General features: G+C 37.9%; 2 pseudogenes; both read left to right on the top strand.

Annotated features, from left to right (window-relative positions):
- The first annotated feature begins 18691 nt into the window (after positions 1-18691).
- LOC115506839 lies at positions 18692-25059 on the top strand (annotated as a pseudogene).
- A 5302-nt stretch (positions 25060-30361) lies between these two features.
- Positions 30362-42943, top strand: LOC116737889 (annotated as a pseudogene).
- The last annotated feature ends 29146 nt before the right edge of the window (positions 42944-72089 follow it).

The raw sequence follows: 72089 nt of genomic DNA, 5'->3' as shown, positions 1-72089 counted from the left end.
TCATTCCAATAGCAGATACAGGCTGTGTAGCAGCCCTTGGGGCCCATAATAGGGATGCCTGTCTGCCTTTTTGAAAAACAATACATTTTCCAGTTGTAAAAGGAAAGTGGACTTTAATTTGCATTTGCAATAAATAAGCCTAAATTGTTTTCACCATATATGTAATCATTGGCAAATATGTTATGTCTCCTAGATGGGTGTGGGAATGTGCAGACCATCCTAGCAATTTCACATTGGAAAGTAGATTCTTCCCTGGTGCCCACGGTTGTTCCCATTATATGAAGAAATTCTTTAAGAAGTCAAAAATTTTCCACCTTTTGGTTTAGGATTAAGTGACTAGAATTTAATATTTAAAAAAAATATTTATCATGCTAGCGTCCATAATATAAGCAGTTAGTCTCTAATATCATTATGATTATTTCCTAATATGCAATATTTTTATTTCTGTACCTCAGAAGAAAATAGGCATCAACTTTTTCTGAATATTTGGGTAAATTTCATTGCAAGTGATTGTATTTTGGTTATTTGATAAGACATAGTGTGGTTCTGTTAACACTATAAGAGCATAATCATGGAAATTTTTCACCTGATAAAATCGCATCAGAGAATTATGACCCTGACAGTGTTGAGGAGTGCAGACATGGACTGTTATTTTTCTCCTGATTAGACTGTGACTGTGGATTTTGAGAAAGAAAACCACAGAGCTGAAGGGCCCTTCTCGTCAGGTCATATCTGGGAGGGCATGATACCTATGTGACATCATTGGGTCACAGGAAATGTTGATCTTCATTTTAAGGTTAAGGTGATCTTTGCCTAGTTTCTGCAGTGTATAGTTTCTACTTTCACCAACTCTATTCTTTGGAAGTGAATCACTAAGTGTGCACAATGTGAATGTCAGTGATGATGGGGTGACTGATTATTGATATTAAACATTTGCACTTGGCTCAATGATAAACATTTACTAAAATGAATGTGAATTTTATTTGTAGTAAAAATTGTATCCCCTAATAACTCTACTACTTATGAAATATTTGAGTTAAAAAACATGGGGAGCTATCAAATTAATCCAGGTTAAGAAAAATCTTTAAACTTCCTCCTTTCTCCCCTCTAGACAATCACTATCCTGAATGAGATGATTATCATTCCTACAGATTCCTTTATTCTTTTACTTCAAATGTGAGCTTCTGTAAACAAAATATAGGATTGTTTTTTTTTATGTTTTCACTACACATAGACACACACATACACATAAACGGTGGTGTGCTCATCCTCCAAATTTCTAATTTAACATTGTATAAGCATGCATATATATAGTATATGTGTATGTACAATGTGTATGTACAGTGTGCATATATATAATGTGTATATGTACAGTATATACATGCACACACATATACAGGAAAACTTAATCCTTACCCTCAAGAGGGCATTGTGAGGATTTGAAGGGGAAACTTCCCTCTAGATCCCAGCATGAGGAGTTCAAGGGGACACTTTCTCCTACGTCCCTGTACAGTACTTGTTCCATCACCAGCAATGGCAAGGTTTGCTGTCTTTCCAAATGCTCTGAGCTTTAACAGGGATGAGTTTATTTAATTCATTCATTTCTGCTTTTGTTTTAACTATTCTTTCCACCTTGTCACTATAGTTTTAGATTATGATTCCTTATCTTGCTTTTTAATGGAATGTTTAATTCATTTTTTTATTTCTGTTTATATAGGTTTTTAAATTTGTTTTTCTCTAGTTTTATTCAGATATAATTGAGATATAACATTGTGTAAGTTTACAAACTGTAACATAAGATTTTGATATATATGTATATATATATAGGAAAATTATTACTACCATAACTTTTTTAATGTTTATTTATTTTTGAAAGAGAGAGCATGAGTGGGGGAGGGGCAGAGGAAGAGGGGGACAGAGGATCCGAAGTGGGCTCTGTGCTGACAACAGCGAGCCCAGTGCGGTTCTTGAACTCACAAACCATGAAATCACGACCTGAGCCAAGTTGGATGCTCAACCGACTAAGCCACTGAGGCACCCCTCTACCATAACTTTAGTTAATACTGCTGGCTAACATAGTTGTTGTTATTTATGGGTTGTTATTATTATTATTATTATTATTTTATTTTATTTTATTTTGAGAGAGAAAAAAACAACAGAAGAGGGGCATTGAGAGAGGGAGAGAGAATCCCAAGTAGGCTCCACGCTGTCAGCATAAAGCCCGCCGTGGGGCTCAATCTCATGAACCGTGAAGTCATGACCTGAGCTGAAATCGAGTCGGATGCTCAACCGACTGAGCCACCTAGGTGCCCCACATAGTTGTTAGTTTTGTTTCTTGAGATAAGAACTTTTAAGATCTACTGTTAGCAACTTTCAAGTATACAATACACTATGGTTAACTGTAATCACCATGCTATCCATTACATCCACAGAACTGATTTATCTTTTAACTGGTGGTTTGTACACTTTGACCACCTCTGCCCATTTTCTTTTTTCTGAATTGAGGTCTAATTGACATATAACCTTACATTAGTTTCCATTGTATACCATAATGATTCTATATTTGTATAGTTTGCAAAATGATGACCACAATAAGTCTAGTTAACATGTCACATACATAGGTACAAAATCTATTTTGCAATGAGAATTTTGAGATGCACTCTCTTAGTAACTTTCAAATATGTTAACACAGTGTTATTAATTGTAGCCACCATACTAAACATTACAACCCTTTTGATCCCTGTCAACCATTTTTACACTCCTCATCCCTCATATACATATTTAGTCTTTCAAAATATACCCTGGAAGTTGTCTTAGTTAGTTACTGATACGTTGTGTTTTCATTATCATTATCCTCACCAAATTCAGGAATTTTAATCTCTTTTTTCATTTAGACCCAAGATTTGTTTACCAGGCTTTGATAGATTAAATTTTCATGAATGTCTCTTGCTCTTCTGAAAAGTAAGTGTCCAGTCTAATAGGGATCACAGTTCACTATAGTCTCTGTCTATAAGATCTGCCCTTGGGATTATGTTGTTTATGTCTTCTCTACAATGACTAAGCGTTTCTCAACTTAACCACTTTTGGACTAAGGGAAGTGTGTTAGAATCATCTATTATTAGTGTGTTTCTTCTTTTTCCCCTTGTACCTACAATAGTTTTTGTCCTATGAATAATTTTTCTGTGTAATTGGATATATACGTATTAATATCTCACATATTCCTTGTGAATTTTAGCCTTTACCATTGGAAACTATGTTTTCTTCCCCTTTCAGATCCATTTCGATCTTAATTCTCCTATCTCTAATAACAAGACTAAGACCCCTTATTTCCTGTTATTGGCAATTGCTTGATACATATTTCCTTATTTTAAAAAATGTTTAAGCAATCTGAATTCCTTTGTTTTAGGGTTATCTCTGGAAAAAAAGTATAGTTTTAGATTTTCCTACAACAGGCAATTTGAAAATGCTTTTACTAGGTGAGTTAAGCACATTTACATTTACTGATATGATCAAAGACTTTAATCATTTGTGTTTAGTTATGCCAGATTTCTTATAAACTCATGAAATGATAAACTCCTTTTTAAATGATAAAACAATTATAATAGATAGTGTGCTTCATTCCCTCTTTTTTGTTAAGTTTATTTATTTTTGCGAAAGATCATGAGTGGGGGAGGGGCAGAGAGAGGGAGAGAGAATCCCAAGCAGGCTCCATGCAGTCAGCACAAAGCCTAACGTGGGGCTTGATCTTGATCTGTGAGATCATGATGTGAGCTAAAATTAGGAGTCTGATGCTTAACCAACTGAGCCACCCAGGCACCCCATTACATTTTTAATTTTTTTTAAAGTAATCTCTACACCCAGTATGGGGTTCAAACTCATGACCCCAAGATCAAGAGTTGCACCCTTTATCAACTGAGCCAGTTAGGTATCCCCTCCCCTGTCTCTTTTTATTGAGTATTAAGAATGGTTGTTGTTTTGTTCTAGTGGTACTTTTATACTAAACCCTTAACTACAGTACTTAATATCCTTGACATGGAAGGAAGTCTTACTAAGGAATAGACAAATGGTCGTGGTATGAACACATAATTCACATAGCAAGCAATGTACATACTCATTAAACTTTTAAAAATATGCCATGTTATAACACATAAAGAAAGCAAATTAATATCCTGGGATATCATGCTGAGTGACAAAGACATGTTGCTTAATAATATGTAAATTTGATGGTTGGGGAAAAGAATATGTGTAAATGAACATATTTTGTAGACCCGCATTCCTGCCTCTAAAATTTGTCTGACACTGGAGTAGTGAGTTAGCCTTTGTGAGCTTGAACTTAGCCATATGTAAAATGGGCACATTGATATTTACCTCAGAGAACTGTTATGAGAAATAAGCAAACCCTTAGAAATCATCTGATAGATAATATTTCAGCAAAAAATGCCTGGTGTCTGCTGTGTTCATCCACCCCCAAAAGACATCTTAAAAACCAACATCTAACAATCCTTCAGACTGAGCAGGACAAAATGAAATGAATATATATTTAAATGACAGATAAGCTTTGGTGGTATTTATTAATTGGATGAATTACCTGAAAATGGTGGAAATGAAGAATCACATCATCATTTCCTTAATTAATTAATTAATTAATTTTTACATTTTCTGTTCTTTTCACCTTCCATTTTGACAATGGAATAGCAAGTTTCCTTTGAGGGGAAAAGAGAGTACAGAATAACAGACTATAACGATGGGTCTGCCTTACAGCAGACTGAAATCAAGAGAGCTAGGTCCCAAATACCAGATCAGTCCTTGCCTATAGTACTATGGGTAGTCACTTCCCCTGTGCTGACCTCAGCCCTAACACAGAACAAAGATTGTAAACCCAATGGTTAGGGATGGGCCTTTGGACTCAAACTTGCTTGTCAACTTGGGAAAATTAAATAACCTCTTTACTTATCTTTAGTAAATGTTGAGTCATATGTGAAACCCACATGTAATGAGCATACATTACAGATGCATGCATAGAGAGTGTGATGGGATGAAATGCACAAACATGATATATTTTTTTTAAACTAATGAATGGTAAGAATTGCTGATTAATTATATATTTCATTCTGGATGTACCATGTTTTCCACAATTTTGGAATTAATATGGATCATTTAAAAACAAAATTAAAGCTTATAGGAACAATGCTTGTTATTAAATAACAGAGATTATAAAAATAGTAGAACACACTTCTATATCATTCTATTAAATAATAAAATATTACAGACAGTTGTAAATCATTTGAAGTACTTTTCTGATCACATTAGCTTCCCGCTTATCCAGGGTGCAAACTCACAAATTTTTGGATCTTTAAATTTCTAATATATTTCTTTATACTTTTATTACATACGTATATATCCCTACATGAAACATGCTATTATTCCCTTGCATGATTTGTCTGTAGTTGCCTGGCTATAGTCTGCATGTGGGTTTATGTGAAGGTATAAATGTTGAGCATTTCCATAAGTGTTTTATGAAGAGATTTTAGGAGAAATTTTAATGATGTATCTTTTCATCCTACTCCTGGAATTTAGAAATGTATTCCAATCCCTTTCCGCAAGATAAGCCTCCACTGCGCTCATGGTTTTAAGGGAATGAGAATATATTCCTTCAAACTGTTCCCTCATACACATGGATAGGCATTTCCTCAGCTTTGTGAGTATGCAATCAGAATAAATAATATTTTTCGTTTTCAGACATTTTCTCAAAAAAGGTGTCCTAAGTTACATTCTTTTGCTATAGGAATAGCTTTGCAAGGAAGTCACTTTCCTTGACACATAGACAGGACTCCTTCATTAGACAGCCGATACATATACATTGGTAGTCTTTAACTTTTGTGACTGAATGTCCAGCACTGCCAGGTGGAAATGTTTGTCCAAGTCTGGAATTCATTTGCCCCTTCCTTGAGGCAAATCTAAGCCACATTCTCCAACATCAATTTTATAAGAAAGTTGATGCATTTTCCTTCTTTTTCTTTTGTCTTGTTTGGTAGTTGGTTCAGATCCCAGATGTGGAGATGGGGTGTATTTTGGGAGCTCGTAAGGTCAAAAGCTTTTTGGAGTAAGACCATAGTAATAGTTTGGGAACCCGACAGACAGCAAAGTGAAGAGCTGTGGATGTATTTTTAGACCCACACCTTAGGGCAGAGGAAAATATGTGCTTCAAAGGGGCAGCTTGTTACAAGAGTTTTGCAGGAAGAAGAATGGGCTGTGCAATCCATTTGTCCTTCCAAACTCACTAATCAGGTAAGTGATTACATAGAGAAATGAGTGTATCGAGAGGTTAGATGTGTTTAGTCGTGGACGTGCCTACACTGGGAAGAAAATATTGGGAGTGGAGGATAAGAATTCCCCTGGAGGAACCAATATGTAGTTTAATTGACTGGGTTTCTGACTATTAACTGACTAATCATTTAGGCCTGCCTCACTGAAATAGTTCTGGAACTTCTTAAGTGACATGTTCTAAGTATGCATCTAGATGATTCAGTCACAGGATTATAGACAACCTCTTAGTTTTCTGCCACAGATGGCTAACTGTCATGAGCATGGCCTTGATTTTTAAAATTGTTATTTTCATTTCAGTTAGTTAACATGCAGTGTTATATTAGTTTCAGGTGTATAATATAGTGATTCAACATTTCCATACATCACCCTGTGCTCATCATGATAAGTGCACTCCTTAATCCCCATCACCTCTTTCACCCATCCCGCCTCCCTCTACCCCTCTGGTAACCATCAGTTTGTTCTCCATAATTAAGAGTCTGTTTCTTGTATCCTTCTCCCTCTCTTATTGTTCCCTTTGCTTGTTTCTTTTGTTTCTTAAATTCCACATATGAATAAGATCATATAGCACTTGTTTCTGACTGACTTATTTCACTTAGCATTATACTTTCTAGCTCCATCCATACCCTTGCAAATGGCAAGATTTCATTCTCTTTGGTGGTTGAATAATATTCCATTTACATATATATCACAATTGATTTATCTATTCACCAATCAATGGGCACTTGGGCAGATTGGCCTTCATTTTATATGTTCACCCTCTGAGGGTTACTTCACTTTCAAGAACCCTAGGATATCACCATGGGTCGCTATGTATTGATAATAACTGGCCTACTGTCTCCTTTAGGCAAGCAAAATTCCTGGCAGGGACATTCTTTGTTCCATGAACGTGAGCAGAGTTCCTCCAATTGCCCAGGTCCCAGGCTCGTGCTTCTAACTAGTATGCTTTCTAACGTGTTGACCTGATGAGCTAAGGTGTTTGCTTTCAGGTAAATGAGTGGGACTGCATGAATGTGCAGAGACATCTCCAGTGTAGAGATCCAGCTGATGCATCCCATTTACCATAGAAACCTGAGGTCAACATGGTGATTGTGATGACTTTTTACAGAGGCACACCTCCCGTGGTGGGAATCGCAAGGTCCCACCTTTAGGTGTTTGGGATTCAGCTGAGTGTGTGGGTCCTCATGGTGGGAGCTGAACCTCCCTGGGGTGTTGGGAGACAAAGGGTCCAGAAGCAAGTCACCTGTTTCCCACTTTGGAGCTTGGTGCCTGCTGTCTTGTAGTTATAGCCATCGGGGTCCTTATTTACCCCAATGACGGTGGGTCCTGCTCCAGAGGATTTCTGGAGCTGAATTTCTCTAAAGGCAGGGCCACGGACTTAAGAGATGGGACAACTCTGACCCCCATCTTCCCTCTATGTCAAATGGGGATGAGAATACTTCACCCACAGGATCACTGAGAACACTCAGTGATACACATGAACAAGCCCCATGGCCCTATGGTTACTGTGGGATCATGAATGCCTATATGGATTCAGGCCTCTTACGCCTTTCCAACTTTTTTATTAAAAAGGAGTAACAGGCTCTGTGAGGAGTCCATTATAACATGTGGTTGTTATCACAAATTAATTATTTCACTATTATACCATGTCAGGCATGGTGGTGGCACATAGTTACACTAATAAATCATAGTGATTGCTGGATCTGTTTCTCCCCGTACATGCTGGTGGCCAAGCTCATATCAAGTTCCTGAAGAAGGCAGGGTCTGAGGGTCTGAGTCCTGATGGCTGCTGAAGCTTCTACTCCAGGTTCAAGGGCAGCAGTCTTCAGGAGACCCCAATACCTCACAGTTTATATAGTTTCATTTTCTCTTCTTTCTTAGGATATCAGTTGTACTTTTTTGCTTTCATTTTTAGTTGCTGCCCTCGGGTTTACAATATACATTTACTAATCCAAGTCCACTTTTATTTTTTGTTTTTAAATTTTTTTTCAACGTTTTATTTATTTTTGGGACAGAGAGAGACAGAGCATGAGTGGGGGAGGGGCAGAGAGAGAGGGAGACACAGAATCAGAAACAGGCTCCAGGCTCTGAGCCATCAGCCCAGAGCCTGACGCGGGGCTCGAACTCACGGACCGCGAGATGGTGACCTGGCTGAAGTCGGACGCTTAACCGACTGCGCCACCCAGGCGCCCCCAAGTCCACTTTTAAATAATACTATACTACTTCACAGGGAGAGCAAGTACCTTATGATAATAAAATAAGCCTAATTCTTTCCTCCATCCTTTATGTCATTGCTGTTATTCATTTCATTTTGCCTATACATAAGAATATATCAGCATATATATTTATATATAAGCATATGGGATTGAATATGTTTTTGCTGTCTTAATTTTGAACAAACTGTTATCTGTTAGATCTATTAAAAATAAGAAAAATATTTTTTTTTCATTTTACCTTCATTTATAACTTCTTTAAGGCTTTTTCCTTGCTTTTTTTTTTTTTTGAGTTTATTTATTTTGAGAGAGAGAAAGCAGGGAAGAGGGAGAGAGAAAGGATCCCAAGCATGTTTTCCACTGTCAGCACAGAGCCTGACATGGGGCTTGAACTCAAACTGTGAGATCATGACCTGAGCTGAAACCAAGAGTTGGACGCTTAACTGACTAAGCCACCCAGGTGTCCCAAAGGCTTCTCCTTTCTTTATGTGGATTTGAATTTATGACCTATACTATTGTTGTTCTCTCTAAAGAACTTACCTTGGGGCGCCTGGGTGGCGCAGTCGGTTAAGCGTCCGACTTCAGCCAGGTCACGATCTCACACTCCGTGAGTTCGAGCCCCGCGTCAGGCTCTGGGCTGATGGCTCAGGGCCTGGAGCCTGTTTCCGATTCTGTGTCTCCCTCTCTCTCTGCCCCTCCCCCGTTCATGCTCTGTCTCTCTCTGTCCCAAAAATAAATAAACGTTGAAAAAAAAAATTAAAAAAAAAAAAGTAAACATTAAAAAAAATAATAAAATAAAGAACTTACCTTAATACCATTTGCAACACATTTTCTCAAAACAATTTTTTTGAGGAAGTCTTTATTTCTCTGTTGTGAAGGACAATTTAGCAGGTACAGATGTCTAGGTTGGTGGGGCCTTTCTCAACATTTTAAGTATTTCATTCTATTCTCTTGTTGCTTGCATGGCTTTTGAGAAGTCATATATAATTCTTACTTTTCTTTGTGTATAATGCATGGCTTCTGATAAGTCAGATATAATTCTTACTTTTGCTTCTCTATATATGATGCGTTTTTCCCCTCTCACTGGCTTTGTTCAGGATATTGTCTTTATCTTTGATTTTCTGTACTTTGAAAATGATGTACCGATGTATAATTTTTTTGGCATATATCCAGCTTGGATTTCTCTGCTTTTCTTGCAACTGTGGTTCATTTTCTGGTTTAATTTGGGGAACTTCTTAGTCATGTAAAATATGCCTCTGTTCCTTTTTTCCTTCTCTTTCTTGTATTCCCATGACAAGTATGTTACAGCTTTTTTTTTTTTAAAAAGTTAGTTAACATATATAGTGTAATAATGATTTCAGGAATAGAATTTAGTGATTCATCACTTACATATAACACCCAGTGATCATCCTAACAAGTGTCCTCCTTAATGCCCCTTGCTCATTTAGCCCATCCCCCAACCCAACACCCTGCCAGCAACCCTCAGGTTGTTCTCTGTATTTAAGAGTCTCTTATGGTTTGTCTACCTCTCTGTTTTTATATTATTTCTTCTTCCCTTCCCTTATGTTCATCTGTTTTGTTTCTTAAATTCCATATATGAATGAAATCATATATTTGTCTTTCTCTGACTGACATATTTTGCTTACCATAATACACTCTAATTCCATCCATGTTGTTGCAAATGGCAAGATTTCATTCTTTTTGATCACCCAGTAATATTCCATTGTATATATACACCACATCTTCTTTATTCATTCATCAGGTGATGGACATTTGAGCTCTTTCCATACTTTGGCTATTGTTGTTGATAGTGCTGCTATAAACATTGGGGTGCATGTGCTCCTTTGAATCAGCATATTTGTATCCTTTGGATAAATACCTAGTAGTGCAATTGCTGGGTTGGAGGGTAGTTCTGTTTTTAATTTTCTGAGGAACTTCCATATTGTTTTCCAGAGTGGCTACACCAGTTTTCATTTCCTCCAGCAGTGCAAGAGTGTTCCCTTTTCTCCGCATCCTCGCCAACATCTGTTGTTTCTTGAGTTGTTAATTTTACCCACTCTGACAGGTAAGAGGTGATACCTCATTGTGGTTTTGATTAGCATTTCCCTGATGATAAGTGATGCTGAGCATCTTTTCATGTGTCTTTTAGCCCACTTTGATGTCTTTGGAAAAGTGTCTTTTTATGACTCCTTCCCATGTCTTCACTGGATTATTTGTTTTTTTTTGGGTGTTGAGTTTGATGAATTCTTTGTAGATTTTGGACACTAGCCCTTTATCTGATATGTCATTTGCAAATATCTTCTCCCATTCCATCAGTTGCCTTTTAGTTTTGCTGATTGTTTCCTTCACTCTTTTGTCTTGATGAAGTCCCATAGTTCATTTTAGCTTCTGTTTTCCTTGCTTCTGGACACATATCTAAGTAGGTAGTTGCTGCAACCGAGGTCAGAGAGGTTGCTGCCTGTGTTCTGTAGGATTTTGATGATTTTCATGTCTTACATGTAGGTCTTTCAGCCACTTTGAGTTTATTTTGGTGTATGCTGGAAGAAAGTGGTCAAGTTTCATTCTTTTGCATGTCACTGTCCACTTTTCCCTGCAACATTTGCTGAAGAGACTGTCTTTTTTCCATGGGATATTTTTTCCTGCTTTGTTGAATTTAATTGACCTTACGTTCGTGGGTCCATTTCTGTGTTCTCTCTTCTGTCATATTGATCTGTATGTATGTTTTTGTGCTAGTATTATACTGTTTTTTATGATTACTGCTTTGTAATACAGCTTGAAGTCTGGAATTGTGATGCCTCCAGGTATGGTTTTCTCTTTCAACATGACTTTGGCTATCCAGGGTCTTTTCTGGTTCCATATAAGTTTTGGAATTGTTTGTTTTAGCTCTGTGAAAATGTTGGTGTTATTTTGATAGGGATTGCATTGAATATATTGATTGGTGGAGTCTTTAGGGTTTTCAATGCATAATATTTTGTCACCCCCAAGTAGTGATACTTTAATTTCCTCATTATCCATTAGGATGCTTTTTGTTTCTTTTCCTTCTCTGACTCCTTCTTTTCCTTCTCTGAGTGTTTCTTTTCCTTCTCTGTAGACTGAAAGTCTACAACTTTCAGTACTATGTTGGATAAAAGAGAGGACATCCTTGTCTTGTTGCTAATCTTAGAAGGAAATCTCTGTTTTTCACCACTGAGTATGTTACCTGTAGGTTTTTTCATATATGGCCCTTATTATTTTGAGGTATGCTCCCTCTAAATCCACTGCGTATTGATATTGTTAACCCCTTCACTTGGCTCAGTGTTAACCATTTGATTATATTTATGTTGAAAACTGCATCCCCTAAAGACTCTGCTACTTATGAAATATTTCAGTTAAAAAGCATTGTGAGTTATGAAATTCATCCAGGTTTAGCAACATCTTTACATTTGCTTCTTTCTCCTCTTAGGATAATCAGTATCCAGGATATTGGATTCCCATGCTATTCCCATGCATTCCTTTCTTATTTTACTCAAAATGACAGCGTCCCTAAACAAAATATAGTGCTCTTTTGCATGTTTTCTTTACAAACAGATGCACACACACAGACACACAGACACACACATTTACACATAAACACGGTAGGCACCATCATCTTCCAACTTGCTAATTTAATAAAATTTGTGCAGGGGTACCTGGGTGGTTCAGTCAGCTAAGTGTCCAATTCTTCTTTTTTTAATGTTTGTTTATGTTTGAGGGGTGGGGGAGGGGCAGAGAGCAAGGGAGACACAGAATCCAAAGCAGGCTCCAGGCTCCGAGCTGTCAGCACAGAGCCCAATGCAGGGCTTGAACTCACAAGCCGTGAGCTCATGACCTGAGCCGAAGTCAGATGTTTAATTGACTGAGCCACCCAGGCGCCCCAGGCATCCAATTCTTGATCTCAGCTCAGATCTTGATCTCAGGGTCATGAGTTCAAGCCCCATGTAGGGCCCCACACTCAATGTGGAGCTTACATTAAAAAAAAAAAAAAAAGACTAAGGAAGTGTATTTAGAGAGATAGAAGAAATTATGTGACCCAGAAGCTTTTAAAAAAAAAATTAATCTGCTCTTTTTCCTTGCTTGCATTGTACTCTCTCTCTCTCTCTCTCAAATAAAAAATAATAATTAAAAAATTACAAAAGATAATATTTGTGCATGCATACATTCATATATATGTATTATAAATAATATTGTGTATATATAATTTATATAGAGAGTATGCCTATATATAATATGTATGTGTATAGAGTGTTTATAAACACATACACACACAAACAGAAAACCTTATTCTCAAGGGAGTGTTATGAGAAGTTCAAGGGGAGCCTCCCTCAAGATTCCAGCACACTATTGGGGGCATCACCCATAATACCAAACTTCGTGACCTTTGTATTCCAACAGCTCTGAACGTTAACTGGGATGTTGTTTCTTAACTCATTTATTTCTTCTTTACCTCTTACTATCCTTTCCAATTCATTCTTGTTTAGGTTGTGATTCTTCATTTTACTTTTTGTAATTAATGCTTATTTATTTTCATTTTTGTAGATATAGTTATTTATTTTTTCCTCTAGTTTTATTGAGATATATTTGAAATAAAACATTGTATAAGTTTAAGAAGTACAACATAATGATTTGATACATGTATGTATTGCAAAATGATTACCACAATCAGTTTACTTAATGTTCATCACTTCATCCAGTTACAATTTTCATTTCTTGTGATAAAAACATTAAGATCTATTCCCTTAGTAAACTTCACATAGACGGTACAGCATTCTTAACTATAATAACCATGCTGTATATTACATTTTGAGAACTGATTTATCTTATAACTAGAAGTTTTTGCCTTTTGACCATATCCACTTTTTTATGAAGTAAAATTGATGTATAACATTAATATAGATTTCAGCTGCACACCATAATGATTCAATATTTGTATTTTGCAGAATGATAACCACAATAAATCTAGTTGACATCCATCACTTCCATCTTTACATAAGTAAAGATAAATATCCAGAAGTTGAATTGCTGGATCATATTGTAATTTTATTTTTAGTTTTTTGAGGATCCTTCATAATGTTTTCCATGGTGATTGCACCAATTTACACCTCACTAACAGCACACAAAGGTTCTCTTTTCTCCATATTCTCCAGCACTTGTTATCTCTTGTCTTTACGATAATAGGCATTCTAACATGTGAGAAGTGGAAGCAATATCTCGTTGTGGTTTTGTTTTTAATTTCAACATTATAAAAGCCATATATGGAAAACCCACAGCTAACACCATGCTACTTGTTAAAAACTAAAAACTTTTTCTTTGAGATGAGAAACAACACAAGGATGTCCACACTCGCCACTTTTATTCAACATAGTACTGGAAGTCCTAACCACAGCAATCAGACAACAAAAAGAAATGAAATTCATCCACATTGGTAAGAAAAAAGTAAGACTTTTCACTATTTGTACATAACATGATATTATATATAGAAACCCTAAAGACTCCACCAAAAATATGCTGGAACTCATAAACACATTCAGTCAGTTCCCAAGATACAAAATCAATATATAGAAATCAATGCATTTCTATACACTACTAATGAAGTAACAGAAAAAGAAATTAAGAAAACCATTCCATTTACAATTGCACAGAAAGAATACAATACCTAGGAATCAACTTAAGCAAGGAGGTGAAAAACCTGTACTATGAAAACTAGAAAACATTGATGAAAGAAATTGAAGACAACACAAAGAAGTGGAAAGACATTCCATGCTCTTGGACTAGAATAACAAATATTGTTAAAATGTTCATGCTATCCAAAGAAACCTACAGATTTAATTCAATCTCTATAAAAATACCAATGGTATTTTTTATAGAACTAGAACACCCTGTTTTCTGTTAGAAGAAAATTTGAGATGACTCTGTGTGTGTGTGTGTGTGTGTGTTTCCATATTCCCTCTAGCTCTACCACCTCCAGTACACACTCAACAGTTGCAGTTTAAACTCAGTTCCAGAGCTGTACCTCCAATCTCAGCTTTAGATATCCCAGAAAATATGTTTTGTTTATATCCTAGAAAAGTGATGTATACAAAAGTATTCTTCCAGGTAAGTGAAAATCCAGAAAGCTGGTTGATCCCATGGTGTCAAGCTCCCAGCCTCCATCTTCTCTTCCCCTTTATGAGGCCCATTAGTCCGAGACTCTTAGAGCTGATATTCTGGATCTGACCACTGGGCAACATTTCCATTTTTCTTATTTTTTTCTTAATGAAAAAAAATTGCAACAAGTAAAAAAAAAAATGAAACAATTTACTATTTCACCAATTCTGCTTGGAACATTCATAGGTATATTAAAGCAGATCCATTTTTTGTTCACCCCAAACTACATCCTATTCCCTGACTTATCCCTGACAGTTCCCTCATAACTGTCAGCTGATGTGCAGTGTGGACTGTACAATGCTTCCCTACCAGACAACAGGATGTTCACCTCCATTATCCCACACTTGTACAGGCTGCCATGACCTACTCCCAGTTCGTCTGCCATCCCCTGTCCATGACATGGGACACAGCTGCTCAGACCCTGCTCTGATGCCCCATTCTCTGAGTTAGCTACCCCCTGTTCTGTTCTACATTGCCCCTCAGCATATCTGCCACTGACTGCCAAGGCATGCCCCTGTCACCTGGTGTTTTTCATCTGCAGGCCCCGGAGTATGTGGTTTCACAATCGTAATTTACACCTAACAGGTTTTTTTTTCCCAGACAAAATTAGAATTATTCTGCATAAGTTCAAATCCTGGATTTGGGGAGATTACTGATTTGTCTTTACTCTTTGCTGACACTTTTTGGAAACAGTTTGATGATGCTGGCGCTTTGGTGCCACCACCTTGTGACCAAAGCCTGAATTGCAGCTTGAATATCACAAGACAGAAAAGTGGGAGGGAGCAGCTGTGACCCAAATCCCCCAGACAGAGATTTCTGGAATTCAGAATGGAGCAGGGGGATTCTTTGTGTACAGCATGTTGATGGGCTGTCTCTGGACACTTTATTTAAGTGGAATCATACAATATGTGGCTTTTGGCATATTCGGCTTCTTTCACTTGGCTTAATGTTTTCAGGGTTCATCCATGTTACAGCATGTATCAGTACTTCATTCCTTTTAATTGCCATATAATATGTCATTATTTTTTTGATTCATTAATGGTGAATATTTGGGTTCTTTCTTATTTTGCTAATATAAATAATGGTGTGTACATCATACCCAATTTGATGATGGTGGTGTATTGTTGTCACCTTCCGACGAAAGTATGAACCACAGCTTGGACATGGTGGGGCAAGAAATTGAGAGTAAGAGGCTATGACTTAAACCCACAAGACAGACCTTTCTGGAAGTCAGGATGGAAAAGGGGGAATTCCTTGGACACAGCTATATTGATGGTCTTTCTCTGCATATTTTGTATAAATGGAATCATACAGTGTTTTTTGCATATTTGGCCTTTTTCACTTGGTAATGTTTCCAAGGGTCATTGATGTTGTAGCATATATCAGTACTTCGTTCCTTTGTTTGCCCAATAATATACATCATTTCTTCACTCATGCATTAATTGGTTGACATGTGGATTGCTTCCACTTTTGCTATTACAAGTGATGATGCTACATATATTCATGTTCAAGTTTTTATGTAGACATATGTTGTCATCTCTCCTGCATGTGAACCAAGGACTGGAATTGCAGGGTCCTATGGTAACTCTCTGTTGAAGCACTTGCAGAGCTGCCAGACTATTATTATGACCCTGAGAGTGTTGAAGAGTGCAGGGATAGTCTGTTATTTTTTTCTCCTGATTACATTGTGGTTATGGGTTTTGAGAAAGAAAACCACAGAGTTCGAGTGCCCTTCTCATCACCTCACATTTACGAAGACATGACACCCACTTGACATCACTAGGTCATTGGAGATGTTGGCCCTCATCTCAGAGTGAAGGCTGTTTTTGTCTATTTTCCCCAGTGTACAGTAACTATTTTCCATTCACCGACTCAAGAAATGAGTCACTAAGTCTACCTTGTCCTCAGGAGTGAGAGGCAGAATTAAGATTCAGCACATGGAGAAAAGGTATCTACATATATTATTTGGAATTATTTGATAAAGACAGTTTGTTTTCTGTGATCCATGTTTTTATTAATTGATACATTTACTTATATCAGTATAGATTCAGGTATACTTATTTTGTTTTTTTTTTAATAGAAAGATTGCAAAAGAAAATCTGGCATGATTTGTATGCTACAGAAATCAGTACAATTTAACACTAACTGCAAGAGTTCCCTAACTCTACCATTATATACCATCACCAGTGTGTGATCTAAACATGACATATTAGACAATGCTTTTAGAAAATATATTTATCAACAACAGAGTTTGGAACAACATTATAATTTCACATAATTTTATTCCATACCTAGCTTTCTTTAGAAAGAAATGAAATCAGTTCTGAAAGCGGTTATTGAAGTGAACAGGAAATATTATTGCTAACATGCACAAAACACATTTGCAAAATCCTTTTTAATGAAGGAAAAGTCGAGCTATGTTGGAGAAAATGTGTGCTTCATTTGAGAGGCCAGTGTCTAAAGCATAGCCTTTCAGTTATCTGACTCTGACTCTATTGAAACTAACTAAACTCTAGCCTGTACATAACTGATCTCACTGCAATGAAGTCCTTGTGTATACCCAGGCAATTTATTCTGTCCTGGGAGACAGAAATTTTTCCTCTGGGTGAAACACATGTTTGTCTTAATTTGAACTACCATTTAAATCTTCCTGATCTATACATGTTCAAAGACTGAGTTGTAGAATTGGCCAAGTGTAATTTCTGTGGAAGCATGGGGGAATAGCACCCATTAGATGTGGGATGGAGACTAAATTAGATGGTATGTGCAGGCAATGTGAATTAAGTATGGAAAATTCTTCAAAGAATATTGTTGTATGTATATGTAAAAAAAAATGTGAGTAACTAGAGATGTGGAGAGGGGCCCAGGGCATTAAACCATATTTATAAGTTATGAATTATAGGAGACTTGAATGAACAGGCTGAAATCTTAATAGGAATGACCATCTCTTATTAGATTTAACATCTGAATTTACCACACTACCCTTTTCACACATTACTTCTTTGTTTCCATTCTGGAAAAGCCTAAAACTTAACCAGAGGGATGATGTAGAGTTTGATCTTAATGCCTGTTAAACAGATGAGAGGATGGATAGATGGATACACAAGGTGTCAAACATGTGCTTTAAAGTCATACATTATCACTATCCCAGGGGAAGAGAGAGGTCTTGACCCAACTGTCTGAAACCTTGGTTTTGGGTAGCTGAAAGGATGCAGTTTCCCAGGACTCTACAACTGATGGTGAAAGAACAGAGGCAGTTCCATTGTGAAGGAGGGTCTTGAGAGTGTCTTTTGCCAGAGAAAGGTGACTTCATTGTGAAGACCCTGAGGACATTTTAATAGAGACAAAGCTGCCTGGAGAGGAGAGCAGGCCTCACTTTCAGGTCTTTGGGATTCAGTTGGTAGAGTGAGTCCCCAGGATTCAGGGGCTGCACCACCCTGGAGTGTGAGGATGCAAAGGGATCTCAAAGTTGCCTCTTTCTTGTTTGGAGATGCAGTGCTCCAGCTTTCCCCTAGGTAAAGCCATTGAGGGTCCTGTCCTGCCCCAGTAAGTGTGGGTCCTGCTCCAGGAGTGTCCTGGAGCTGCTTTCCTCTAAAGGCAGGGGCGCAGAAAGCAAGATAGGTAACGACTCTTTCTGAGCCCCAGATTTTCCCTCTATAAAATGGGGATGAGAATGCTTCACCCACAGGACCTTTGAGAAAGTTCAGTGATACACATGAGCAAGCCCATGGACCCATGGTTGCTGTGGGGTCATGAATGCCTTATGAATCCAGTCCACTTCTTATTCCTTTTCAACTTTGTTCTTAGGGGATACATGAAGAAAATATAAAAAGGCCCTATTGTGAAGCCCATTGAAACATACTGTTTTTTTTTTCCAACAATTATATGAATGTCATTATCTGTAACCTAGTACTTTGCATGGTGCCAAGCACATCATTACTCCATACATGATACTGATATCTAGGTCTCCCTCCCTGTACAGGTCCTCATGGATGTGGCCAACCTCCTATCAGGTGTTGGAAGGAGATTCTGAGGACCTGTGTCTTGAGGTCTGCTGTAGCTGCTACTCCAGATTCAAAGGCAGCAGTCCTCAGGAGTTCCTGACAGTTCACGTCCCTGTGAGATATGATGCCTGGCTCAAGTGAGGTCAGAGATCTAACAATAGCATGTTGTGAAATAGGTCCTTGAGGTTCACAAACTAGCCTAAAAGTAGAGAAGTTGTTTTGGTTTAATCATGCAAGAAGAGGTTTTAGGACGTGAAATTTTATTTCTTCAGAAGCTACATGCTCTATGTAGCCCATGAGGCCCATATTAAAGAAGTCCTTCTTTGTCTGAAAGCAACAGTTGTTCGGCCTGACAACAACTTGATCTTTAACATGCACTTGCAATTAATATGCATATATTTTTCCGACCATAAATAACGAGTCCTATGTTCTCTCAGAAGGATGTGAAATATGCAGTTAGTTAAAAGGATTGCTAGCAATTTGAGATCATGAAATGGATTCTTTACTGGTAAACATGGTTTTATCCATTCTATAAAGAAAAATATTAGGAAAGCCTGACATCATCTAAGTGTTAGTTAAAAATGTCAATTTCAAGAATTTAGAATTTTATAAAATAATAACTTACTGTGCATTTGCCCTGTTATCATGATACCCAGCAGCGTCCATGATAATTACCAGGTATTCTTAAAGATTATTATGATTATATTCTTATGACATCACATTTTCAGTTCTGTACTACCCACCACCCACTCCCTCTTCATGTCCTGTCCCCAGCAAACCGGTGATCTTTGTGTAAATAGGTTAGTTTTGATTCCCTATAATTTTATGTAGAAGTAATCATACAGTCGCATTTTATTTTCTTCTGGCTTCATTTATTCATTCAGTTATTTATGTATGTATTTATTTATGTATTTGTTTATTTATATTAAGGTATCTAAAGTATCTTTTATTTGACATGAATATATGAAACATTATTTATGAACACTTGGGAAACACTTTCCTTTTTTAATGTTTATTTTACTTTTGAGAGAGGGAGAGACAGAGCGTGAGCAGGGGAGGGGCAGAGAGAGGGAGACACAAAATCTGAGGCAGGCTCCAGGCTCTGAGCTGTCAGCACAGAGCCTGATGCAGGGCTCGATCCCACAAACCGTGAGATCATAACCTGAGGTGAAGTTGGACGCTTAACCAACTGAGCCACCCAGGCGCCCCTGGGGAAACACTTTCTTGAATATTTAATATCTACTATCTTGCAGAAGAAAATTCGTGTTTGAAAATCATTCAGACTACCAGTTCTTTGTAAATAACCAAATTATAAATTTTACATATAATGATATAGAAAAACATACGGAATTATCTTCAGATTTAGCATTTTTGTAAATATTTCAAAATTGAACATAACATATTGGAGCTAATGATTCCCCCAAAAAAGGACAATAAAAAACTTCCTGTTTTCTCCTGCTGTAAGGCAAAATTTTGTGCTTAGATGATGATAAATATCAAAACCTAGAAATGAGTTGTTTTTGTTTCCTACATACATATTTAACTGCAAGAATAGGAAGGCTAGTAGGACAATAATAATCATGAATATTTTTAATATCACATTTTTATATGTTTTTATTTAACACATAACTTTAGAGATAATATCTTGCATATATATGGGTTGATAAATATGTAAGTATTTGTCCTACATAATGAAGAATTTGATATCTTGTTTTATATGTGTTAAAGTATTACAGTATTGTGTATAAGATACTATTGATTTATTTGTTCATTTCTCCCCAAGTGGCTCTGCGAGATATTTCACAGATTTTTACAGATGACCCAATACACAGACAGACATATCTATATAGGGGCATCATTTTCATTTTCTACAGGATATTTTTTCCCGTGAAAAGACAGAATTTTAAGATACACAAAAAGCTTTTCTGCAAGCTAGATTATGAAACAATAACTGTAGTGTGATCCCAGCACTCTTTTTGAAATTTCATATGTGTATAAAAGAATGATAGCACATATTACATAGTTTCACATCCTTTTTATACCTACCTATATCTACATCACATGTTTATTAAATGTGAATTAGATACCTACTATGAGCCAAGCACAGTCCAAATTCACATCTATATCCACATCTTTCCTGTCTTGATATCTAGACTGGATATCTGGAAATGTCCACAGGCAGTAAAACCGATGTTAGTGCCCACCCCATAGGGTGGTGAAATATGACCTCAAATGGACTCCCTTCCAAGAAAGTTTAGCCCAAGCTTCATCCCGAGTCTTGCAAACCTGGCAAATAATGGAAACCAGGAAATAATGTGGTCGATCAGGAAGAGGTTCTACCTTGGGAAACTGAGGCAACTTGTTACCCACACCTCCATCCTCTTGAGGAGCTCAACGAGGCTATGACCTTCTCTGGAGGAGACCTCACTCCCAGATAATGAAGAATGAGTAACACTTATGCGTTTTCAGTCTTGGTTCTTGTACATTTTGTGTAGACTAGATGTTTTACTTTTCTCTTTAGTCTGCAGCCAGGTTGTGTGGTCGATTTTGGTATAGATTTTTTGTTTATCTTATCCCCTGGAAGGTGGTCCCTCTTATTTAACTCTATGAGGGGTCCATCTAAGGTGACATGAGTGTCTGCTTCATTTAAATCCTCGTGTCCCAGTTGTTGGAGCCCAGACCCACATAGAGTTCTCAAAGACAAGTGCAAGACCAGGATCCTGATCTCAACATTTAATTCTCCTGACTTAGTCACATGGTTTTCACAGATTTCTCACAAGATGGTCACCTCTCCAACTGTTTCTCTTATGCCTGACACCCCAATATGTTCCATCCCTTTTTTGTCTCTCTCCTGTCCACAGAAGTACATCCAGTGAAATTCTTCTTATAACCTGGTAATGCAGGATAATTTTTCAGCCATGGGTAAAACTCTAGAAGCAATTAGGGAAAGAGTGATGCATTTAATTTCATTTAAAAATTACGTGGCAATGGGGTGCCTGGTTGGTTCAGTCAGTTAAGTGTCTGACGTCACTTCAGGTCATGATCTCATGGTTGGTGAGTTCGAGGCCTGTTTTGGGCTCTCTGCTGTCAGCACAGAGCCCACTTCAGATCTTCCACATCCCTCTCTCTCTGCCCCTCCCTCTCTCTCTCTCTCAAAAATAAATAAACATTCAAAAAAAATTACATGGCAAAAGCAAAAAAATAATAAACAAAATATACGCAAAGTAAATTAAAAAGTAGAAAATATAATATTTTAGCCCTGCCTCCCTAAAACAGCTCTGAGACTTCTTAAATGACATTTTTGTTTATCTAAATCATTCAATCACACACTTATAAGCAGTTTTTAGTGTTCTGCCACAAATGGCTGACAGCCAAGCATGGCCTTGATTTTACATGTTCACCCTCCAAGGCCTAGCGCCTCTCTAAGAACCCTATGCTATCTCCCTGGGGTTCCATGTACTGATAATGTGCCCCTAATGTCTCTACAATGCAAATGAAATCCCCGAAGACAGAGACATTCTTTGTTCCATCAACCTTGGCAGAGTTCCATCCATTTCCCTGGTCCTCCTCTACAGAGTTTAATTACAGTTCTTTCTCATGTGGTGTCTTGAAGTGCAAATGTGTTTTGCTTTTGGCAAAAGGCCAGGGTTTGGATCACTGGGAGGAGGCAGTTCTGGTGTGGGGACCTGGCTGGGTATGGCACTTCCCATAGAAACTTGAGGTCAGGGTTCTTCAGAGGAACAGAATCAATAGGATGTTGTTATATTGGTGGCGATTTATTTTACAAAAGTGACTCTAACATTGCAGACCTGGCAGAATCTGAAGGGGAATGGGCAGGCAGGCTGAAGACTCAGCAAAGAGTTACAGTTGGAGTCTGAAGGCAGTCAGCTGGAGAATCATTGTTCTCCAACTGTTGATATTGTAGTTGAAGTTAAAGCCAGTATCCTGGCAGAAGTCTGAAAAGAGCAACCTACATTATATGGCATCTAGAAAGCCCTCAAAATGTTAGCTGCCTGTTTCAGCTTTGCTTTCTCCATTCTGTCAGTGTGCTGCCTCTGACGTGAACATCATAGCATGACTACCAGACAGAATACTGGGATACGGGACAGCAAGCAGTGATGAGCTCACACTTCCACAAATCCAGCGATTTAGTGTCACTGCTGTGAGCAGGAGGGATCTTTGGGATGGAGCTGGAGAGGAGGCATAGTGTCATTGCACAGCTTCCCATGACCTGAGTGGGGACAGGCAAGCACATGGTCACTCCTTTACCCTGAATTTCATGTGCTCTCCTTTTGTCTAACTTTACTCTCTATTGCACATCATGCCTGTTCCTCTGACTCTCCCTTCTAGTTACACAGGAGAGAAGAGTGTGGACTCTGGGCCCAAGAAACAGGAGTTGAAAGAGAAGAATAAGATGTGATGTTCAGTCTGGGGATATTTATTTTCTCTCACAATTGTTTCTCACTTCTAAACCCAAGTACTTTTGTTAGAAATAAAAAATGGAAAAGACAGGGAAGGAAAAAATCATTAGAGACCTTTCAAAGTCTAGTACTCATAGATAAGCACTGTTTCCATTTCAATATATATTTTTTTCGGCATTTTACTTTTCAGATGTAACTAATTGAGAACAAATGTAATATCCTAGTTATAGCTTTGTAAATTGCATTTTAGGTTAAGGATAAATATCATTGCCAAGGTCAGTCAATGCCATGCAATATAAATATAATAATAAAAATGGCAGTAGAAATGTTCATGGTTCATTGTGATGTGATATTAATGAGAGCAATTATCAATATTTATTGCTACTGTTCCCTTGCCCAATACTGATATGAAGGCTCAAGCTATACTTAGTTATTAATTTTCACCACAACTTATGAGAAAGAGCTTTTGTTGTCTGAATTTCAACATGGAGGAACTGAGGCACAGTGATAGCAAGGCTAGTAAGTTTCAGGGCTTGGATTTTAGAACAAGCTGTGTGTCTTCTAGGCAAACACATGTGATCAGTACATACCAATGGCGCTCATATCATAAGATGCAGTCTTACTGTTAATCACAGCAAAGCAACACATCAACAAAGAAAGAAACAGAACTAAGGTACTCTATTCGTTTATGGGGACTGCTGTAATAAAGTACCACAAATTAGTGGCTCAAAGCAACAGAAACTGATTCTCTCACAGTTCTGGGTGCTGAAATTCTAATTTTTATTAATGTTTATATATATATTTTTACATTTACTTACTCTTGGGAGAGAGAGACAGAGCACAAGTGGGGGAGGGACAGAGAGAGGGAGACACAGAATCTGAAGCAGGCTCCAGGCTCCGCGCTGTCAGCACAGAGCCTGACACGGGGCTCAAACTCACAAACTGTGAGATCATGACCTGAGCTGAAGTCGGATGCTTAACTGACTGAGCCACCCAGGAGCCCCTGGATGCTGAAATTCTAAAATCAAGGTGCCAGTAGTGTCTTGCACACTGAGACACTAGGGAGAATCCTCCTGGCCTCTTTCTAGACACTGGTGGTGACCATCAATCCTTGATGTGCCTTGCTTGTGGTGATGTCACTCCAGTCTCTGCCTCTGTCATCACATGCTCTCTCTGTGTGTCCCAATCTTTATGTCATTTTCACTTTCTTCTAATGTCATAATTCATATTGGATTAGTCTTCCCTAATGACCTCATCTTAACCTGATTACATATGCAAAGACCTTATTTCCGAATAAGGTTCCTTTCATAGGTACCTAGGGTTAGAAACTCAACATTCTTTTGAGAATGTAATAGGTATAATAATTTTTTTATTTAGCTAGCCAGAAAATATTCCTTCAACATCCCAAAGGATGGATATTTTAGAAAAAACTAAAAGGAAAGTGGTGTCTATTTCTGCTATGACTCATTCCACTATGCTCACAGATTTAATGAAAGGCAATTTAACTAATGTCTTTCCTATGATTCTTATTGATAAATGGGTCAACATTTTCAAGCTTTGTCACAAGCCAGGTTTTGTTTCCAGTGTTCCTCCCTTTTAAGCACATGCTACAGCAAGAAATTGAACTGCTCACATTAATGCATCTCAGGTGAGTTCTGCATCCTGGTATTTCCTCAGTGTCTTTGGACCTCAGAGCATTAACTCTGATTCTGGGCCATGAGAATGCTGTTGACCAATCATGAATGATGCAGGAGCAAGTGTCTGGAATCACCATGGCTGTGCCAGAAGATACCAACAAAACGTTTAAGACTGAGATGAAAGCTTTGGAGCTGACAGATCACCAGTGGGTATGAGATGATGTGAAAGAGGAGCCCATGGCCAAAGACCTCCACTTCAAAGCATGCTCACAAGGAATTACAGACCTCCATTGTATGAAGGCAAGGACATTAGGTATGTCAGAAACTCAGAGTAGTCCTTAGCTTTGTAACTTTCATGTGAGCTGGAGCCTCCCGGAATATAAAGGAAGATCCTTGAGCTGGCAGGTGCACAGAAAATATTGTTCTTGTCTGAGCTTGGATCCCATTTATGTTTGAAACCAGAGGGAGCACAAGAAGAGTGTGCTGGGTGAATTTCTCAGAAACAGTTAGTTTTGGAATGTTTTAACTTTTTTTCTGGTGTATCTAATAATGACAATTTGATAAAGGGGAAAAACCGAAGCTAGTGATAATATATAAAACTTAGAAAAACCTGAGACTGTGGAAAAACCAGAAGAGACTTAGCCAACCTCCTTTATTTCTTAATACTCTCCAATAAAAAGCAGTGACCCTGGCACATTCCTGTGTTCTCAAGTGCCTTTGAGGTCATGATAGGCAGTTTACATAATGCAAAATATTGACTTGGAGTTCAAAACATATCAAATCCATTGACAAATCAGTGGGGCTCTACTGCATATAGCTATTCTGTTGAAGAAATGACTTCATTTTCCAGTTATTCTGGATAAAGAGAGTTTACATACCTGAGTAAGAAGGGAGAGAGGACAATTTCTGGAGGATATAGTTAAGAGACTCAGGAATAATTCCAACAGGATATCTGTGTAAGAAGGGAAAGAGGACAATTGATGGAGGACATCATTAGGAGTCTCCCAGGAATAATTCCAACAGGATCAAGTGTCTCATGGAAGTGGCAGGATGGCTTTTACCTAAAATGAGGTGAATGTTATTTGTGTGTTGAATGCTATAATCAAGAACAACTCAACTCTGCAAATTGAGCCATCAAGCTTTTTCTTAAAAATGTGAATTGGCTCTGTGTGTGTGTTTCTATGTCATCTCCAGCTCTACCACATGTGATACACACTCACAGTGGATATTTTACTCTCACATAACACTAGAGCTGGAACTCTTATCTCAGATTTAGATATCATAAAACATGAGTTTTTAACATATCTTTGAAAAGTGGTGCACACAGAAGGATTGCTCCAGTTAAGTAAAAATCCAGAAAACTGGCCGATTCCATGAAGTGAAGCTCCCAACCTCTATCCTCTGTCAACTTTGTAAAGTCTCCTTGTCTGAGACTCTCATAGCTGCCATCCTGGATCTGACCATCAGATGACATCACGTTCATCTACATTTTTCTTGTTCTTTTTTAATTAAAAGGAATACACATTAAAAAGTAAAAAAAACAAATCATTAAATTGTTGGCTTACCATTTGATACCAATTATATAAATTATGTATGAAATTTCTTATGTAAAAGCAGTTACATTTATGGTTGACTCCCAATACATTGTGTTCATTCATGCATGTATCTCCTCCTTCATCACTGTCAGCTGATGTCAGTGTGGACTATAAAGTGTCCCTACTAGAGACTGGACTTTCACCGTCTAGTATCCCATCCTTGTATAGGCTGCCAAGGCCTTTTCCCACTCTCTGCAATCCCCTGTCCATGACACAGGACACAGCCACCCAGACCTTGCTCTGATAACCCATCTTGTCACCTACCCCTTGTTCTGCCCTGTAAGCCCTTTGCAAATAAGCCATTGACTGCTAAGGTGAGCCACTGCCACCTGGTGTTTCACTGTTAGCAGGCCCTGGAAATATGTTTCACAGTCTTTTTACAGCAGTTTTTCTCAGACAATATTACAAACATAAGTTCAAATCCAGGGCCTTAGGGAAGCTATTACTTTTTTACTCTTTTCACGTGCTTCTTGAGAGAGTTTGTGATGGTGGTACTTCAGTGTCATCTTGTGACAAGGCCTAAATTGCAGTGTAAACACTTCTGAACAGGAAAGTAGGAAGGAGGGGCTGTGACCCAAACGCACCATACAGAGCTTGCTGGAAGTCAGCGTGTATCAGTACTTCATTCCTTTTATCGCCAAATAATATACCCCATTTACAAAATCCACTTATTAGCTGGTGGAAATTTTTGTTTCCACTTTTGACTGTTATGAATGTGATGCTATATATACATTCATACACTGGTTTTTTATGTAGACATATGTTGCCATTTATTCTGGCTGTGTACCTTTGAAGTGGAATTTCTGAGGGCTATGGTAACTCTCTGTTGAACCTTTTGAAGAACTGCCAGACTGATTTCATGCCCTTGATAGTGTTGAGGAATGCAGGTGTTTTTTCTGTTATTTTTCTCCTCATTATACTGTGGTTTTGGATTTTGAGAAAGAATACCACAGTGTCCTTCTGGTCACCTCATATGTAGGAGGACATGATACCCAGGTGACATCACTGGGTCACTGCAGATGCTGACCCTCATCACAGAGTTAAGCTGGTGTGTGTCTAGTTTCTCCAGTGTAAAGTAAGGACCTTTCATTCACCTAATCTATTCTTTAGAAGTCACTAACTCAGCCTTATTATCGGGGGTGGGGGTAAAAATTACGGTTTACTTCACTGAGTCAGGGTATATATATATATATACATTATTTGAAACTGTTTGATAAAGACAGTTTATCTCTTGTCACCCAAGCTTTATTAAGTTGAACACATATTTGTATCAGTTTTGATTCATGTATACATATTTTGTAGATTATTTTTAATGGATCTTTCCCAAAAGAAAGTCTAGCATTATGATTTCCATGGTAAAGAGAAACTCTTCACTGCACACTCAGGAAAGTGCAAAAGAGTTCCTCCATGAGTCCACCATTAGATATCACCAGCATTGCATTTTATAAATGTGGTATATTAGACAATGTTTTTACACAATGTATTTAAACATGGCATAGGTTGAAACACTATAACTTCACACCATTTTATTTCATACTTTGTTTCCTTTAAAAAGAGGTAAAAATGAGAATGTATCAGATACTGAAGTCGTGATGGAAAATTACTGCTAATATGCACAAACTATTTTTGCAAAACCCTTTTCAGTGAAGCAAAAGTATGAGATATGTTGGAGAAAGTGTGCCCTTCATTTGAAAGCACATTTTCTAAAGCAGCCTTCTCATGATCTGACTCTGACTCTACGGAAGGTATTTTACAACTCCACCTTTTGTGTAACTGATTTCAGTGCTAAACAGTGAAATCCATACCCAAGCAATTGAATTCTGTTATGTCACAAGAAAATGTTTTCTTCTTGGGGAAATATTTGTCTCCATTTGAACGATTGCTTCAACATTCCTGATCTGCGCACGTGGCAAAGAGATGGTTGTAAAATTGGCCCTTGTACAACATCTATTCATGATAACAACAATCCTCAACAAAATAGGTTTAGAGGGAACATACCTCAACATAATAAAGTCCTTAAATGCAAACCCCACAGCTAACACTCCCTGGTCAAAATCTGAGTTTTACCCCTAAAGTCAGCAACATGACAAGGATGTCACTTGTATTCAGCATAGTACTAGAAGTCCTAGCCACAGAAATCAGACAAGAAAAAGGAAGAAAATGCATCCAAATTGGTAAAGAAGAGGTAACCTTTTCCTTATTTGCAGATGACATGATTCTATATTTAGAAAGTCCTAAAGACTCCACCAAAAACCTACTAGACCTGATAAATGAATTCAGTAAAGTCATAGGATAAAAAATCAATATACAAAAATCCATTGCTTTTTAATTTTTTATTTCTTAAATCCATTGCATTTTTAGACACTAATAATGAAGCAGCAGAAAAAGAAATTAAGAAAACAGCCCATTTATAATTGCACCAAAAGTTAAAAAAAATATAACCTAGGAATGAACTTAACAAAAGAGGTGAAAGTCTTGTACTTGAAAACTGTAATATATTGATGAAAGAAACTGAAGACAACACAAATGGAAATATATCCCATGCTCATGGATTGGAAGAACAAATATTGTTTAAAAATATGTATACTATCCAAAGCAATCTTCAGATTCAATGCAATGTATGTTAAAACACCAACAGATTTTTCACAGAACTAGAACAAAAAATTTTAAAATTTGTATGGATCCATGAAAGATCTTAAATAGCCAAAACAACCTTTAAAATGGCAAACAAGTGGGAAGTATCACAATTCTCAACTTCAAGTTCTACTACAAAGCTGTAGTAATCAAAACAGTATTGTACTTGCATAAAAATAGACACATAAATCAATGGATAGAATAGAGAGCCCAGAAATATGTACAGTCAATTAATCTTTGACAAAAGAAGCAAGAATGTGAAATGAAAAAAAGGTAGTCTTTTCAACAAATGGGGTTGGGAAAACTGGACACCAATATGGGAACGAATGAAACTGGATCACTTTCTTGATCTTTATTTGTGGAATGAATCCAATTTCTTACAGCACACCCAAAAATGAACTCAAAATGGATTAAGGACCTAAATGTGAGATTGTGTGTCCATTAAAACCTTAGAGCACAGATAGTAATTTCTACAACAATTGGCCATAACAAAATCTTTTTAGATATGTCTCCTGAGGCAATGGAAACAAAAGCAAACATAAACTATGGGACTATAGCAAAATAAAAAGCTTCTGCCCAGTGAAGGAAATAACAAACAAACTTAAATCTAAAGGATACCCTACTAAATGGGAGAAGATATTTGCAAATGACATATCTGATAAAGGGTTAGTATTTAAAACATATAAAGAACTGATACAACTCAATACCCAGAAAAACAAATAATCCAATTAAAAATGGGAAGAAGACATGAACAGACATTTCTCCAAAGTAGAGATACAGATGGAGAACAGACACATGAAAAGATGTTCATCATCACTTATCCTGAGATAGATGCAAATCAAAACCACAGGGAGATATCACCTTGTATCTGTCACAATGGCTAAAATCAAAAACACGAAAAACAAGTGTTGGCGAGGATCTGGAGGAAAGGGAAGAGTGGTGCACTGTTGGTGGGAATGGAAACTGGTGCCGCCACTGGGGAGACAGTATGGAGGTTCCTCAAAAAATTAAAATTAGAACTACATTACGATCCAGTAATCACACTACTGGGTATTTACCCAAAGAATACAAAAATACTAATTCGAAGGCATACATGACACCCCTATGTTTATAGCAGCATGATTTACAAGAGCCAAATTATGGAATCAGCCCCAGTGTCCATTAATAGATGAATGGATAAAGAAGATATATATACAGTGATATATTATTCTGACATAAAAAGGAATGAATCTTGTCATTTGCAACAACATGGATAGATCCAGAGTGAATAATCCCCCCAAACTCAATACAATACATTTTCAAACAGTTAAAGAGAGATCAACACCCAAGAACCTCATTGTTATTAAATTAACATTGTGCAATTGCGGGAAGATGGCGGCGTAGGAGGACGCTGGGCTCACTACGCATCCTGCTGATCACTTAGATTCCACCTACACCTGCCTAACTAACCCAGAAAACCGCCAGAAGACTAGCAGAATGGAGTCTCCGGAGCCAAGCACAGATGAGAGGCCCACGGAAGAGGGTAGGATGGGCAGAGAGGCGGTGCATGCTGCACGGACTGGCGGCATGGAGCCGGGGCGGAGGGGCAGCCTGCCAGCCAAGCAGAGCCCCCGAGTCTGGCTTGCAAAAGTGGAGGGGCCGGACGGACGGAGTGTGTTCTGACAGCAAACGCGACTTAGCATCTGGAAGGTCATAAGTTAACAGCTCTGCTCGGAAAGCAGGAAGGCTGGAGGACAAAGGGAGGGAGAGCTGCTGAGCCCCGGGATGACACAGCTCAGTTTGGCGGGGAAGAAAGGTGCTTGCCAGCGCCATCTCCCTCGCCCATCCCCCAGCCAAAATCCCAAAGGGAACCAGTTCCTGTGTAAGGGTTAAATTGTACTGTAGGGCTAAAGCTTAGCTTGAAAGATAACAACGTTGTTCTGACACTGAAGGTCAAAAGATAACAACCTTGCTTTTACTCTTGTAAATCATGCTTCATACTCTTGTGAATCAGGCTTTACCAATGAAGGAAACAAAAGCTCAAAAAAGAGCATCAGAGACAAGGTCAAGGAGATCCACTGGTTGCAACTTAGCGGCAGAAAGTCTAAAATAATCACCTCATTCAATAACTGTTTCTGACTCATCTGGCAACTGTTTCTAACTCATCTGGGAACTGTTTATCTGTTCTGTTCCCAGATAATGATAAAACGATGTGATCAGCTTTAAAATCTGTACCCCGGCTGTTCGGGGCCACACTCTTATCAAGAGTGTTGGTCCCGATCAGTCGACCTTGCGTCTCATTGTAATAAACTTTGTTGCAACTGTCACTGGTGCCCATAGCATTCTGTTTCAGGAGTTGCATGGATGCAACACCTGCCAGGGAACTTGCTCGCTCCCCGCAAACACCCAACGCTGTGCTTCTGCGGAGCCACCCCTCCGGCAGTGGGTCTGACTCCCTCCTGCTGCCACAGGGCCCCTCCTGAAGTGGATCACCTAAGGAGAAGTGAGCTAAGCCTGCCCCTCCTGCCCCTGTGCACCTTGCCTACCCACCCCAGCTAATACGCCAGATCCCCAGCACCATAAGCCTGGCAGTGTGCAAGTAACCCAGACCGGCCACGCCACCCCACAGTGAATCCCGCCCCTAGGAGAGGGGAAGAGAAGGCACACACCAGTCTGACTGTGGCCCCAGCGGTGGGCTGGGGGCAGACATCAGGACTGACTGCGGCCCCGCCCACCAACTCCAGTTATACACCACAGCACAGGGGAAGTGCCCTGCAGGTCCTCACCACACCAGGGACTATCCAAAATGACCAAGCGGAAGAATTCCCCTCAGAAGAATCTCCAGGAAATAACAACAGCTAATGAGCTGATCAAAAAGGATTTAAATAATGTAACAGAAAGTGAATTTAGAATAATAGTCATAAAATTAATCGCTGGGCTGGAAAACAGTATAGAGGACAGCAGAGAATCTCTTGCTACAGAGATCAAGGGACTAAGGAACAGTCACGAGGAGCTGAAAAACGCTTTAAACGAAATGCAAAACAAAATGGAAACGACGACGGCTCGGATTGAAGAGGCAGAGGAGAGAATAGGTGAACTAGAAGATAAAGTTATGGAAAAAGAGGAAGCTGAGAAAAAGAGAGATAAAAAAATCCAGGAGTATGAGGGGAAAATTAGAGAACTAAGTGATACACTAAAAAGAAATAATATATGCATAATTGTTATCCCAGAGGAGGAAGAGAGAGGGAAAGGTGCCGAAGGGGTACTTGAAGAAATAATAGCTGAGAACTTGCCCGAACTGGGGAAGGAAAAAGGCATTGAAATCCAAGAGGCACAGAGAACTCCCTTCAGACGTAACTTGAATCGATCTTCTGCAAGACATATCATACTGAACCTGGCAAAATACAAGGATAAAGAGAAAATTCTGAAAGCAGCAAGGGATAAACGTGCCTTCACATATAAAGGGAGACCTATAAGACTCGTGACTGATCTCTTTTTCGAAACTTGGCAGGCCAGAAAGGATTGGCACGAGATCTTTAATGTGCTGAACAGAAAAAATATGCAGCCGAGAATCCTTTATCCAGCAAGTGTGTCATTTAGAATAGAAGGAGAGATAAAGGTCTTCCCAAACAAACAAAAACTGAAGGAATTTGTCACCACTAAACCAGCCCTACAAGAGATCCTAAGGGGGATCCTGTGAGACAAAATACCAGAGACATCACTACAAGCATAAATCTTACAGACATCACAATGACTCTAAACCCGTATCTTTCTATAATAACACTGAATGTAAACGGATTAAATGCGCCAACCAAAAGACATAGGGTATCAAAATGGATAAAAAAACAAGACCTATCTATTTGCTGTCTACAAGAGACTCATTTTAGATCTGAGGACACCTTTAGATTGAGAGTGAGGGGATGGAGAAATATTTATCATGCTACTGGAAGCCAAAAGAAAGCTGGAGTAGCCATACTTATATCAGACAAACCAGACTTTAAATTAAAGGCTGTAACAAGAGAGGAAGAAGGGCATTATATAATTACAGGGCCTATCCACCAGGAAGAGCTAACAATTATAAATGTCTATGCGCCGAATACCGGAGCCCCCAAATATATAAAACAATTACTCATAAACATAAGCAACCTTATTGAGAAGAATGTGGTAATTGCAGGGGACTTTACACTCCACTTACAGAAATGGATAGATCATCTAGACACATGGGCAATAAAGAAACAAGGGCCCTGAATGGCACATTGGATCAGATGGGCTTGAGAGATATATTTAGACCTCTGCATCCCAAAGCAACAGAATATACTTTCTTCTCTAGTGCACATGGAACATTCTCCAAGATAGATCATATACTGGGTCACAAAACAGCCCTTCATAAGTTTACAAGAATTGAAATTATACCATGCATACTTTCAGACCACAATGCTATGAAGCTTGAAATCAACCACAGGAAAAAGTCTGGAAAACTTCCAAAAGCATGAAGGTTAAAGAACACCCTACTAAAGAATGAATGGGTCAGCCAGGCAATTAGAGAAGAAATTAAAAAATATATGGAAACAAACGAAAATGAAAATACAACAATCCAAACAGTTTGGGATGCAGCGAATGCAGTCCTGTGTGGAAAATACATCGCAATCCAGGCCTATCTCAAGAAACAAGAAAAATCCCAAATACAAAATCTAACAGCACACCTAAAGGAAATAGAAGCAGAACAGCAAAAGCAGCCTAAACCCAGCAGAAGAAGAGAAATAATAAAGATCAGAGCAGAAATAAACAATATAGAATCTAAAAAAAACTGTAGAGCAGATCAACGAAACCAAGAGTTGTTTTTTTGAAAAAATAAACAAAATTGACAAACCTCTAGCCAGGCTTCTCAAAAAGAAAAGGGAGATGACCCAAATAGATAAAATCATGAATGAAAATGGAAGTATCACAACCAATCCCTCAGAGACCAAACAATTATCAGGGAATACTATGAAAAATTATATGCCAACAAATTGGACAACCTAGAAGAAATGGACAAATTCCTAAACACCCACACTCTTCCAAAACTCAATCAGGAGGAAATAGAAAGCTTGAACAGACCCATAACCAGCGAAGAAATTGAATCAGTCATCAAAAATCCCCCAACAAATAAGAGTCCAGGACCAGATGGCTTCCCAGGGGACTTCTACCAGACGTTTAAAGCAGAGATAATACCTATCCTTCTCAAGCTATTCCAAGAAATAGAAAGAGAAGGAAAACTTCCAGACTCATTCTAGGAAGCCAGTATTACTTTGATTCCTAAACCAGACAGAGACCCAGTAAAAAAAAAGAACTACAGGCCAATATCCCTGATGAATATGGATGCAAAAATTCTCAATAAGATACTAGCAAATCGAATTCAACAGCATATAAAAAGAATTATTCACCATGATCAAGTGAGATTCATTCCTGGCATGCAGGGCTAGTTCAACATTCGCCAATCAATCAACGTGATACATCACATTAATAAAAGAAAAGAGAAGAACCATATGATCCTGTCAATCAATGCAGAAAAGGCCTTTGACAAAATCCAGCACCCTTTCTTAATAAAAACCCTTGAGAAAGTCGGGATAGAAGGAACATACTTAAACTTCATCAAAGCCATTTATGAAAAGCCCACAGCTAACATCATCCTCAATGGGGAAAAACTGAGAGCTTTTTCCCTGAGGTCAGGAACACGACAGGGATGCCCACTCTCACCGCTGCTGTTTAACATAGTGCTGGAAGTTCTAGCATCAGCAATCAGACAACAAAAGGAAACCAAAGGCATCAAAATTGGCAAAGATGAAGTCAAGCTTTCGCTTTTTGCAGATGACATGATATTATACATGGAAAATCCGATAGACTCCACCAAAAGTCTGCTAGAACTGATACATGAATTCAGCAAAGTTGCAGGATACAAAATCAATGTACAGAAATCAGTTGCATTCTTATACACTAACAATGAAGCAACAGAAAGACAAATAAAGAAACTGATCCCATTCACAATTGCACCAAGAAGCATAAAATACCTAGGAATAAATCTAACCAAAGATGTAAAGGATCTGTATGCTGAAAACTATAGAAAGCTTATGAAGGTAATTGAAGAAGATTTAAAGAAATGGAAAGACATTCCCTGCTCATGGATTGGAAAAATAAATATTGTCAAAATGTCAATACTACCCAAAGCTATCTACACATTCAATGCAATCCCAATCAAAATTGCACCAGCATTCTTCTCGAAACTAGAACAAGCAATCCTAAAATTCATATGGAACCACAAAAGGCCCCGAATAGCCAAAGGAATTTTGAAGAAGAAGACCAAAGCAGGAGGCATCACAATCCCAGACTTTAGCCTCGACTACAAAGCTGTCATCATCAAGACAGCATGGTATTGGCACAAAAACAGACACACAGACCAATGGAATAGAATAGACACCCCAGAACTAGACCCACAAACATATGGCCAACTCATCTTTGGCAAAGCAGGAAAGAACATCCAATGGAAAAAAGACAGTCTCTTTAACAAATGGTGCTGGGAGAACTGGACAGCAACATGCAGAAGGTTGAACCTAGACCACTTTCTCACACCATTCACAAAAATAAACTCAAAATGGATAAAGGACCTGAATGTGAGACAAGAAACCATCAAAACCCTAGAGGAGAAAGCAGGAAAAGACCTCTCTGACCTCAGCCGTAGCAATCTCTTACTCGACACATCCCCAATGGCAAGGGAGTTAAAAGCAAAAGTGAATTACTGGGACCTTATGAAGATAAAAAGCTTCTGCACAGCAAAGGAAACAACCAACAAAACTAAAAGGCAACCAACGGAATGGGAAAAGATATTTGCAAATGACATATCGGACAAAGGGCTAGTATCCAAAATCTATAAAGAGCTCACCAAACTCCACACCCGTAAAACAAATAACCCAGTGAAGAAATGGGCAGAAAACATGAATAGACACTTCTCTAAAGAAGACATCCAGATGGGCAACAGGCACATGAAAAGATGCTCAACGTCGCTCCTTATCAAGGAAATACAAATCAAAACCACACTCAGATATCACCTCACGCCAGTCAGAGTGGCCAAAATGAACAAATCAGGCGACTATAGATGCTGGCGAGGATGTGGAGAAACAGGAACCCTCTTGCGCTGTTGGTGGGAATGAAAATTGGTGCAGCCGCTCTGGAAAACAGTGTGGAGGTTCCTCAAAAAATTAAAAATAGACCTACCCTATGACCCAGCAATAGCACTGTTAGGAATTTACCCAAGGGATACAGGAGTACTGATGCATAGGGGCACTTGTACCCCAATGTTTATAGCAGCACTCTCAACAATAGCCCAATTATGGAAAGAGCCTAAATGTCCATCAACTGATGAATGGATAAAGAAGATGTGGTTTATATACACGATGGAGTACTACGTGGCAATGAGAAAGAATGAAATATGGCCCTTTGTAGCAACGTGGATGGAACTGGAGAGTGTGATGCTAAGTGAAATAAGCCATACAGAGAAAGACAGATACCATATGGTTTCACTCTTCTGTGGATCCTGAGAAACTTAACAGAAACCCATGTGGGAGGGGAAGGAAAAAATAGGTTAGAGTGGGAGAGAGCCAAAGCATAAGAGACTCTTAAAAACTGAGAACAAACTGAGGGTTGATGGGGGTGGGAGGGAGGGGAGGGTGACTGATGGGTATTGAGGAGGGCACCTTTTGAGATGAGCACTGGGTGTTGTATGGAAACCAATTTGGCAATAAACTTCATATATTGAAAAAAAAATAAAATAAAAGAGATGTCATAGCAGATCAAATACCAAGACCCCACTATATGTTGCCTACAGGAAACCCACTTTAAATATAAAGATACATATAGAGTAAAAGAAAAGGCATTGAGAAAGATAAATTAAAGTAACACTAATCAAAAGAAAGTTGGAGTAGTTATATTAATCTCAAACAGAGAAGACTTTCAAGTAAGGAAATTTATCAAGGTTAAAAGGGGTATTGCATAATGATAAAGGGTCATTTCCCCAAGAATATATAACAATCTCTGTATGTATTTGCCTGACAAAACAACATCGAATAACTTGAGACAGCAAATGATAGAACTGTAAGGAGAAATAGATGAAACACCACGCTATAGATTGAATGTTTGTGTGCCTCCAAAATTCATATGTTGAAACTAATCCCCAATGTGATGGTATTTGGCGATGAAGTCTTTGGGACGTGATTAGGTCATGGAGGATTAAGTGTCCTTATCAAAGATGTCTCTACACCACCAGTCCCACATTGTAAGTGGAGGAAGACAAGGTCCATCAATTAGCAACTACTGAACTCTGACCTCTGTCTTGGCCATTAACCCACTGAAAATACAATCCATTAGTGGGTTGTAAAATCAATTTTGTAGACATTACCATTACTTTTATTAGCCAGCCAAAGGATGGTTTAAAGATAAATGGAACAAAATATATGCAGGGTAGGAGGTATTATTTATTGGTTTCATCTATAAACATATATGTTAGCACTAAGATGTAAAATGCATTTTTGTGAATTCTGGTCTAAAAAAAAAACCTAACAGAAAAACTAATCTACAGTAGCTAATAATAGTTTCTGCTATAGACCATTAAAATTACACACTGAAAAAACAATCTATTGGGGCGACTGGGTGGCTCAGTCGGTTGAGCGCCCAAATTGGGCTCGGGTCATGATCTCGCGGTTGACCAGTTCGAGCCCCACGTCAGGCTGTGTGCTGACAGCTCAGAGCCTGGAGCCTGCTTTGGATTCTCTCTCTCTCTCTCTCTCTCTCTCTCTGCCCCTCCCCCGCTCGTGCTCTGTCTCTCTCTGTTTCAAAAATAAACATTTAAAAAATTTAAAAAAAACAATCTATAAAATTATTCTTTAAGTAGGAGATTTACATACATATCAGCCATTATATAAACAAGAAAATTACATCTAAAGTCATATGTTACTTGAAATACCTATAACATACCTTCCTGCAGTGAAAAATATTCATGTGATTATTTTCCTACTAGACTTCCTACTCTTGCAGTTAAATATATATGTAGGGAACAAAAACAACCCGTGTCCTTTGGCTATTATGAACATCAAAGCACAAAATTTCATTTTACAAAAGGAAAATAATACTAATGGTTTTATCGTTCCTTTTGAGGATGGTGTATTGACCCCAAGTTGTTATATACATCTAATAAATACTGTAATTCTAAATCTGAAGCTAAATCTGTATATTTCTCTACTTCAGTGTATATGAAATGGATAATATGGTGATTCACAAAAGCATTAGTAATGTACATGATTCCCAAACACAAGTCTTCTTCTAGCAGATATAAGGTTTAGATATACAAGAAAGTGTTTCTCAAGTATTCATAAATAATGTTTCATATATTCATTTCAAATAAAACGCAATTTAGATCTATAAGTAAATAAGTGAATGTTACAAGCCAGATGAAAATATAATTCAACCTGTATAATTCCACTTATGTAAAACTATAGGAAATCAAAGCTAATGAATTGGCAAGTGATCAGTGGTTGTTTGGAACAGGACATTAAGAGGGAGTGAATCATGGGCGACTAGAGACCTAAAATGTGATATCCAGAAAATATAATGCTAATGATATATAACTATCAAGTAACAGATGATTTCAGCTAACACTTGCAAAAATTTAGGCTCTTGAAATTTTTCATCATAAAATAAATTTACTATGGTTATAAGGAAAGAATCCATGTTACATAAGAACTCTTCTAAGTCATAGTTCCCCATCTTTCTGAGAGAAAACGTAGGATTCTTTAATTGCTATTTATGCAGTCACAAAAATATATGTGTATTTATTTCAAATACATGTGAAAGATCAAGTTCTTATCAAGTGGAGACATTCATTGCTTTCAGACAAAAGAGAACTTCTTGGGGCGCCCGGGTGGCTCAGTCAGTTAAGTGTCCAACTCTTGATTTCAGCTCAGGTCATGATCTCAAGGTTCACGAGATTGAGCCCCACATGCTGACAGCATGGAGACTGGTTGGGGTTCTTTCTCTCCCCCTCTCTCTCTGCCCCTCCTCCACTCGTGCTCTCTCTCCAAACAAACAAACAACCTTAAAAAAAAAACTTGTTTAAAAAAAAGAGAACTTCTCTAGGATCGGACTCAGGGCTACTACACAACATGTAGCTGCTGATAAAATGAAAGTCCACCTGCTAAACCTTTTTCCCACAATGAGATCAAAAGAACTTCCCTACTTATAGGCTAGTATGTGAAACTCACAGGAACTATTCCAAAACATGCTTATGTACAGCTCTATGAACTTCCTTGTGCAAGGGATCATATCCCACTAGGAATATGAAGTGTTGGGGAATCCTGAGGACTGCTGCCCTTAAATCTGGAGTAGAAGCTTCAGGAGCCATCAAGACACAGATCCCAAGAATCTGCCTGCTTTAGGCACCTGACAGGAGATCTCCCATATGAAGAATGAAACAAGGAGAAATAGATCCACCAATCATTATGTTTTACTGAAGTAACTATGTGCCCCCACCAAGTCAGGCCCATGACTACTGATAATAATACTGATACAATTAAGACCTGGTCATAACAACCACATGTTATAATGGGCTACTCACCAGGGCCTTTTTCTTTATTTTTCCTTTTTGATTTCCCAATAACAAACTTGAAAATGAACAAGAAGTAGCCTCAATTCACACATTCATAATCCTGCAATAACCACAGGGCCAGAGGCTTGCTTCTGTATATCACTGTTCTCAGTGATCCTGTGGGTGAAACATTCTTGTGCCCATTTTGCCAAGTGGGAAGCTGGGATTCAGAGACAGCCATTACCTGCCTTACCTCCCACGCCCACACCTTTATAAAAGGGCAACTCCAGGAGATTTGTGGGGCTCTCTGGAGCTTTGTGGAACCCCATGTGTATTCTCTTTCATAGCTTTTAACATAGACACATTCACTTTCTCACTTTATATGCTGTAGAGAGCACTAACAGAATCATCAGATAATATGTTCAGTCACTTTTTTTCCCCTTCAATCAGCTGTGTTCAGTCTTAGAGTTCCCAGGCTCCAGCTAGACCAAAACAGTGCCTCACTGTCTCCTTAACATGAAATATCTTCCTTTTGTCCAGGTGTAATTTCCTGGCTTTTATTCACATTGTAATTCACCTAGGACTATACATCCGGAATATAATCTGGGCCATCCTGGTCAGAGATGACAGTGATTGCAGGGGGTTCATTTTCCTGTGTCCAGACTAACACCTAAATCCTTAGGTTGGTTTAGGGATGAACTTGAGTTGATTTGTATCACAAGTGCTAGACTCGCCTATATTTTCCTTTCCTTTTACTGTTTTAGTTGTACAAGGAAGCTTCTTCAGACATGCTTCAATTCACATGTGTTGGTTTCCCAGGGCCCTGAACTTGAAGGAGCCTATGAATAAACTTCCCCTTCAATACCGCTGTTGAAGCATCTCCCTGCTGGAACATGTGGAGCTGAGTGCTAGGCAGTCTCATGCACCCTCCTCCTATTCCCTCCTCTGTGGGTTCCCTGCTTGGTTAAGTGACCTGTGAGCCTTCTTTCAGTTTAAGGGGCTTTATTTGGAGAGAACAAGAGAAGCATGTTGTGTGATTTCCTCTCATGACCTTCACTAAATCCTTGGGAGTGGAGGCATCATAAAACTGCAGAATGTATGGTTTGAGAGACAGACTTGTCCATCCATTGGCATCTGTTTTGTCCCTGAAGCCACATTTGAGACTGTCATGTGGTAGTTTCAGAACTTAATGTTGTGACCACGTCATTACCTAATTCCTTAGCTTTAGGGATATCCTACATCTGACTCAGACTCACATTCCTATGGGAACAGCTGGGAAGATTTTTTTTTTACTCATTATTTCTCACGTCTAAACCCAGGTGCTTTTGTTGTCAGTAAAAATTGAAAAGACAGGAAGGAAAAATCATTCAAAATCTTTAAAGTCTATTAGTCATAGATAAGCACTGTTTTCATTTTAATATATATTTTTGTCAGAAAATTTCCTATGCAAATGTAACTGTATTTGAGAAGAGAAAGGAGATAATATTCTACTTACAGCTTCACAAACTGGTTTTTATGACAAACATCATATTATGATGGTCACTGAATGCCACACAATATGCATTCACAAAACGATAAACATGGCAGTGGAAACTTTAATGGTCCATTGTGATATGGTATTAATGATAAAAATGATTAATATTATTGTCATTCACTTGCCCCATACTGTTGTACATACTAAACCTACATTTACTCATTAATTCTCAGAAGAACCTATGAGAAAGAGCTATTGTTTCCCGACATTAAATATCAGGGAACTGATCCACAGAAAGGGCAGGTCTAGCAAGTTTCAAGGCTTAGATTTGAACACAGCCTGTGTGGCTCCTGAGCAAATACATCTAACCAGTATATTCTACTGCTGCTTATATCATAAGATATGGCCTTATTGTTAATCACAGCAGATTAACAAATCCAGAAAGAAAAATAAAAACCTAAGGAATTGTATCGGTTTCCATGGGCTTCTATAGTAAACACCACAACCTGGTGATTTAAAACAATAAAAACCTGGGGCGCCTGGGTGGCGCAGTCGGTTAAGCGTCCGACTTCAGCCAGGTCACGATCTCGCGGTCCGTGAGTTCGAGCCCCGCGTCGGGCTCTGGGCTGATGGCTCAGAGCCTGGAGCCTGTTTCCGATTCTGTGTCTCCCTCTCTCTCTGCCCCTCCCCCGTTCATGCTCTGTCTCTCTCTGTCCCAAAAATAAATAAAAAACGTTGAAAAAAAATTAAAAAAAAAATAAAACAATAAAAACCTGAGTTTCTGAAAATTCAGAATGATTAAGGTTGAAAATTAAGGTGATGGTAGGGCCTTGCACAACTCTGAGGATGGAATTTTCAAAATACTAAAAAAAGGTAAAAAGATAGTTCCCGCTTCTCCTCTTATTTATCCCACTATGCTCACACACAATGAAAGGTAATGTAACAAATGCCATTCCTATGATTCCTTTATTTATTATTTTTCTATTCTTTGAAGTATAATTAACATACGATATTATATTAGTTTTAGGCATGCAACATATTGATTTGAGAATTCTACACATTACCAAAGCTCACCACAGTAAGTGTACTCATCACGTGTTACCACACAACGTTACTACAATATTATTGTCTATATACCCCATGGTGCACTTTTCATTTCTGTGACTTATTTATTTTATGACTTGTAGTTTGTACCTTGTAACCCCCTTTATCTATTTTGCCGATCCCCCCACCCACCACCTTTCTGGTGACCACCAATTTGTTCCTGTATTTAAGTGTCTGGCTTTTGTTTGTTTCCTTGTTTCATAGATTGTTTTGTTTTTTAGATTCCACATATAAGTGAAATCATATGATACTTGCCTTTCTCTGTCTTAGCATAATTTCACTTAGCATAATTCTCTCTAGGTCCATTCATGTTGTCAAATGGCAAGATCTCATTATTGTTCATGACTGAGTAATATTTCATTGTGTATATACACAGCCTACTTTTACTCCATATGATGCCTATCGGTAAATGGATCAACTTGTCATTTCAGGCTTTGTCACCAGCAAGATGCTATTTCCACTGATCCTCCCTTTTCATCCTAATTGACAGCAAGGAATCGAGCTACTCACATTAGATGCATTCTGGGTGAGTTCTGCATTCTGATATTTCCATACTGTCCTTGGGCTTCAATGCATAGATTATTCTACTACCCAATCACAAATGATTCAGGAACAGATTACTGGAGCTCCCATGATCATGCTCACAGACACCAATGGAGCTTTCAAGACTGAGAGAGAAGCTTTGGAGCTGACCTATCACAACTGGGCACTAGATGATGTCAAAGAGGAGCTCATGGCTAAAGACCCCCACTTTGATATGTTCAGAAAAAAATTACCTATATGTTGAAAACCAATGAGGAATTAGTTGTCAGTACTTGGAGTACCCTTAACTTTGTAAATTTTGTGTAAGCTGGAGCCTTCCAGAATAAAATCTAGGAAGAATGAGCTTGCAGGTGTACATCAAGAATTATTCTTATCTCAGCTGGGATCCCCTGTATGTTGAAACCAGAGGAGTGTGTCCTGGGTGACTTACCTGGAAATAGCTATTTTGGAAATGTGTTAAATTTCTTTTTCTGGTGTCTATAGTAATGAAAAGCAGAGAAAGGGAGAAAATTGAAGCTACTGATATGAAAAACTTAGCAAGAACTCAGTCTGTGGAAAAAACATTGTCAATTATACCTAATTATTAGGTGCAGTCAGCCTCACTTCTAACCACAGTAAACTCTTATTTGCTTAGAATACAAACACCCTGCATTTTACCTTTAACTTTTTGTTGGTGTTTTTATAACTTTCTTTAAACAAATGATACATGTTCAATATGGAAAATGTATCAACTATGGATGACCATAATAAAACTCCCTCTATTATACATTTTGACCTGGCAGAATGACAAAGAGAACAAATGTGTCAAAACATCATTCAAATAAACCCTTTCCAAAAAGAAGAAGAAAGTTAACGCAAATAAATAAAATCAGAAATGAATGATGAGGAAAAAAACAGTCACCATAGAAAGAAAGCATTAGAAGAGAATAGTGTGAAAGATTATATGCCAACAAATTGAACAACCTAGAATAAATGGATAAATTCTTGGGAACATACAATCTTCCAAAACTGAATCAGGAAAAAAATAGAAAATCTGAACAGGCCAATTACTAGTAACCTACTTACTTGAAGATATGACCTCGTTACTAAGTTATTCTCATTTCCCAGTTATTCTGGATAAGAGACACCTTACTTATCTATGTAAGAATGAAGATAGGGCAATTACTGGCAGACATGTACTTACGGGATGCCCACAAACAATTTAATCTAGATCAACTGTCTCAAAGAAGTGACAGGGTGTTAATTCTGTACCAAGAGGTGCATGTAATTTGCATGTTGGATATTGTAATCAAGAACTAACAACACTCGACTCTACAAATTAAACCATTCTGTTTTCTCTTTAGAAAAAAATGAATTGACTGTGTGTGTGTGTGTGTGTGTGTGTGCGTGTGTGTGCATGTGTGTGTGTGTGTTTGTGTGACCCCTCCAGCTCCACCACCTCCAATACACGCTCACAGTTGCAGCTTTACTGTCAGTTTAGACTAATTGTTGAACCTCCAATCAGCCAACTTTCTGGATTTTCGCTTAACTGAAACAATCCCACTGTATTCATCACTTGTCTAGGTTATGAAAAAACACTATTTTCTATAATGTCTAAACCTGTGAGGTTTTTTTTTTAATGGATACATCCTCAAAGAAAGTATACCATCATGATTTCTGTGGTGCAGAAAAGAATTGTGACTGAATACTCAAAAGTGCAACAAAGGTCCCTAACTCCAGTATTACATACCACCACCATTGCATTGTCTAAAAATGGTATCTTAGACAATTATTTTAGATAATAATTTTAATCATGGCAGAGTTTGGAACAGTATTATAATTTCACACAATTTGTCCACATGTGATTTCCTTAAGAAAGAAATAAACAACATAAGACAGAGGATATTGAAGTGACCATACAAAATTATTGCTATCATGCACTAAACATATTTTCAAAAGCATTTTCAATGAAGCAAGAGCAGGAGAAATGTCTTGCTTCATCTCAAAACTCATTGTCTAAAACAGAGCCTTCTAGTGATCTGACTCTGACTCTATGGAAGGTAGTTTTTTACAACTGTAGCATTTTCATAACTGATCTCACTGCAATAAAATCCTTGCCTATACCCAATCAACTGAATAATGTACTGAGAGGAAGGAAATCCTTTTCTCTTGGGGAAATATATATATATTTGGACAATCATTTCAACATTCCTGATCTGTACATATGACAAACAAGTGGTTGTTGAGTTGGCAAGCATAATTTTCATGGAATCATGAGGTAACACTGCCCAGTGAGATAATGGATGAAGACCGAGTTGAAGAACTGCAGGGGATGTGAATTGAGAATCAAAAATTTTTATCAGAATTTTGGTGCAAAGGGGAATATATGTAGAGAGGGCATTAAGATAGGGAAAAGGTCCCAGAGCATTAAAGCATATTTTTTTAAATAATCAATTATAGGAGACTTGAGCAGGTTGAAATCTTAATGGGAAGGAACCCTCTCTTCTTAGATTTGACATCTAAATTGACAACAAGACCCTTTCAACACTTTACTTCTTTGTTGCCATTTTGGATAAGCCTAAAACTTAATCAAAAAGATGGTGTAAAGTTTCTTCTAAATGTCTTTTAACCAGATACATGAATGAATAGATGCATGAATGCACACACAAGGTGTCAAACGTGCTGAAAAGTCACGGATTTTCATGTCCCAGGGAAGATCTCTTCATGAGGCTGACTGCACCCGTGGTGTTGGGTGACTGAGAAGATACAGCTTTTCAGAACTCAGCAACCAGTGGCTGCAGGATGGGAGGCATTTCAAGGGTGGAAGATCTGAGCTGTGCAGTTGCTATAGAAACTTGATGTCGTTGTGGCAACACTGAGAACTACTGGAAGCCGAGCTATCCCTGAGTGGCAGGGCCCAGGCTGTGGACGGATTGGTGACTTCAGGGCGGCCCACCGACAGTGAAGCTTCTTGTACTCCCGCTTTTAGGTAATTTGGCGTTACTAAAGTACCTGGGGTATTGTCTGTTGGGGAATTGCCCTCGGCAGGCCCCCTGGGAAAAGAACCATTAGGGAAGAAAACAAGGCTCTGCAAGAAATTGTGCGGCCTTACATTTAGCCCTTGCCATCCTCTATGGAGACTCCTCTACTTACAGGAAGGATAGTCTTGTGCATTTGTTGGCCAGCAAAGGCGGCCAACAAAGGAGAGACATAGGGATTTGAAAGCCCCACTCCGGTAACTAAGGAGTGTATCTATGGACTCAGGTCACTCTAACCCCTGGGCCCACTTGGCCCCCAGGAGGCGTTCCAGATGATGACTGAACCTAGTCAGTTAAGGTACAGAATGGTTCATTGGTTCGTAGGTGCATTGTCTCTCTGAGAATGTATGAGGCATGGGTTTCTAAGGCTTTTTCGGCCCCGTTCTGGTACCTCAGACTGAGGCAAACACATTGTTCTTCTGGCCTCATGTGGTTAGGAGGTCATGTCCCTGTAACTGTTCCACTTGAGGTGTTGAGAAATGGAGGGTCTTTCATGAGAACAGCAAAGCAAATGCTTTGTAGATTATAGATAAACGCAGATGCATAATGGAATAATGTAAGAAATTAATCTATAATCAAAGGGTATACGGGCAAGTTAGGGGAAAATCACCATGTTATTTCTTAAAGATTGTTTACACATAGGAACATTTTCAAAATTAGGTAATGTTAGAAAAACATAGATGACGTATGTTACAAGGAAATCACTAGCATATATAATGCCACGTTTACTGCAATAAATCGGCCAGTTCAACACAATGCTGTTGTCTGTGTCCATTTTTATTTTAGTTTTTTATTTTAGTTTTTTATTTTAGTTTTTTTATTTTAGTTTTAGTTTTTATTTTAGTTTTTTTTTTTATTTTCTAGCTTTTTATTTTAGTTTTGTTTTATTTTCACCAATGCCATTCTTCCTTCGGGAAACCCTGGTTGCTGGAGCTGGACTCCGGCAGAGAACTATTTAATAGAGACAGAAGCACCCTGGCAAAAAGAGCAGGTCCTAACTTCAGATGTTTGCATCTCAGTTAGTACAGTGGGTCTTTGTGGTGAGGGCTAAAGTGCTCTGTGGTGTGGGAAGACTAAAGGATCCCAAATCCAAGTTGTCACTTTCTTGCTTTGGGGTTCTGTGTCCTGATTGTCTCATAGATAAACTCATTGGGAGCCCCACCAAGCCCCAGTGAGTGTTAGTCCCACTCCAGTGATGTTCTGGAGCCATTTTCCTCTAAAGGCAAGAGCACAAAAAGGAAGACAGGTAATGACTCTGAGCCCCAGCTCTCCCTTCTGTAAAATGGAGATAAGAATGCTTCACCCACAGGATCACTGAGGACAGTCAGTGATAACACATGAGCAAACCCATGGCCCTGTGCTCTGTGGGATCATGAATGCCTGTATGAATTCAGGCCACTTCTTATTCCTTTTTAATTCTTTCGTTAGGTAATACAAGAGATAGGAAGAAAAGGACCCTCTGAGAAATGTATTATAGCATGTGATTATTATGACCATGACCCAGTTGTATCAGTGTCATTGTCACTAGCCAAGTGCCCAGCATGGTGTCAGGCACATAGTTACTCCAGTAAAACATAGTAATTGGTGGATCTCTCACACCCTGTGCAGTTCTTCACGCCAATTACCAAGCTTATACCAGGTGCCTAAAAGAGGCAGGTTCTGAGGATGTGTCCTGATGGATGTTGAAACTTCTACTCCAGATTCAAGGACAGCAGTCCACAGGTGACCCCAGCACCTCACATCCTTGGTGGGATACGATGCCTGGCTCAAGTGAGTTCATAGATCGGAACAAAAGCAAGATATGGAATATCTCATGTGAGCTTCACAAAATTGCCTAAAGTAGAGAAACTACTTTGATCTCATCATGGGACAAGAGGTTTACCAGGTGGAATTTTATTCCTTCAACAGCTATATGGTTTGTAGTAGCCCTTAAGGTCCATCTTAGAGAAGTCCTTTTTTTTTTGTTTGAATGGAAGGAATGAATCAGCTTGACAAAAACTTGATATTAACATGCATTTGCAATGAATATGCATATATTTTTCTGACTGTACAAATTGAAATTAATGATTCCTACGTTTCCTCAGAAGGATGTAAAAATATGCAGTTAGCTAGGAGACTTCCTAGGCATTGAGATTGTGACATCTATTCTTTTCTGCTAAGCATGGTTATTTATTCTATAATGAGACATTTTTAAGAGCCTAAAATTTTAGTTATGGGACTAAAGTTAGAATCATCTTTATGAGTGTATTTCTTCCTGTTTTTACTTGTACCTAATGTAGTTTTTGCTCTATGACTACTTTTGCTGTGTGATTGGCTATAGAAGTACTGTATTAATATCTCACATCTTATGAATTTTAGCCTTTAGCATAAGAAATTGTGTTCTTTTTAAATTCATTTTGTTGTCAATTTTGCTCACTAATATCAAGGTTATAACCCCTTATTTCTAGTTCCCAATTGCCTGGTATTTTTCCTTATTTAAAAAATTCTAACCTACACAAATTATTTTCTATTATGTATATATCTGAAAAAAAGTATTCTTTTGAATTTTCTTTTAATAGGCAATTTGAATTTTTTTTCTTTTACATGGTAATTCAGGCACATTTACAGTAACTGATGTGATCAATGTGTTTGATCATTTGTGTTCAATTCTGTCACATTGTGTATACATTTATGAAATGATATATTCTTACACTAGATTGTGTGTTTCATTTGCTGTCTCTTTAGTAATCAGAATATATTTTATTTGTTCTAGTGGTATTTTTATACTAAAACCTTAACTAATCTACTTAATATACTTGATATGGAATGAAGTCTTAGTAATGAATAGAGAAAAAGTCAAATGATACGAACAGATAACTCACAGTAACCAATATACAAGCTAATTAAAAATTTTAAAACTATGCAAAGTTACAATACATAAATGAAAGCATATTAATATTTGGGGCTATCATAGTGAATGAAAAAGACAAGTAGCATAAAATATATTACAAAATATTATATATATGTACATATAATGTATTAATTTAGGGAACAAAAGATATGTAAATGAACGTGTGACACTGGAGTAATGAGTTACCCTTTGTGAGCTTGAACTTGCTCATCTGTAAAATGGGCATATTGATATTTACCTAGAGAGAGGTTATGAGAAATGAGCAAACCTTTAGAAATTCTGATACATAAAATTTCAGCAAATATAGTGTGATCTTTGCTGTGTTCTTCCGCCCACAAAAGAGATGTCTTAAAAATTAACTTCTCACAGACACCATTTGGATTGAAGCAGAAGGAGAGGGAATGTATACATATTTACATAACAGGTAAGTTTTGGTGATATTTCTTCATAGGATGAAATACGTGAATATAATATAAATGAAGCTGCAAAGGATCACCTCTATTTTTTTTAAATGTTTCTGATCATTTTTCTTTCATTTGACACTGGTACAAGAACCTTCCTTTGAGTCACAGAAAAGAGACAGTACAGTATCAAGTATCAAGATGGGTGTTCTGTACAACAGACTAAAATCAGGAGACCTGAATCTCAAATACGAGATGGATCTTTGTCTATAGTGCCATGGGTAGTCACTTTTCCTGTGCCAGCCTCAACCCTAACACAGAGAAAAGATTGCATTTCCTGATGTTTAGGGATGGGGACGTTGGAGCCAGTGTTGCTTGTCAATTTCAGAATATCTAATAACTGGTTTTGTGATTTTCAGCAAATGTTGAGTCACATGTGAAACACACATGTAATTAATTTACATTATAGATGCATGAATTCAGAATACAATGGGAGAAAATGCACAAATATGCTACACTTTTTAAAAAATAACAAATGGTAGGATTGTTTCTTAATTATATAATTCATTTAGGACCTTTTTTTTTCAACAATTTCTAAGTTAATATGAATGATTTTTAAAATAAAATTAAATCTCATAAAAACATTTCTTGTTATAAAATATTTTAGATAGAAAGTATAAAAATAATGTAACACATTTCTATAATTTCCTATTAAGTAATAAAATATTAAATATTACACATAGAGCCGTAACTCATTTGAAGTCCTTTTCTCACTGCATTTTTATCTAAGGGTAATAGCCATGCACTGACTTCAGATTTTTCATTTTTAATACATTTTATAGTTTTATTACATATGTATATATACCCACATGAAATATGCTATTCTTTTGCATGTTTTACCTATAGTTGTCTGGCTATAGTGTGCATGTGGGGGTTAATATGTGGGTATAAGGGCAGGTATAAGATTTTGAAGATTTCCTTAATTGTCCATTGAAGGGATTTCAGGCACAATTTTAATGATGTGTCATTTTTATCCTACTCTGGAATTTAGAAACTTATTCCAATCCCCCTCCACAAGATGAGCCTCCACTGAGATCATACTTTGAAAGGGAGTGAGAGGTATTGTTACATACCGCTCTCTATAACACATTGAAAGCTATTTTTTCAGGTGGCTTGGTGAGTACCAATCAGGACAAAGGATATTTATTAATTTTGAGAAGTCTTCTCACAGAAAATGTCCTGAAATACTTTCTCCTGCTACACAGATAGACTTGTAAGGAAGACACTTTTCTTGAGTACACATAGCCAGGACTCCATCACAGAGCAGATACATATGCATAGCAGCCCTTAACCTTTCTGACTGTGCCTGTACAGCACTGCTGGGTGGAAAGTTCTGTCCAATTGTGGAATTCATTAACAGAAAGGCCCACCTGCCTGTGGAAAATCTAAACCACATTGTTCGACATCACCTTTATAAGGAATAAAGTCAATGTATTTCTCTCCTTATTCTTTTGTCCTGTATCTTACTTGGTTCAGAGCCCAGATATGGAGAAGGGATGTGTTTTGGGAGTTCTTAAAAGTCTAAACCTTTTGGAGTAAGACCACAGAAATAGTTTGGGATCCAGCAAGACATAGAAAAGGGAGAAGAGCTGTGGATATATTTTTAGACCTGCTCCTGAGGGAGGAGAAAAACAAATGCTCCATAAGGGCAGCTTTCTGGAAGAGTTTTGAAGGGACAGAGCCTGATGTCTCATCACACCCCAGCAGACTCTAAGCCAAGGGTGGGTGATGGTTCAGTGAGACCGAAGAAATGACCCATAGCAATTGAAACAGATCTGTGTGTGTGTGGCAGAGGGGGGCAGGCGGGGGGTGAGACTTTTGTATAGGGAGTCTATACGACTCCCTTTTGTGGAGCCAAAAAAGACCCCAAATAACCAATGCAACCTTGAAAAAGAAAAACAAAGCTGGAGGCATCACAATTCCAGACTTTTTATTATATTATATTATATTATATTATATTATATTATATTAATTATATTAAAAAGCTGTAGTAATCAAAGTAGTGTAGTACTGGCACAAAAATAGACACATAGATCAATATAACAGAATAGAAAACCCAGAAATGAAACCACAAATATATGGTCAATTAATCTTCAGCAAGGCAGGAAAGAATATCCAATGGGAAAAAGACAGTCTCTTCAACAAATGGTGTTGGGAAGACTGAACAACAAAAGAGTGAAAATGGCCCATTTTCTTACCCCCTACACAAAAATAAATTCAAAATGGATGAAAGACCTAAATATGAGATAGGAATGCATTAAAATCCTAGAGGACAACACAAGTAGTAACCTCTTTGACATTGTCCATAGCAACTTCCTGCTAGATATGTCTCCTGAGGCAAGGAAAACAAGAGCAAAAATAAACTATTGGGACATCATCAAAATAAAAATTTTCTGCACAGCAAAGCAAACAATCAACAAAACTATATAGTAGCTTACAGAATGAGAGAAAATTTTGCAAATTATATAGCTGATAAGGTCAGTATCCAAAATATATAAAGGACTTATAAAGCTCAACACCTAATAAATTATCCAGTTTAAAAAGTGGGCAGAAGCCTTGAATAACCATTTTTCCACAGAAGACATACAGATGGCTAACAGACATATGAAAACATGCTCAACATCACTCATCATCTGGGAAATGCAAATCACAACTATAATGAGATATCACCTCACACCAGTCAGAATGGCTAAAATTAACAACACAGGAAGCAACAGGTGTTGCGGGGTGGGGGTGGGGGATGTGGAGAAAGGGGAGAATGAAAACTGGTGCAGCCACTCTGGAAAACAGTATGGAGGTTACTCAAAATGTTAAAAATAGAACTGCCCTATATTTCAGCAATCTCACTATTAGGTATTTACTCAAAGATTACAAAAATACAAATCCAAAGGGGTAGATGAACCCTGATATTTATAGCTTCATTGTCTACAGTAGCCAAATTATCAAAAGACCCAAATGTCCACTGACTGATAATTGGATAAAGAAGATGTGATATATATTTACAATGGAATATTACTCAGTCATAAAATAGAATAAAATCTTGCCTTTTGCAACAAGGATGGAGCTAGATAGTATTATTCTAAGCGAAATATGACAGTCAGAGAAAGACAAACACCATATGATTTCACTCATATGTGTAATTTAAGATACAAAACAAATGAGCAAATAAAAAAAAGATAGTGAGGGGCAAACCAAGAAACTAACTCTTAACTATGGAGAACAAACTGATGGTTACCAGAGGGGATATAGGTGATTATAGGAGTTAAATAGGCAAACGATTAAGGAGTGTACTTGTCATTAGCACCGGATGTTTTATGTAAATGTTGAACCACTATACTGTGCACCTGAAACTAATATAACACTTATGTTAACATACTAGAATTTAAATTAAAACTTAAAAAGTTTTTTTAATAATAAATAAAATAATAATCCTAGGTCTCAATCTGGAGATCAGAATACACCAAATCTGTGGACAAAACATAGTGGTCTAGTATATATGGTTATTCAGTTGAGTTATATGGTCAATTTCCAAGTTATTCAGAATAAGAGAGAGTTTACATATTTATGCAAGAGGGAGAGGGGACATTTTCTAGTAAACACATACTTAAGGGTTTCCCAGGAATAATTCCATCTGGATCAACTGCCCCCTGGAAGTGTCAGGGTGTCATTGCATACCAAGAAGTGAATGTAATTTTCCAATCAAATGATGTAATCAGCAAAAATAAGCACTTGAGTTTCTAATTAAACCATCCTGTATTCTCTTTTTTAAAAATTTCAGGTGACATTGTGTGAGTGCTTCTGTGTGTGTGTGTGTGTGTGTGTACATGTGTGTGTTTCTATGTCCTTTCCGGGTCTACTACCTCCAATATGTGGTCACAGTTGTAGTTTACTCTCTAATCAGATTGGAGCTGGACCTCCAATCTCAATTTTATATATCTCAGGATATAGAAATATTTGTTTAAATATCCTAGAAGAGTGATGGATATAGAGCATTGTTCCAGTTAAGTGAAATCTAAAAACTGGCCGATCCCATGAAGACAAATTCTCAACCTCCAATTCACTCCACTTTTGTGGAGCCCCCAGGTCTGAGACACTCAGATCTTTCATCCTGGCTCTGACCACCAGGTCACATCACATTTATCTCTATTTTGGTTTTTTTGTGTTGTTGTTGTAGTTGTTGAATGGAACTGAATACATTCTGCAAGAGTAAAAATATGAAGTGGCTTCTTTACAATTTTACGAATTATAATTGGAAAATTCCTCTGTATAATAAAGCAGAGACATTATCTGCTGACCCAACTACATCATGTTCATTGATTTTATTCCCCATCACTGTCAGCTGATGTGCAATGTGGACTATACAGAGGATCCCTATCAGAGAATAGGGCGTTTACCCTCCATTATCTTACCCTTTTGCAGGCTGCCAAGACCTTCTCTCATGCCTTCCTGCACAGCTGTGTAGACCCTACCTTGTACCTCATTTTCTCCCAGTCACTTACCCCTTGTTCTGTCCTGCACTGTCCTTTGCACACCCACCATGGACTGCCAAGGAAAGCCACAGCTACCAGGTGTATTTCGTCGGCACGCCTCAGAGTATGTGGTTTCACAAACTTCCTTTATACCTATCAGATTTTTTACAGACAAATTAGGATCATTCTGTAGATATTTGAGTGCTTGGTTTTTGGAAGTTGTTGTTATGTTTTTATTCTTTGTGGACACATCTTAGGAGAAAAGTTTGATGATGGTGGTATGTTGCTACCACCTTGTGGTAAAAGCTTGACGTGCAGCTTGAATATCACAAGGAAAGAAAATGGGAGGGAGGAGATGTGACACAAACACACCAGAGATTTCTGAAAGTCCAGTTGGAAAGGGGAGATTCCTTGGTTACAGCATTTTGGTGGTCTTACATCCACTTCATATAAATGGAGCTATAGCCGACAATGTTTCTTAATCCATTCATTTCTCCTTTTACCTTAATTCTTTCCATCTCATTCTTACTATTTAGGTTGTGATGCTTTATCATGCTTTTTAATGGAATGTTCAATTCATTTATTTTTATTTCTATTATATAGTTTTTAAACTTTAATTTTTCTCTAGTTTTATTAAAATATAACTGACATATAAAAGTATATAAGCTTAAGGATTATGACACAATTTGATAATTTCTATATTGCAATAGGATTGCTACAATAAGTTTAGTTAATATCCATCAACCCACATAGTTATTTTTGTTTCTTATGATACAACATTTAAGATCTACTCTCATAGCTACTTTCAAATATACAATACACCATTGTTAACTATAGTTACCATACTGTACATTATATTTCCAGAACTTATTTATCTTATAACTGAATGCCTGTAGTGTTTGACCACCTGTATGCATTTCTTGTTTCTTTATTAAGGCATAATTGACATATAACATTATATTAGTTTTGCATGTACATTATAACATACCTATATTTGTATATTTTGCTAAATAAATCATCATAATAAGTCCAGTCAACATCTCTCACTGTACATTGGTACAAAATTTGTTTTGTGATATGAATTTTAAGATCCACTATCTTAGTAACTTCCAAATTATTCAGAATAAGAGAGAGTTATTGTCACAACACAGTATTGTTAATTATAGTCACTATATCTAACATTACATCCACATTACTTATTTATTTTTAAGCCACATTTGTACCTTTAGACCCCCCTTTACCATTTTGCCTACTTGCCACTCCTGATATAGATATTTAATATGTCAAAACATCCCCTGACATTTGCTGTAGTTAGATTCTGATATGTGGTATTTTCATTATCATTACCTTCATCAGATTTGGCAATTTTAGTCTGTATTTCCATTTGAACTCAAGATTTAACAGCCTCAGATAGAATAAATTTTCATGAATGATCCATATTCTTCTGAAAAACAAGGGTCTTGTCTAATTAGGTCTCCTCTACAATGACTAAATATTTCTCCACTTGACTATATTTGGATTAAGGGACATGTGTTAGAATAATTTATTATTAAGGTGCTTCTTCTTTTTACCTGTTAGGGAAAAATCTGTTATAAGATGGCTGACAGGACTGATAAGGGAATTCCAGTCCTTGTCAGAAGACTACCCTTCCAGGATTTCCTTCTTACCCTGCTTGCCACATGCACCAAATTACTAATGAGGGGGTGTGGAAGTAACAGACTATAAATTGTCCCCTCTGTTGATGCTCTGGGCTCAGATCTCTGGAGAATGATCTCCTCTGGGCCCACCAGTGTAAAATAAACCTCCTTCCTTCCAAGATCTCCGCTTGTTTCTTCTGCTGGGTGATCCACACCAGTTTCCATAACAACCTGTGTCCATACTGCAGTTTTGGTTTTATGAATATTTTTGCTGTGTAACTGGGTATATATGTATTAATTTTGCACATCTTCCTAGTGAATGCTAGTCTTCAGCATTAGAAACTATACTTTTTTTTTGTCTTTTCAAATCCATTTTGATCTCAGTGGTATTCTGTCTAAGAACAAGAATTTGACTCCTTGTTTCTTATTTTTGGAAACCACCTAATACATATTTTCATATTTAAATATGTTTAAGCTATCTGAATTTATTGCTTTTAGGTATGTCTCTGGAAAAAAAGTATAGTTTTGGGTTTTCCTATATTAGGCAATTTGAAAATGCTTTACTTTTACCAGGTAAGTAAGCGCATTTACATTTACTGATATAATCAAGTGTCTTATCATTTGTTTTCAGTTCCAACAAATTGTTTATAAACTCATAAAAAGATACACTGTTAGACTAGAGAGTGTGTTTCATTTTGTCTCTTTTTATTTAACCTTTAGAATGGTTGTTATTTTGGTCCTGGTACTTTTATATTAAATCTTTAAGTACCCTATATAATATCCTTCATATGGAATGAAGACTTAACTAATGAATAGAGAAATAATAGCATAACATGCAATATACATGCTCATTAATCTTGTAAAACAGTAGATCTTAAAAGTTCTTATCTCAAGAAACAAAACTAACAACTATGTGGGGCACCTAGGTGGCTCAGTCGGTTGAGCATCCGACTCGATTTCAGCTCAGGTCATGACTTCACGGTTCATGAGATTGAGCCCCACGGCGGGCTTTATGCTGACAGCGTGGAGCCTACTTGGGATTCTCTCTCCCTCTCTCAATGCCCCTCTTCTGTTGTTTTTTTCTCTCTCAAAATAAAATAAAATAAAATAATAATAATAATAATAATAACAACCCATAAATAACAACAACTATGTTAGCCAGCAGTATTAACTAAAGTTATGGTAGAGGGGTGCCTCAGTGGCTTAGTCGGTTGAGCATCCAACTTGGCTCAGGTCGTGATTTCATGGTTTGTGAGTTCAAGAACCGCACTGGGCTCGCTGTTGTCAGCACAGAGCCCACTTCGGATCCTCTGTCCCCCTCTTCCTCTGCCCCTCCCCCACTCATGCTCTCTCTTTCAAAAATAAATAAACATTAAAAAAGTTATGGTAGTAATAATTTTCCTATATATATATACATATATATCAAAATCTTATGTTACAGTTTGTAAACTTACACAATGTTATATCTCAATTATATCTGAATAAAACTAGAGAAAAACAAATTTAAAAACCTATATAAACAGAAATAAAAAAATGAATTAAACATTCCATTAAAAAGCAAGATAAGGAATCATAATCTAAAACTATAGTGACAAGGTGGAAAGAATAGTTAAAACAAAAGCAGAAATGAATGAATTAAATAAACTCATCCCTGTTAAAGCTCAGAGCATTTGGAAAGACAGCAAACCTTGCCATTGCTGGTGATGGAACAAGTACTGTACAGGGACGTAGGAGAAAGTGTCCCCTTGAACTCCTCATGCTGGGATCTAGAGGGAAGTTTCCCCTTCAAATCCTCACAATGCCCTCTTGAGGGTAAGGATTAAGTTTTCCTGTATATGTGTGTGCATGTATATACTGTACATATACACATTATATATATGCACACTGTACATACACATTGTACATACACATATACTATATATATGCATGCTTATACAATGTTAAATTAGAAATTTGGAGGATGAGCACACCACCGTTTATGTGTATGTGTGTGTCTATGTGTAGTGAAAACATAAAAAAAACAATCCTATATTTTGTTTACAGAAGCTCACATTTGAAGTAAAAGAATAAAGGAATCTGTAGGAATGATAATCATCTCATTCAGGATAGTGATTGTCTAGAGGGGAGAAAGGAGGAAGTTTAAAGATTTTTCTTAACCTGGATTAATTTGATAGCTCCCCATGTTTTTTAACTCAAATATTTCATAAGTAGTAGAGTTATTAGGGGATACAATTTTTACTACAAATAAAATTCACATTCATTTTAGTAAATGTTTATCATTGAGCCAAGTGCAAATGTTTAATATCAATAATCAGTCACCCCATCATCACTGACATTCACATTGTGCACACTTAGTGATTCACTTCCAAAGAATAGAGTTGGTGAAAGTAGAAACTATACACTGCAGAAACTAGGCAAAGATCACCTTAACCTTAAAATGAAGATCAACATTTCCTGTGACCCAATGATGTCACATAGGTATCATGCCCTCCCAGATATGACCTGACGAGAAGGGCCCTTCAGCTCTGTGGTTTTCTTTCTCAAAATCCACAGTCACAGTCTAATCAGGAGAAAAATAACAGTCCATGTCTGCACTCCTCAACACTGTCAGGGTCATAATTCTCTGATGCGATTTTATCAGGTGAAAAATTTCCATGATTATGCTCTTATAGTGTTAACAGAACCACACTATGTCTTATCAAATAACCAAAATACAATCACTTGCAATGAAATTTACCCAAATATTCAGAAAAAGTTGATGCCTATTTTCTTCTGAGGTACAGAAATAAAAATATTGCATATTAGGAAATAATCATAATGATATTAGAGACTAACTGCTTATATTATGGACGCTAGCATGATAAATATTTTTTTAAATATTAAATTCTAGTCACTTAATCCTAAACCAAAAGGTGGAAAATTTTTGACTTCTTAAAGAATTTCTTCATATAATGGGAACAACCGTGGGCACCAGGGAAGAATCTACTTTCCAATGTGAAATTGCTAGGATGGTCTGCACATTCCCACACCCATCTAGGAGACATAACATATTTGCCAATGATTACATATATGGTGAAAACAATTTAGGCTTATTTATTGCAAATGCAAATTAAAGTCCACTTTCCTTTTACAACTGGAAAATGTATTGTTTTTCAAAAAGGCAGACAGGCATCCCTATTATGGGCCCCAAGGGCTGCTACACAGCCTGTATCTGCTATTGGAATGAAATTCCACGTGCTAAACCTCTTCTTCCAAGATGAGATCAAAGCAGCTTGTCTACTTTGAGGCTAGTTTGTGAACCACACAGGAGTTATTCCACAGCATGGCTTTGTTTAGATCTATAACCTCTTGTTCCAGACATCATATCCCATTAAGAATGTGAAGTTATGGGGTCTACTGATGACTGCTGCCCTTGAATCTATAGTAAAAGCTTTAGCAGCCATGAAGATACAGCTCCTCAAAGCCTGCCTCCTTCAGGTACCTGGTATTAGATGAGCCACCACCGCAGCCCCCTCGCCCCCGCTGCTGCCAAGAGTGGCACAGAGACTGATTAATCACTATGATTTACTGATGTAATCATGTGCTGCCCAGCACCATGCTAGGCACTAGATTAGTGACAATGACCCTGATACAACTGGGTCGTGATCAGAACAACCACGTTACAATGAACTTCTCATAGGACCTTGTTTCTCCCCTTTCCTAGTCTATCCTTTAACAACAAAGTTAAAAAGGAATAAGAAATGGCCCAAATTCATATAGGCATTCATGATTCCGCAGTAACCACAAGGCCAAGGACTTGCTCATGTCTGTCACTGAATGTTCTCAGCGATCCTGTGGATGAAACATTCTCACGCCCATTTCACAGACGGTGAAGCTGGGACTCAGCGTCCCTGCCTGTCGTCCTTCCCACACCCTTGCTTTTAGAGGAAAGCAGCTTCAGGATACTCCTGGAGCAGGACCCACACTAAGTGAAGCCAGACGGGACCCCAATAGCTTTACCTACCAGACAGGCAGGCCGGACACCGAGTTCCAAAGCGGGAAAGAGGCGACTTGGACCTAGATTCCTTTGTGTCCCCACACTCCAGGGCGGTTCAGCTTCCACCGCAAGGACCCACACCCTCCGGTAAGCCCCAGACACCTGAGGTGCGACTTGCTCTTATTGCCAGGGCACGTCTGTCTCTACTGAAAAGACGTCACAGTCGCCGTAATGACGTCAGATTTCTATGGCAACCGGGAAGCACAGGCTGGTCCCTGCACACTAGAGGTGTCCCCTTAGTTATGCAGCCCTTGGCCTTTTGCCAAAAGCAAAACACTTTTACTCTTCAGGCCACCATGTGAGAAAACTGTAATTAAGGGGGGACCCAGTCAATTGCTGGAACTCTGCCCAGGTTGATAGAACATAGAGTGACCCTGTCAGCAGGAATTTGGTTTGATTAAAAGAGACTCTAGGGGAGTACTAACAGTGCACACACCCCAGAGAAGTAGTTTGCAGTTCTTGGAGATGAGCTAGACCTGGGAGTGTGAACATGTAAAATCAATGCCATGTCAAACAGTTATCCATCTGTGAAAAAAACTGAAAGATTGTGTCTAATCATGTGACTGCATCTTCTAAAACATGCGTGTGTGTGTGCACACACACACATACACACACTGTGTCATTTAAGATTTTTCAGGGTTACATCAGGGAGGCAAGGTTAAAATATGATTGTACGTTGCTTATGTTTTTTGTTTGTTTGTTTGTTTGGCATGTAATTTTTTAATGCAATTAAATACATCACCCTTGCTTTTGTTCAAAAGAAAACTGCAGGCCCAAAATGGTTTCTTCTTAGACCATGGCCCCAAACTGGAGCTTAATACATATTGTAATTTCAGTTTCAACTGCTTCCAGAAAACTAATCTCAACCAGTCAATGTGGAATTTTCCAATCAGTCATAATTAGACTGCCATGTGGGCCTTCTCCTTCCTCCCTGCAAAAGGTGAGGCAATCTCTTTTCTGTAAAGAGAAGCCACATTGCAGTAACAATATTTTTCTCTTACTAATCACTTTCCTGTCCCACCTTCCTTCTATAAAAACCTTCCATTTTGTACATCTCCTAGGAGCAACCCTCTGTTGGCTTGGTGAAATGGTGCCTTATTCATTAATTGTTTAATACAGCTAACTAGACGTTTACAATCTACTCAGTTGAGGTTTTGTTGTTTCCCTCCCTAATCGCTTCTGAATGTTTAGTCATAGTTGGAGAAGTTTCTTCCACCACTGGTTTAGGAGGAACTTCACTGGGTGTATTTCTGTGGACCGAAGAGAGAGGATAGAGATGGGTCATACTGGTGTATCAGGTATAAGAGAAACAGGTGGGGAGGTGACCATCCTGTGAAAAAAAATGTATGAAAAATAATTAGATGTGGAGATTAGGTTCCAGTCTTGTGCTTGTCTTTGAGAACTCCCTCTGTCCTCTATCTCCTGTGGATGTAGATCCGGGCCTCCACATCTGATGGACCCCTCAGAGGACTAAATGGACCCTTCAGAGGACTAAATGGGTGAGGCTACCATCCTAGGGAGAAGACAAACACAAAATAAATTCCAAAATCTACCAAGCAACCTGACCACAGACCAAAGACAAAGTACAACCCCTAATTGGCACCCATGGGAAAAACAAGACTGAAGGCATACAAGTGTTACTTCATTTTCCACTCTCTGTCTGGAAGTGAGGTCTCCTCTGGAAAAGGTAGTAGGCTCTGAGTGTTATTCAAGAGAATGGAGGTGTGGGTTGCAAGTTGCCTCAGTTCCCCAAGGCACTATCTCCCCACCTCAACCAAATTATTTCCTTCTCAGATTTTTTTTTTTTTATTGTGGTTGAATTCTAGCTTCATAGCATTGTGGTCAGAAAAGTTGCATGGTATGATGTTGAAGATATTGCATTTGTTGAGGCTGGTTTTCGGGCTAATATGTGATCTATTCTGGAGAGAGAATGTTCTTTGTGCACTTGAAAAGAATGTGTATTCTGCTCTTTTAGGATGGAATGTTCTGAATACGGATGTAAAATCCATCTGTTTCAGTGTGTCATTCAATGCCATTGTTTCTTTGTTGATTTTCTGTATAGATAATCTGTTCATGGGTGTAAGTGTGTGTGTTTGGGGCGGGGGGGGGGTAATGTCCCCTAGATGGTTGTATTATTTTCTATTAGTTCCTTTATGTTTTTTATTAACAGTTTTATGTATATGGAGGCTTCTGTATTGAGTGCATGAATATTTACAATTCTTATATCTTCTTGGGTTTTCTCTTTTGTTATAATCTAGTGTCCTTCTTTTTGTTTTGCTTTGTTTTGTTTTAAAGTCTAGTTCGTCCAATATCAGTATCACTACTCAGGCTCTCTTTTGGCATCCATTCAATAAATGTGAGACAGGAAACCATCACAATCCTAGAGGAGAACCTAGGCAGCAAACTTTTTGACCCTGGCTCTAGCAACTTCTTACTAGACACGTCTCCGGAGGCAAGGGAAACAAAAGCAAACATGAAGTATGGGACTTCATCAAGATAACTATTAGGATATCATCAAGATAAAAAAAAAACCTTCTGCATAGTGAAAGAAACAATTAAAAAAAACCAAAAGAGAGCCAATGGAATCATAGAAAATATTTGCAAATGACATATCAGATAAAGGGTTAGTATCCAAAATCTATAAAGAAATTATCAAACTCAACACACCAAAAACAAAAATCCATTAAGAAATGGGCAGAATACGTGAACAGACACTTTACCAAAGAAGACATCCAGGTGGCTAACAGACACATGTAAAGATGCTCAACATCACACATCATCAGGAAAATACAAATCAAAACCGTGGTGAGATATCACCTCACACCTGTCAGAACGGCTACAATTAACAACACAGGAAACAACATGTGTTAGTGAGGATTCAGAGAAAGGGGAACCCTCTTGCACTGCTGGTGGGAATGCCCACTGGTGCAACCACTGTGAGGAGGAGTATGGAGTTTCCTCAAAATAACTAAAAATGGAACTACCCTATGATACAGCAATTACACTGGTATGTATTTACCCAAAGGATACAAAAAAATACAGATTTGAAGAGATACGCGCACCCCAATGTTTATAGCATCATTATAAACAATAGCCAAACTATGGAGAGAGTCCAAATGTCTAGTGTGTGATAAATGGATATATCACATGTACAATGGAATATTGCTCAGACATCAAAAACAATGAAATCTTGCCATTTGCAACGACATGGATGGAGCTAGAATGTATTATGCTAAGCAAAATAAGTCAATCAGAGAAAGACAAATACCATTTGATTTCACTAACATGTGAATTTAAGAAACCTAACAGATTAGCATATGGGAAGGTGGGGGACGTGAAGAGAGGGAAACAAGCCACAAGAGACTCTTAACGATAGAAAACATACTGAAGGTTGCTGCAGAGGAGGTGGTTGGGGGATGGTCTAGGTGGGTGATGGGTATTAAGGAGGGCAATTGTTTTGATGACCAATGGCTGTTGTATGTAAGTGATGAACCACTGAATTCTACTCCTGAAACGAATATTGCACTGCATGTTAACTAACTAAAATGTAAATTAAAAAAAAAAATAAATATGTGGAAACAAATCAAAATGGAAACGCAATCGTCCAAAACATTTGGGATTCAGCAGAAGTGATCCTAAGAGGAAAGTATATAGCAATAGAGGGCTACCTCAAGAAGCCAGAAAAATCCCAAATAAATAACCTAACCTTATACATAAAGGAGGTAGAAGAGAACAAAAAAAAAGCCTAAAACCAGTAGAAGGAAGGATATAATTAAGATTAATGTCAAATAAAAAGGGGCGCCTGGATGGTTCAGTCTGTTAATCATCTGAATCTCTATTTTGGCTCAGGTCATGATCTCTCTCAGTTGAGATCAAGACCCGTGTGGAGCTCTGCACTGAGCATGAAGACTGTTTGAGATTCTACCTCTCTCTGTCTCTCTGCTCCTCTCTCGCTCACATTCTCTCTCAAAAACAAATAAATGAACATTAAAAATGGCAAAATAAATAATGTAGAAAATGAAAAAAAAGAACTGATCAATGAAACCAGGAAATGGTTCTTTGAAAGCATTAATATAATCGATAAACCTACAACCATTCTTATCAAAAAGAAAAGAGAAAGGACTCAAGTAAGTAAAATCACTAGTATAAGAAGAGAAATCACAACCAACACGACAGAAATACCAGCAATTATAATAGAATATTGTGAAAAAAACTATATGCCAACAAATTGGACAACCTGGAAGAAATGGATAAATTCCTAGAAACATATATACTACCAAAACTGAAACAGAAGTAATAGGAAAGGGAAGCAGATCAATAAACAGCAAAGAAGTTGTATCCGTAATCAAAAAGCTCCCGACAAACAGGGGTGCCTGGGTGGCTCAGTCGGTTAAATGTCCAACTCTTGATTTCGACTCAGGTCATGATCTCATGCATGGTTCATGAGATCGAGCCCGTGCCTGGCTGTGAAATTACAGTGTGGAGCCCACTTGGGATTCACTGTCTCCCTGTCTCTCTGTTCCTTCCATGCTCATGTGCTGTCTCTCTCTCTGTCAAAATAAAGAAATAAACTTAAAAAATACATGTATTTAAAAAAAATTGCCCACAAACATAAGTCCAGGGCCAGATGCCTTCACAGGCAAATTCTACCCAACATTTAAAAGAGAGCTAATACCTATTCTTCTCAAACTATTCCAAAAAATAGAATGCATTCTATGAGTCCAGCATTATCTTGATATCAAAACCAGATGAAGAGTCCACAAGAAAAAAGAACTACAGGCCGAGATCTCTGATGAACACAGATACAAAAATCCTCAACAAAACATGGACAAACCGAATCCAACAGTACATTAAAAAGAATCATTCACCACGATCAAGTGGGATTTATTCCCGGGTTGCCAGGGCGGTTCAATATTTGCAAATCAATCAATGTGATACATCACACCAATAACAGAAAGGATAGGATGCATACTACCATTTCAAAAGGCACAGAAAAGGCACTGACAAAGCACAACACCTCTTCATGAAAACAAATAAAATAAAACCCTCAACAAGGTAGGTTTAGAGGGAACATACCTCAGCATAATAGAGGCCATTTATGAAAAACCCACAGCTGATATCACCATCAGTGTGGAAAACCTGAGAGCTTTTCCTCTATGGACAGGAACACAACAGGATGTCCACTCTCATCACTGTCATTTAATATAGTACTGGAAGTCCTAGTCACAGCAATCAGACAACAAAAAGAAATGTGAAAGACAGCAAAATCAGTGAGGAATAAGTAAAACTTTCACTATTTGCAGATGACATGATACTCTATGTAGAAACCTCAAAGGGACGCCTGGGTGACTCAGTTGGTTAAGCTTCAGACTCTTGATTTCGGCACACGTCATGATCATATGGTTCATGAGTTCCAGCCCGGTGTCAGGCTTTGCACTGACAGTGCAGAGCCTGCTTGGGATTCCCTCTCTCCCACTCTTCCCCTCACCTGCACATGCTCGCTCTCTCTTTCTTAAAATAAATAAAATAAACTTAAAAAAGGAAACTCAAAAGATTCCAATAAAATGTTAGAAGTGATAAATGAATTCAGTAACGTCGTAGGATGCAGAATTAATGTGCAGAAGTCTGTTGCATTTCAACACGCCAATAATAAAGCGGTGGGAGGAGAAATTAAGGAATCAATCCTACTTACAAATACACCAAAAATAATAAGATACCTAAGAATAAACCTAACCAAAGGAGTGAAATACCTGTACTCTGAAAACCATAAAGCACAGATGAAAGAAATTGAAGACGACACAAAGAATTGGAAAGACGTTCCAAGCTCATGGATTGGAAGAGTAAATGTTGTTAAAATGTCTGCACTACCCAAAGCAATCTACATATTTAATGCAATCCCTATCAAAATACCTGCAGCATTTTTCACGGAGCTAAGACAAACAATCCTAAAATTTGTGTGGAATCTTTTTCTTTTTTTTTTTAAATTGATTTAACAGAAAACAGTTTGTTCAAAATTTGAACATCAAGAATGTGTTTGATTATATATGCTCTTATATGAATATATGTGCTGAAATATTTTTATGTATAAGTGAACAGAGATGAATAACTGCACTGATAGCAGTGATGGGAGGAAGGAATTTGGATAATTTTCCACTCAAAGTACTTGCTCCATCTGTGAAGCAATATAGTATTATTTGAAAATGGGGGTGCCTGCGTGGCTCAGTCAGTTAAGTGTCCAACTTTGGCTCAGGTCATGATCTCATGGTTCGTGGATTCGAGCCCCACATCAGACTCTGTGCTGACAGCTCAGAGCCTGCTTCGGATTCTGTGTCTCATCTCTCTGACCCTCCCCTGCTCAACTCTATATCTCTCTCAAAAATAAATGAATGTTAAAAAAGAAATTTAAAAAAAAAGGAAAATAGACATGGATTAGTAAATGTATATTGCCAGCTCCATGGCAGCCACTTAAAAGGAAAAAAAAAGGTATAATTATATGCTAACAGAAAAGACAAAATGGAAAAATACAAAATGTTGATCTAAAATCACGATCACAGGAAAAGGGGAAGAAAAAACAAAAATAGAGAACAAGGGTGATAAAGAGAAAACAGTAACAAACACGGTTATAAATGAATCCCATTATATCAATGACTTTTATATCAATGGTCTAAATACACTCTTTAAAAGAAAAAAAAACAAAGATATGAGAATATTTCAAAAACCAAGACCTCATTATATGTTGCCTACAAAAAACCCACTTTAATATAAGAATACATACACAGTAAAATAAAGTTATTGAGAAATATATACTATGCTAACAGTAATAAAAAAAAAAGCAGCAGTAAGAATATTAATTTCACATCCAGCAGACTTCAGAGTAAGGAAAATTATCAGGGTGAAAAATCAGCATTCCATAATGATAAATGGTCAATTCCTCAAGAAGACATAACAATCTCTGGTATGTATATGGCTGTCACAAGAACATCAAATTGCTTGAGACAACAAATGATAGAATTATGAGGAGAAATAGATGAAACACTAAGCTACAGATTGAATGTTGATGTACTCCCAAAATTCACAAGTTGAAACTAATCCTCAGTGTGATGTTATTTGGAGATGAGGCCTTTGGAATGGTTGGGGAGGGGATGGGAATGGAGAGGTCCCACATGGCAGACTAATTAGCACTGTTGACTTCTTTTTATTCCCCCTAAGGAGCCATCGTCCCAAATTGGAATGCAATACAGTTACATAATGCAGTATACTAAAAGTGAATGGAATAAAATTTATACTGGGTCATGAGTATTACATATTGTTTTCTGCTATAACTATATGTATGTTTGTACTAACTAACTCAACATGTAAAATACATTTTATTGAATTTGGTCCAGTACAAACCTGAAAAAGTCAAGTCTACAATAATTAGCAAAAGGCTCACCTACAAAAAACAGACTATGCATTAATTTTTTCATTATGTATGTAAAAGTTTACACGTTTATCAGCCCATACACATGCAAGAAATTATATCTAAAGTTATTTGTTACATGAAATACTTGTAGTATGAATGTCTTTGTTTTTTTATAATATAAATGTCCGAAATTGAAAATACTCATAGTTCTCAACAGGCCAAGATGAAGGCAAAACTTTTCAGATATGATGCTAAAGTCAGCTCCAGTGTCTACTAATTCTATAAAAAATTTATTATTATCTTTAAGATGTATTTCTGCGCGAGGATCTTTCAAAAAGTTTGCCAATATAGTTGTTTTCCAGTACTGCCAAAACCTCCAGTTCTGATAACAAGATTGCTTTGGCCCTCTATATAAGGAAGAATAAGTAATTGAGCAATTTTATCTTCTGGTTGAATAGTATAAGGGTTATCGGCCAATATCATAACTTGAATTTCATTTTCATAATCACAGTCAATAACACCAGGATGTACATGAATACCTTTAAGTGTAAAACTATTCCGTCCAAAACTAAGGCCTATTGTGCCTTTTTCCAAAGGCCCATATTTCGGAATTAGTGTTTTGGTTCTTTATATAAATATAACTAAACTAAATATAAATATTTAGTTTATCTTTTTCCGATGAATTTATCTCAAATTATCATGAAAATAAAACTTAAATGTTTTAGGTTACCAAAGACTTTGAAAGCTATCTTAACAATTACCCATGAAAACTATGAGGAAAACAAAGTTAACCATTACTTTAAGTCATTCTTTTGTTAACAGATTGGAACAGAGATAACGTGAGTTTATTTGACCTTTAATAAACCTTAGTAGAATAAAGTTTTATATTTAATGTTGATAACTTGAAACACAAATCCCACAAATATAAATTAATTTAAATATTAAATACATTTTATTTACCATTTAAATCCTCGGAAGTCTGTTATAACCTTAGGAAGTTATCATAAAGCATATCCTAAATAGGATTATAAATTATTATAAATCTTAAAATTTTATTTATTTAGTTAACGTGTCAATAAAAGATCCTAAAGGTGAAAGCATAGCATTATATAGTTGTTAGCAAAACTGAGTTCCGATAATATTGAGTTTTAGCTAAGCAATCAAAGACTTGAGAAAGATGCAACCTAAAGCTTTGTGTTTTTTTGGCAAGAAGAAAAGAAAAAAAAAACCTTTGTCTACATTCTCTTATCAAGAGGAGAACAGTCCAAGAAAGCTCTGTTTTTTGAACAGAGAGAGAAGCAGATTTTTAACCTTATACCAGCATATTTTTAAAATTCCATTTATCTCCACCTTAGTAGAATAAAGTCTTATAATTTAAAAGACATGTCTATCTTAATAATATTTTATCTGTGTTTTCTTAAGTTTATCATTGTTAATTTTTCCCCGTGGAACCAGTGAGGAAATTTAAAGTTTAAGGGAAGTGGGTTTTTTTTTTGCCTTTTGACAGCGTACATCTTCTTGAAGGCCGACAGAGGCGCAGAGGGCAAAGAAAAGAGTTCACATGGTTCTAAACTCTGTCAGCTCAGATAGATGAGCAGATAACGATTTTTATTTTGTTTTGTTTTGTATTATTATTATTTTTTTTTGCTTGGTTTTTGTTTTCCATTAGTGGAATTACGCAGTCTATGTTGGGCCAGAGAAGAAAGGGAAGTTCCCCGAAACAAAAGGAATTTCGGCAGCTGCTTGGCAATATTCCCTAAAATCAATATCCCGAGGTAGACTAGCCAGAGACAATTGGCTCCAATCATCATTTGTGGGTGGTGGCAGAGGCCATTCTGGTAAAGTATTTTCCTCAGGCGCTATAGCTTTGATTCCTTTAGATGAAGATTCATCCTCAAAACTATCAGATGTAAAATTCAACTCATCTCCTTCTTCTTGATGAGTTTTTAATTTAGGTGAACTTATATTTTGTTCTGAGTCAGACTGTAAAGGCTATAAAGCCATCTCAATTAAAGAGCATATAGACCAAATTTTTAAAGAAATGATATGTCCATTTTGATGAGCACGTCTAAGCGTTTTCATAATTAATGTCCATTGTTCAAGGTTTAAAAGATTTTTTCCAGAAGTATTAAACCAATAGCAATGTTTTTTTAACCAAGTACTAAAGCTCATCAAAAGTTCCTCCTTTCACTTTTACTCCTGAACTTCACAATAAAGTATGAAGTAATTTAGAGTAAGCTTTATGATCATGAGACTGGGAATTTCCCATCCTTCACTATCCCAAAGCCGGGACTTACCTGTCCTACTGCTCTGCTTTGGTCCACTGCTACTCTAAACCGAAGTAGTCTCGAAGACTGTTTGCCGCATCATACCCTGCTCGCTGTGCCAATTGTTGCAGGGAGTATGGCCGGAGTCGCAAAAAAATGAGTCCGCAAAGTGCAGTTAAGTGAAGGTCCTCACACTCGAGTCGGAATGAGGCCCCGACTCCAGAATGAAGCTTCTTTTTATTAGGATAATTGCTAAAGACTACGTGCATAAAGTCAACTAAGCAAGTGTGTTAATCAATCTAATGGTTTAGCTTTTCAAGGTTGAATTTTGAGTTAATTGGTTTCTATAAGACTAGGAAGGCTCAGGTGTGAGGGAGGATCCATCCCTGGACAATGTTAATGGCTCTCGGCATTCCTTATGAGCAGCAGCCATGTTCAGCTGTGTAAACATGTCCTAAGGCCTTGCACCTTCTCCAGCCCTTCCCTTTTGAAGTCTTTCCCTTTGATGCTTCTCTCCTGCATCTCCTGTGTGTGTGTGTGTGTGTGTGTGTGTGTGTGTGTGTGTGTTCTCATGGGGGTCACAATAAGTTATTATTTCATAATCTGGTTTGAAGAAAACGTTTGTTTCTCTTTCTAAAAATTACATATTTTTAATTAGAAAAATATAGCCTATAGAAAATGAAAAGGATGCCTCTACATAGATTTCTGTGACTCCAGAGTGACTCATCTGTAAAAAGGGTAGATTGGTACTTACTTCCCAGAGCTATTGTGAGGGGAGAAATACAAACCAATAGAATATATCTGACACATAATACTGTAAAACTTCAACACATATGTGTATGGTCACTCCTCTGTTCTCCTCCCAACAAGAGGGATGACATAACCATGAGCAACTCACAGAGAACGTTGGGCTTTGATTCAGCATGAAAGGAAATGTACACATATTTACCGTGCTGAATTAGCTTTGCCATTTGTTTGTGACAAGTTATCAGATTATGGTGAGGAAGAAGAGACAGGTCATTCTCTCATTACTTTGAGTGTGTGTGTGTGTGTGTGTGTGTGTGCAAAATAATAATTTGAAATAAAATATACCTATATCATGAAATGATCATCATCACATTACACAGTTATAAATTGTGTGTGTGTGTGTGTGTGTGTGTGTGTGTGTGTGTGATGAGGTCATTTAAGATTCACTCTCTTAACAACTTTTTAAATTTTTTTAAATGTTTATTTACTTTTGAGAGAGAGAGAGAGCACACACATGAGGAGTGGGGGAGGGGCAGAGACAGATGGAGACACAGAATCCGAATAGGCTCCAGGCTCTGAGCTGTCAGCACAGAGACATACGTGGGGCTCGAGCTCACAAACTGTGAGATCATGACGCGAGCAGAAGGCCGACGCTTAACTGACTGAGCCACCCAGGTGCCTGTCTTAACAACTTTTAAATATGTAATACAGTATTCTTTGCTGCAGTCACCACGCTGTATACGGCATCCCCATAAATTGTTTAATGCATAAAGTCTGTACCTTTCAACACCTTTCACCAATTTTTCTCACCCCTTAGCCATTTCCTCAGGCTAGGAGCAATGTCTTCTCTATACCAGTACCCTTGGGTTTTTTTTTTTCTTTTCTTTTTTTAGTTGTTTTTCCTTTTTGGATCCCACATCTGAGTGAGATTATATGGTATTTGTTTTTCTCTGTCTGACTTACTTCATTTATCATCCTTGAAGTCCACCCATATTGTCACAAAAAGCAAGGTTTCACTCTTTTTTATAATTAAATAACATTCAACAGAAGGGTCAAGATGGCAGAGTAGCAGAAGTACCCAAAGCTTGCCTTGTTCCTTGAAAAAAGCTAGATAAATATCAAATCATTCCAAATACCCAAGACATTGGTCTGAGGACTGACAGAAAAAAAAACCACACAACTAGAGGGAAAGAAGAAACCACATCATGAAAGGTAGGAGGTGCAGAGACATGGTTTGGGGGAGAAACAGATGCCTGGTACTGTGGAAGGGAGGGATTCCTGGTTGAGGAGAGAGGAGACAGAGAGAGAGAGAGAGAGAGAGAGAGAGAGAGGAGTACACAGGGAACTGCACAAGGAAAACACTTCCCCAAACCCATTGACTTGGAAAATGAGAGAGACTAACTTTTGTGAGTATTTCCCACTAGCAGGGCTCAAAAACTTGAGTTAGAGATCCAGGATGCAGCTGGGACAAAGCCCTGAGGGAATCGCAGTGTTCCTGTAGAGAAGGCAAGCAGGCAATCCCAGGGGCAGAGGGCATGATCTGTGGATCACCTGAGACTCACTGGAGAAACAGTTTCCCCTTAGAGTGCATTTGAAAGAGGTGGCATTGCGTCTCTGGGGACAAAAGACTTGGCAGGCACCATTTCCCTCCCCTGACCCTCAGCATAGGTGCAGAAACACGTGCTGAGGGTAGCTAATCTGGTCATTGGCTCTTTGCTGTGCTTTATTCCAAAATCCACAAACCTGCACTTTAGTGTGACTTCCTTTCTGGGACAAACCTTTATCAGCCCAGCATGGCAAGACCTTCCATCAAAGGACCAGTGTGGGTCTCCACCATGCCAGGTCCCTAACGTTTGCGGTTTTAAAACTCAGCTGGCGTGCCTAGGATAGAGCCCAAGGTGCATTGAGCTGCTGGGCTGGCAGGTGGCCTGGACACAGACAGGGTGAAGGCAACGATCTGAAGGACACCTGGGACGACCAAAGGGAGGTTATTTGCTCTTCAAGGAGGTCTTCCTGGATAGCAGTGGGCGCGAAATCCCCTCTCCATGCACTAGGAAGTTTCTTGGCCCGATTTTCCTCCTCCACCCGGTAGCATAAACTAATTTCAGGAAGCAGCACAATGCCAACACTGGTGGCCTAAACTGTTTAAACCCAGTCCCACCCCCTGCACTCTGCTGGTGTTTCTTTTATTGGACAAGTGTGCCTGACAACCAGGAAAGTGTGTCCCTCCTCCAGAAGAGCAGAACAAACCCCCCACCCCCACACGCATCACGTCTACTGACCATAGTGCTGTTAATCTTCAGCTCTAATGGAAATAGCACCAGGACTCTTTTAACAAGCAGGCCAGTGCACACCTATTTAAAACCACATTCTGGACAAGGTCAAAACACTCCCCAAGGCAGGGAAGAATAAATTCTGCAGAAAAATTACTTGAGGGAAAGAGCAACCAAAATACAGCAGCAGA

This window comes from Lynx canadensis, chromosome X (assembly GCF_007474595.2).
Source record: "Lynx canadensis isolate LIC74 chromosome X, mLynCan4.pri.v2, whole genome shotgun sequence".
In the NCBI taxonomy this organism is placed as follows: domain Eukaryota; kingdom Metazoa; phylum Chordata; class Mammalia; order Carnivora; family Felidae; genus Lynx; species Lynx canadensis.
This window is presented reverse-complemented; position numbering and strand designations above follow the sequence as displayed.